At 43.2% G+C, this 62500-nt stretch overlaps 2 protein-coding genes across 3 annotated transcripts; one reads left to right on the forward strand and one right to left on the reverse strand.

The window, feature by feature from the left end:
• The first annotated feature begins 11622 nt into the window (after nucleotides 1–11622).
• On the forward strand, nucleotides 11623–24389 carry pdgfbb (platelet-derived growth factor beta polypeptide b). Its single transcript, XM_071546346.1, has 8 exons — nucleotides 11623–11696; nucleotides 17278–17374; nucleotides 18370–18426; nucleotides 19978–20171; nucleotides 20321–20518; nucleotides 20823–21741; nucleotides 21998–22156; nucleotides 22265–24389. The coding sequence occupies exons 1-7, from the start codon at nucleotides 11631–11633 to the stop codon at nucleotides 22138–22140; spliced, it is 1674 nt and encodes a 557-aa protein (XP_071402447.1). The 5' UTR covers nucleotides 11623–11630; the 3' UTR covers nucleotides 22141–22156; nucleotides 22265–24389.
• Nucleotides 24390–29016: 4627 nt separating this feature from the next.
• Nucleotides 29017–39130, reverse strand: csf2rb (colony stimulating factor 2 receptor subunit beta). Of its 2 annotated transcripts, none has more exons than XM_071546375.1 (14): nucleotides 39021–39130; nucleotides 38610–38742; nucleotides 38204–38382; nucleotides 37305–37459; nucleotides 35864–36008; nucleotides 35247–35379; nucleotides 34851–35002; nucleotides 33947–34080; nucleotides 33578–33749; nucleotides 32816–32912; nucleotides 32356–32422; nucleotides 32182–32261; nucleotides 31880–32048; nucleotides 29017–31324 (listed from the first exon to the last, which is right to left on the reverse strand). In XM_071546375.1, exons 1-14 carry the CDS (start codon nucleotides 39121–39123, stop codon nucleotides 30980–30982), a joined length of 2064 nt encoding a protein of 687 aa, XP_071402476.1. In that variant the 5' UTR covers nucleotides 39124–39130; the 3' UTR covers nucleotides 29017–30979. The 2 variants fall into 2 exon arrangements, with proteins under 2 accessions (XP_071402476.1, XP_071402468.1); XM_071546367.1 differs by having other exon boundaries at nucleotides 29017–31345.
• Nucleotides 39131–62500: the final 23370 nt, after the last annotated feature.

Here is a 62500-nt window from a genome sequence, read left to right on the forward strand (position 1 = left end):
CCGTGTAGAAATATGAATATTGTGTCTGTATGGGGGTTTCTATGGCTGATTTAATGTGTGGAAGGTGTGTCATGGGTGTGTGTAAGTGTGTAAATACAGTGTGTGTGTGTGTGTGCTGCCTGTGTATTGCAGCTATAGAGAAGCCATCAGTAGACTACCTGAGTCAGAGCGGATGCGGGGCTTACAACCAGCTCTCTGCTCAGCGGAACACTGAACCGTGCAGGAAAACACCTGGGAGCTACAGGAGAACAAACAAACCCGGAGGAGGGAAGAGGTGGGAAGAGGAGGAGGAGGAGGGAGAGGAGAGGCAGGATGAGGAGGGGGATTAAGCAGCAGAGAGAGAGAGAGAGAGAGAGAGAGAGAGAGAGAGAGAGAGAGAGAGAGAGAGAGCAGCTGATGTTAAAGCCATGTGGAGTCCAGGAAGAAAGCCGGGGAAGGCAGAGTTCCGGTTTTATACGTCAGTGTGGCATCGTTGTGACTATGCTGCATTAGACTAAGTTGGTCTTCATGGTAGTTAGTGAAGGAAGTGGCTTTCAAACTCATCTTAGTTCAAATTTAAGCATAAGTACAAGGGAGGACAGCAGTAAAAGCTCACACAGGTTAAGAATGAGTAAAAAAAAATGAGTTAATTGTGTCACAAGTCTCCTAGCAACCGCACCTGGCGTCATCATGGAGGTCCAGTGGAAAATTAGCTGCGCACAAATTACATCTAAATATACAACAACAAACAACAACTGGGCTAGAAAAAGAGAGATGGGCTACCTGAAAAAGTTTGTTGTGGCATGGGTGTAGATGCATTCAGTAACATTATGAATAGTGAACAGTCAGAAAACGGTCTTGTCTTTAGCCTTTACCCTTCTGGTTTCAGTCTCTACTCCAAAGTTTTAGCTTGAGAAGAGTGAGCTCAGTTAACAGTTGGTTTTTGGCATTGTTAGCTAGCTAACTAGCCAGCAGGATAGTTTAGCAAAGCTGTTGTTAAAGTAATGTTAAAGGTGGGGTGCCCTGGTGGCTCACTGAGTATGGCGCGTACTATTTGGCTCAGGCCTTCCCGCAGCGACCCGGGTTCAAATCTGACCCATGGTCCTTTGCTGCATGTCCTCCCCTCGCTCTCTCTCCAACTGTATCTCTCAAATAAAGCATAAAATGTCAAAAAAAATAAATGTTGAAGGTAAGTAAACTTTTTAATGCGCCATAGCACAAAATGGCCATAATATGCAAGGGGTTGTGTTATTGATCAGTACCATTAACTCAATGATTTCTTACCAGGCACTGATATTTCTGGCTTTCAAAAACTCTCCCTCTGGCTCGTACTCAACCAATCAAGTTTTCAACTGCTCAGAGATGGAGGACAGTCCTTCTCAAGCCAGAAAAGCAAAGGCAGTTTTATTTTGAATCGTGATATAATAACTCTTCACTCAGTGTTCCTCTTGGATCTCGGCTCTAGCTAGCTTACTTGTCTCTATTGTGAAAATGTGACTTTTCTAACTTTTATTTTCCATTACAGGCCACTGTCTGTGCCAGAGACCTGTCGACATTATAATTTTTTGCTAATAGAGGTAGATAAAAGTAATAAAATACTTAATGCCACTTTAACATGCCACTACTCAATTGCTTCCACCTGATACATTAGCTAGTGTATATGTTAACAACAGGACAGCAATATGGTTAGCCAGATGCTGTGTTTAGCTAGCTAAGCTGGCATATCTAAACACAAAATTGATCAGATTTATCAGTGGCGAAGATCAGTTCCCAGTTAAAAACAGCACAGATATTAACCATGTCTACTCAATTGCCAAGTTGTACATATATAAACACAACCAGCTTTTCACAGCTATTGGTTCCCAAGCGTGGAGGACCTCCATCCGCCAGAGGGTGTTAGGCCACCTGAAAGCCCACAATATACAATATATTAAAAAAGTTTATTAAAAAAGGCATTGTGAAAGTTGCACAATATACAATATAAGTTCCCATTAGTATCCTCTGTTGTCTCTGTGTGGCATCAGGAACAAAAATAATGGGATAGTGATGGATGGTTTACTGCCAACTTCCATTAAAAAAAACCAGACAGACACAGAGAGAAACACAGGCAGGCAGTGTCCCTTCTTAAGAAACAAGGCCTTTTACACAGAGGGCCAGTCTGTCGCTGTTGTGCAGACATCATATCCTTGACACAGTTCCCTGGCTGCCATGCAGTTGAACCGGGCCACTCCAAAGTTTCTTCCCACTCTGTCTCTCCAGATGGCATTGTTTTCAGACACAATTTTCATTGTATCTGGAGTAGGAGGGGACCAGGCTATGGAAATCACTGCTGCAGCAGACGCCAAGAGGGTTTGTACTCAGCGACCCTCTGCAGCAGGCAAGAGTCAGCTGCACGTCTGCTCATTTCCCTGTTCTCTCCTTCTCTTTCTGCTTCTCTCTGTCAGTTTCTCTTCCTCTATGTCTACTTGTCTGTACACTCCATTGGTCTGCACTCACTTCCATGTCTTCACCCCCTCTCTTTCTCTTCCTCTCTCACTCCCTCTCCCCCCCTCCTCCTCCTCCTCCTCGTCTTCTGGGAGGTAAAGCCTGGATTTCCCCGTTTCCACTCTCTCTCCCTCTTTAACCGCTAACGCCCCACTCTCACCCTCTCATTTAGCGCCACTCCTCTCATTTCCTCTCCTCCCCTGTTAAACCATTATGTCCTTTTATTCCACAAGGTTCTTCCTCCCCCTCTCCTCTCCTCTCCTCTCCTCTGCCTACCTGTGTCCTGGGCATTGAACCTGTCCCCCTGGCATTTCATGTTGAATTTTTTTCGACGTGGATCCTATTTTTTACTTTTATCATACCAACCAATTCTGACCAAAATCTCAAATTTCAGGACATCAGGCTGTTTTTAACGCATCGATTGCTCGCTCTGTTTGTTTTAAATTTGCGGTATCGGTCATTTTGTGAGGGTGGGTGTCACATTTTCATGCGTGTGGGTGTGTTTTGTGTGTCCCTATGTGTTTGCATGTGAAAATGCCTGTGTGTCGGCCCTCCTCCATGCCAACCTGCCGCTTCCCTTCCCTCCTCTCCATGTGCCATCCCCGATCCATCTGATAAGTAATTACCTCAGTAATGTAATAAGCAGGTACGGCGGAGATATTTAAGGCACTTTCGGATGCAGCTAATGTCTCTGGTTTGGTATTCCCTCCGTGTTCCATCTGCGGCGGTTCTGTGCTGTCTGGACCTGTCTGATTGTTCACTTTGATTACAGGGTCCTCAGCTGAACCAAAGTCTAAAAACTTCCCACTGCGCGTGCGCGTGTGTGTGTGTGTGTGTGCGTGAGAGAGAGAGAGAGAGAGAGAGAGAGAGAGAGAGAGAGAGAGTTGAAGCGTGTGTTTTTATGTGTGTGAGAGAGTGAGAAAGGAGAGTCGATGGGCCTGTGTTTGCATGCAAGTATGTATATGTATGTGTGCCTGTGTGTGTGTGTGTGTGTGTGCATGCATACACATACATGTTTGTGCAGTACAGTATGCGTGTGGCTGTGATTGCAGGTGTGCACATTCTCCGTCTGTATAAAAGCCTTCCAAGAATCTGAGCAGAGGACTTGACATCTGTGTAATTTATGGCATTCTAAGGATTTTCAACTTTCAGTGTGCAGCTGCATGGCAAAACAACAAAGGAACGCGCTACCAAATTACAAAGGTGTCAAGCCCCGGTGTGCCAAATTCATTACCCACCGCCTCCTGACCTTGTATTTTATGTCTTTCTCAGTGGATCTTTAGAGTCTTTGTTTTTCATTTAATAGACCTAACACAGAGTCGTACAGCACATTGAGCCGCTTGTGGGTTACAGCTACTGATGAGCAATACTACCAGTCTGCCTCTTCATGCCCTCAGGCAAATATGTTAGAGATTCGGCATGGGGAATAACACACAGGTCAACAAAAACACAAAGAAAGATGTTAAATCTGCACTAGGCAAGATTTTTTTATGTAAAAATCCACACATCTTATCAGCCTAAATCACAAAGTGATCCCCCCCTAAGTGAGACCCTTTGCCCTATTTGCCCAGATGAAATTCTGGTTTTAGATATAGACACTTCTCTGGTCCGATGAATCAAAATTGAAAAGAGAAATACAAATATTCTCCCTCACAGAGACAGCTGGACTCACCAACATCAGATCTTTCGCCTCTGTAGTTCACTAACATTACATGACTTCTGGGTATTAAAGTTCACATTTTTCAAACAGTTACCTTTTGCTGCAAAGTTGCAATTAGTTACACCGATAATTTACAAATGCATATCTTTTCAGAAAGTCTAAGAGGTAAGAAAGGTAAGAAAGTGAATGTGTAAGGATGTCAATGTGTCAAATCCTAGAACAGCTGGTGAAGTCTGGGTGGAGAAAGCGTATCCAAATGTGTGCATCTGTAGCCTGCAGTGGAAGGTCCTGCAGGGAGGTTAATAAAGATAATAACCCCTGGACCCACCCACACACACACACACACACACACACACACACACACACACACACACGCAGCATGCAGGAATCCTGTACTCTGAGAGAAATACCAGATGATGGACCGTGACACATTCAGCACAGCGTCATTAGGAAGCAACCTTGTAAACAGGAATGACAGGGAGGGGGGTCAACCGCCACGTCAGAGAGAGGGAGAGAGACAAAGGGGGGAGAGAGAGAGAGAGAGGGAGAGAGAGAGAGAGAGAGAGAGAGAGAGAGAGTGTCTGTGTATGTAGGCTTTTAGGCTGACCGTTGCGAATACACCTGTATGCCCCCTCCTCCCTTTCTAATTCTGCTTTTCCCTTTCTATTTCTGTTACGTGATGAGGCTCTCGGCCGCCTGCCTGTCTCCCTGTTTGTCTGTCTGGACCCCCACCACCCCCCGCCCCCTTGACCCCTCCCCCTACCCCCCTACCGCCTCTTTACTCTTTCAAATGCTTAACTAAAGCTTTTCTCTCCTTGCTTGCCCTCCCTCCTGGGGTTCCACTGTAGTTGTGCTTGTGATGCTGGGTGGGATTCGGGGTCAAAGACAGTTGGCTAAAGCGAAGTGAAAGAGGGTAGCAAGGATTTGTATGGTGGGTCTTTTGCATTCATAGCAGTACATACACTTGCTGGTCCAACACAGAATCCACCATGTTGCTTTTTTGTGTCTTTCTGTCGTGACAACTGAAAAAAATTACTGCAAACAAATCAAGATGATGGTTCCTTGATGATGGTTTGATGTCGGTAGAGTGAGGTGGAAACAGACTGTTAGAGGAGATTGAGAGGGAAAGAGAAGGAGGGAATGAGAGGGTGAGTCCAGCTTATAAAGTGATCAAGATGATACTAATATCACAGTCTTTTAGTATTAATATAGTGCAGCTTGACGGTACAGTAGAGAGCAGGGAAGTCCCCTCTGAACCAGGATAGGGAGGGGAGGCTGGCAGCGGATGGCTGCTGTATACAGTGTCTACGAACAAAACAAAACCAGACATTCCTCATGGAGGTGTTTGCATTCTGCAGCGTGGTGTGGCCCGTTCACTGGGTCTGTCGGTGTCTTCCTACTGTCACTGCCAGCAGAATACTCATCCTGCAAAAATAAAATGTTCCAGAAATGAAGACGACCTGGTTGATTTTCTGGACACTTTTTGGATGCAATACGTTATCACTGGTTTGGTTCGGTCCCATAGTGTCAAGAAACATTTTTGTGGTAGACGATGCCAACTAGTGAAACTGTCAAAATGAATGCACACCTCATTATGAGAAATGCATTCTTTTCTCATCCATCTAAAGCATTTATTAGATTAAGTTTTCATCATTTCCCACTAGACAATGGCAGTTGTCAATTACAGTGAAAAGGTGACGAAATAGAGCGTACAATACTCTGAATCATGTTGTATTTTGTCTATATCCGCCTAGTTTAGGTCAAAAGGGGTAAATCTTACCCCTTTAAACTCACCCGCTGCAGAAATATCACCAATCACTTTTTCACAGTTTATTGAAACGATCCTTGGTATGCATGACTAAAAACACGGACACTGGATTAAGGCGAGTGCAGCATACCTTTTCCTTCAGAATGCCTATTTGTCCTAAGATCACATTACATGACAGGCATAAGCCAACTGCTATGACCGGCCCTGCCAGAGAACATGCCCCGACCGACGCTAATATTTTGGCTCATGTTTGACACCCAGTTAACATAATAATCCTCAATCACCTGCCGGGCAGCGTGCCAGCCAGCCAGCCAGCCAGTCAGTACTGTCTGGAAGAGACTTGTGTGTCGATGTGACCTGGCTTCTAATCACATGCGTGGCTCCTTATCCCGATGCTGCGGGGTCTACATGGCAATGAATTCAAGTCTGTGTGTTTGTGTATGGAAGAATGAGTTAGAGTCGTTCAGATACCCCCTCTGCACTATACAAAAGCTGTGTTTACTGCAGCACTTAGAACACGTTGGTACAGTTATGCGGGGTCAGAAATCTGTCGATAAACCGCGACCTTAAGTCGGTGCACAGAGAGTACAGGCTGGCATTAGTGTAGAGGATGCAGAATGCTGAAAGGGTCCGTATCAGCGGTGAGAGTTATATGCCTGTAAATTACCTACAAACACAAGAGGGACTGCTCTTGGCCCTGGTCCAGAGGCACTGGGAGCCTTTGGAAGTGGGGGGGACGGACTAAATCTGTGTGTTCTCCTAAAGATAATGCATTCCTTTCGGTCTGAGCTCTTTCTCTGTCTCTCTCGAGCGTGTACTCTAGTGTCGATCCGCCCTTATTTACCGTAGCGATCTCCGTTCTGTCAGATTCAGCCCTTTTCTGTTTGTCCGGGTTTCACTTTATTCTGTCACTTTTGTGCATCGCCGTGTCTCCGTCTGTCTTTCTCTCTCTCTACATCTCTCTCCCTCCGCTAGAGTGCATTCCAGCAATTCTTCACCGTCAATCACCTACTTCTCCCTCTCTCTCTCTCTTTCACTCTCTCTCTCCCGCTCTCGTTCCCCGTTCCTCTCTCGGCTGCCATTGACAGATCCATGCTGAGACATGAAGACATGGTTGAGCTGCCATAACTATCTGTCTGCCTGGTCGCAGCCACACTCAGCACATTCCTGTAGGGAATAATGGCATATAATAGAAAAAAAAAAATATGCACCTGAGAGGATATTATTCTATGACCAGACTCACTTACATAGTAGCCACTACAGACGTCCCCCATCCTGGATGTAATCTATTTTAATACAGCTGGATTTTCCAATTGCTCCACTATTTATCTTGGGAGTGAAGCGAGAAAGCAATGCTGTAATCACTTATTATAATTTAAAGTATAATGCTGGTGTTTTGGGTTTTTTTTAAGTTTGTACCAATCATCTAGGTTTCCCTTTATGTCGTCCTTGCAAATATCACCTATGGCATGAAGGAAAAAGAACGAGACAGAGGGGAAAAAGATTCTTTCTCTACTAATCCCCTTGTTGGATTTGAACAAATCAACCTCCACTCTCAGTCAGCGCACCTGAATCTTCCCCTGTTTTTTGTCTTTTGATCTGATCCAGCCACATTCCTCGTCCTGGGCCGGGGGGGAAACCTGAGAGCCGGGGTGAGCGGTCGCAGCGGAGGCTAGAGGGGCCAACTAATGACTTCCCATTAGTCCATGCGGTCTACATGATACTCTATTATCTCTGAGACACGCGCTGCAGAGAGTCTATCCCCATGACTAATCGAGGGTCAATTGTCTCCCCTCTTGACTCCCGCTCGGGCCTGATGCATGTGCCGGCGACAAAGAGCACACATGCGCACACACACACATGCACACAACACACATATGTGCACATACCGAGGCCCCTTGTACAGTACACATACAGTAGATTCATGTTCTTTATCTTGAAAAGCTGGCAGCGGGGGGGGGAGAACCCAACTATGCCATTACTGCGTCAAATTAACCACTGAAACTTTTCAGCCGACGGTGGAAAAACACAAGAAATCAAATGCCGTCATTGTTCAATTGAAGATTAGTTCAGGGTGCCGTGACCTTCCCCGGATCCTCTGAAAAGCTCTTAAATATTTGAGCGAGTGCTGTCATTTCTCACTCAATGGTGAAGCACAGAGGGCCTTCTGTCCTCCGGCCACGGTGGAAATGGTTGTCAGCTGGGGACAGTGGGTGTGTGTGTGTGAGCCAGTGTGTGAGGGGGTGTGATCTGTGCTCTAATATGTGTGAATGCTCTTCATGTGCACCATGTGTGTGTGTGTGTGTGCAACTGGAAGAGTGTATTTGCATGCATGTAGCAAGAAACCTTTCTTTGTCCAATACATGAAAAAGTACTGTATGTACTTTAGTTAGTGTCTGTGTGTGTGCATGAGTGTTTGTAGATATGTGTGCACATACAGTATGTGTATATGTGTATTTGAACACACACACACACACACACACACACACACACACACACACACACACACACACACACACACACACACACACACTCTCTGTACAGGAGCACGTACAGTATTTTTATGAATGTTTCTTATTAAGTTGTCACCTGTATAGAGAATGATTTATGGCATTCTCTCCATGGTATTGAAGTGAGATGTTACAGTCGCAGGTGTGAGTGTGTGTGTGTGTGTCTGTGTGTGTGTGTGTGTGAGTGTGTGAGGGAGAGAGAGAGAAATGGAAGCTGTTTGATCCGAGTGTGTTGGGTGGGAAAATCCCTACCTCTAGTCAGGGACCTGCTCCCTCCTCCTCCTCCTCCTCCTCCTCTTCCTCCTCCTCCTCCTCTCTTTCCCCCTCTCCTTAGAAACCAAACACAGCATATACTCAGGTTTTCACAGCCATAACTTGAACTTAAGGTAAAATATGTTTTGACACGTACAGTGACATTGAAACTTGGCAACAGCGATGGCAGGTTTTTTTTCTGTGTGCGATGTTGCTGCAGTATGCAGAGGTGGTGAAATATTTTACCGCTGCTTAAATCAAAGTTTACGAGAGCATTCATCAAGTGAAAGTACAAGAGGAAAAAGATACTCAAAAAACCTGTTTACTTTTGAGCAAATCATTCATTTTGAGTATTTGCATCTTCTAAAATCATTCCACTCAAAATTAACATTATCGACCCTCGGTTTAGTGATTTTTCTTTATTTTCTTTTCAGTTTTTTTTTTTTTTTTTTTTTTTTAAAGCTATAGTATCTGTAATAGAGATAATCCAGTGTGTCCAGATGATGAAAACTTCATCCAGTGTGACAGTAAATGTTAGATCTTATTGTATACCCACCATTCTTACGTCTAAAAACCTATTACTTCCTTAGTAAAAATAGGTATAAATAAGGACAAGAGTAGAGATAGTTTACAATCAAAACTCTACAAGTAATATTACTGTACACATCTACTCAGATGCAATAACTAGAGTATTAGTAATTAGTTATTTTCCATATTTGGAAGTACGTCTCAAAAGGGAATGTTAATCTTTTACACTGAAGCTATATTTTTATGTACAGTTTGATCTTTCCGCAGTGTTTCCACAGCATGTCTCACTGCACTGGTGACTAAAGTCATAATGGTTATCCCGTGTGTGGCCTTGACCAAACGTGTGAATATGAAACTCTGGGTAAATATAGCTCAATAGCTCATGGAGTTTCCTCCATTGACTCTTGTTAGAGAAACAATGGCATCCTATTATTCACCAGGCCCTGATTGGACTGGGAGAAAAGACTTTGCTAAGTGTGGGGACTCTGACACTCGCCATTGGCTACACATGGTGTTTGAGGTACTGTGAGGATTTGATGTAGAATTCATACAGAACATAGGGATGTATTGTGCATTGCGCTGTACGCTTTCTGCTCGTGCGCCACACGTTCTGTTTTCTGAGGCACTTAACCTTTCAAAATGCATTTTTCTGTGATAAAACCCTGTCATTAAGTCCTTTAAAGTCCACAAGGCTGGCCCGGCCGACTTACTATTCCTGGGCCTGGCTCTTCATGGGTTTAAACATGCAGAGTCACAGGCAGCAGCATTGTTCGAAAATGTTCCCTAAACATGAGCGAGCGTGAAAGGTCAGGCGTCTGAGAATAACTCCTGTGATATTTAGAAACACCTTTTGTTTCCTTATAGCTGGGGGAGATGCTGAGGCAGTGAGAGGAGTCAGCGGGCAAGGCTGCTGCCCATGTGACCTCTGCAGTAACAGATGGATAAAGCCTTGGTTATGCAATGGAATGAATTTAGTATTATGGGTTGTTGCTTTTGCTCAAAGCGTTTTTTTTTTTTGGTTTACATAAACTAAATGAATGAAATCAGTGAAAGCAAGTTGATTATACAAATTTACTTTTAATTGCATAAGTTAAAAGTTGCATGCATAGACAGCTAAGTGGCATAATAAATCTTAAAAACCCAGTGTTAATGAGTGTTGATTTTTCAGTGACAGTTATCTGAAGTTGCCAAGTGTTGATTGGAGCATTGTTTATCCAATCATAAAGCTGACATGGCCCTGGGGCAGCTGTTCAAAACCATCAAAACTATCTAAAAGTGTAAAATTAACTCTAATGGGTGTGGACTTGTATAAACACTGGCATAGTGTTGATGTTTACACTCTGAGTTAATTAACACTGATCATTTTGCTGTGCACAAAATATAAGATACAATTCATATCAACGGCAATAAAAGAGACTTTTCTTGATGGATCATGTCTGCAAGTCTTGGCACGGCTTCAGGAACATCCCCACGATGCAAAACCACAGGAAATATTGCCAAGAGCGGCTGTAGTGAGGCAGTTGTTTCTGGACTGGCCCGCTGCCTTTGTATGCAGATTATGACCCATTCTTCAGGCAGGGGGCGGGAGAGAGATACTGTTGAGCAGACCGACAGCAGACTCTTGGAAATCTGCTCTTCCCCTCACCACCGCCGCCACCTCCAGCGCTGCGTAATCAGGCCGCTCCAGGGCTGAGGCGCACCGAGCCACACAGCGCTTTGCTTATTGATAAGGCTCCTTGGAAGAAGGGGGACCGCACACTAGCCCTCCTGTCCTGACCGGTGCCGCTATTTCATCCATTCAGCCCGTTTGCTGGACATCAGACATCACGGTTACAGGGGGAAGAGCGAGTGAAGAGAAGACAAGTGGATTTTATTTTTTTTTTTGCATTTGAAGATTGGGATATCTTTGGAATAATTTTTTAACTTAATTTGATAATACTTTTTCGCATTCTGACTGTTGGATAGCTTCATCTTGTGGCTTTTGGACTTTTTTTTTTAAACTTAGAAATGTAGTTTGATTATTTCGTTATATTTGCTCTATTGCTCGTCATACAACTAACGCACTCTTCTTGCAATTACTTTATAAACAGCCGCGACATTCAGCACCGCGTGAATACTGGACATTGAAAGCGCGTGGAAGAAAAACACATGCGCCGAAATTAAAACACTGTATTACTTACTTTGTTTATCAGTTAGTTTATCTAGCGCGGTGGACTTTTTCTGGGGACTGATGAAGTGAAGTGCAGCGCAGCACCAGCACTTCTTCTTCGTCTTCTTCTTCGGATATCTCCGCCGGAGAGACCCGTGTGTGTGGGTGGACAGCCCGTCTAGGCGCGCGCAGCCCCGCAGGACGAGCCGCTGTCCCCCCCGCGCGCAGTGCTGAGCAGAGAGAGACTCGCGCCTCCATAAATGCCCGGTCCGTCGAAGAGGCTCGAGGCTGGGCAGCAACATGAGCTCGTGGGTACAGCTGCTGCTCGCGCTGCTGGCGGCGTGTCTGCGGTTTGGCGCAGCCGAGGTGAGTTTGCGTCAATCACAGTCTGACAGACTTTTTTTTTTAATAGACCTGTAATACAGTTTAGAGGGATATCAACACTATACGTTCCTGTAGAGTATTAGAGGATTATTACAGACTTAGTGATACAGTAAGAGATACAAAAATAATACCATAAAGTACAAAAAGGTCATTACAAACTGACCACTGAGTGTGAACACACACTATGAGTCAATATTACAGATTTTTCGTCAGTAATGTTTCATTATGTTATGTTTTATTGTGTTTATTTTATGTTTATACTGGTTGTGACGGTCACTTAAAATGTTCTAAATGAAAAAAAAACAACAAAAACAAACAAAAACAACAAAATAAAAACGATTCTATTCTATTGTATTCTACTCTATTGTACTCTATTCTATTCTATTGTAGCCTACTCTGTTCTGTTCTTTTCTATTCTATTGTATTCTATTCTATTCTATTGTAGCCTACTCTGTTCTGTTCTTTTCTATTCTATTCTATTCTATTGTAGCCTACTCTGTTCCATTCTATTCTATTCCATTCTATTCTGTATCCTGCTTTTAAACTGTGGCAACACTGTCTAGAGCAGATAGAGACAGATTTTTTCTTAACACCTCCCACTTGTGAGGAACCTGCAGCAAACACAGCAGTAGATAACACAGATCCAGATATGATAATCGAATCCAGGTGATTTCTCTTTATAGCTTTAGAGTTAGCGCACCAGCCTCCATGCAGGCGGCCTTATCTCATATAAACTTTATCAAAGCAGTAATCCCAGTAGCCTCCGAGGGCCTATAGCTTCTGAGAGGGGTGGAATCCTTAAAGAGAAAATAACAGTTATTTCTCCCATTAACCGGCTTTATGAATGGACGCCCAGGGGCAGACACATGCCGAGGTCGTTCCTCTGCAGCGTTTACGGCTACAGAGGCACAGAGGGGGGTGCTGATAGGCTCCCTCTGAGCTCCGTGCCCCACGTGGGTTAACGCGCTGCAACCCATGGATGGCCGCTCCAGATGTTTTACACTTTGACTGTGGCCGTAAATCTGTCCATAAACACCGTCATCACATCGGTCTTAAGAGGCCGCATGTTCGTTACAGTAGATAACCAGGGAGTCAGCAGCACAACTTCAGTGCCTCACAAAGCCCAGGGTGGAATATGACTGGGAGATGAGCTGACTGACAGACAGGAGGTGTGAAATATCTGTCACACCTCAACAGCATATAAATCACTTATCTTGCTAAAAAAACACATTCGAATGGAGACATAAAGTCCTTTTTTTTCCTGGTCTTTTCACAATTTTCTGGCCAGATCTGTGCTATGAAATAGCTCCAAATTCTTTCATGTCTCCCATGCATCTGAAGGCATTTCCAAGTATATCTTACTATACACAAACCCACTTTCAGATGCTATTTGTTATTCTGTGTTGCCCATAACTGCCAGCTGTCCTCCCAGAAACAATAGATGAAAGAGATGCTTCTGTTCAGACCAGAAGAAAAAAAGCTGAAAATAGTTTTTTTTTATGTACAGATCTGGGCAAAAAAAATGCTTACATTTAGTTTTTAAATGTTGTTTGCACTGGAAGGGTATTTGATTACACTGTCCAAAAGTTGACATGCCACTTTGTAAGATAAGCCAAATCCACCACGTCTGCCAAGTATTTTGAAACATACTCAGAAAGTGCTATTTTTAGTCCTGTGCTGTAATAGGCGGGCTCCAGTGAGGGAATTCAACCAACAACCACAGAAAGAGGAAGCACTTTTTACATTCTCAGCTTAATATGTAGGCTTTTTATATATTGGGCTATTGTTACATATAGATGTAGCCACCACAGAAGCTGTACTTTTTGCATATGCTGTATGTAACAATATGCAACAGTGAACTACTGCTCAGAAGGTACAAGCAGTATGGCAACAATTTGTATTACAATACAAATCTGTCTCATTAAATTTCACTAATTGAACTGGCAGCACTAATGGAAGATGGATGCAGGATAGATGCATGATGGATGACTTCTACAATGGCTGACCATCTCCAAATGAGGTCAAACAGAAAATGCTAGACTGGAGGTCTTGACCAGGTCAAGTGAGGCTTGTAGATAAATGGCATTGTCACATTAATTTTTAGAAACATTCTTGCCCTCTTTTGATGACGGCTGTAGATATGAAATCCATTCATAGCTTCATACAGTGAATCTGAATGGAGGCAGAAAGAGAGATTTTATCTGTTTAAGATGCATTGACAGGGTCAGTCCCTTGTCAGCCTATAGAGTCTAAGGGTATGGAGATTAAGACAATCTGGGTCACATATGCACACAATGACACACACACAAAGCAAACAAGTCAGTTATGGGAAGTGGACGTGTAAACAAGTCAAAAAGCAAGGCACAACTCTTTGCTGGTTTGCCTTGAATATGACTCAATTGTTTCCATCCAGTCAGATGAAATAATATGATTTAATCCCAGGGTTTATAAACATTTCCGCACATGAGAGACAATTCCAGCTTAAAGTATAAAGAATAAAAAAAAAGAAACATTGGAAACGCAAGATTTCTGCAGGAATCATGTTAAGGAAAACATGACATTAGTTTTTAAAGAATGTAATCTGCCATCACCCAAGACTAGTACATGTAAAGGTTGATTTCCAGTCAAGTGTATATGGTATGGCTGACTATACATCCCTGTCATCAAACCCTCTTTTCATTTTATGGTTTCTGTAGGCTATGTGCACCACATGTAAGAGAAAATTCACACTGACAGGCCAAGTGTTTTGAAGGAGAAGGTTACAAAGGCTTTGAGGTATACAACCAGGAATTCCCCATGTCTGATTCTAAAGTTATAGCATGGCTGGTATGAAATCATGGAGTCTGCGTGCAAAGTTCATTCACGAGATGGGATTTCAGTCACATCTAATCTTGATAGCTAGTTATGTGTATGCTTAACTTTTATAGTGACAATTTATGAGCATTTACGTACCATATTGTACCTATGCGGAACATCTAGATTTAACTATGGACCACCAAAAAGGAACCTAAACATTTACTTTTACCTAAGCCGAACTCATTACCATCCTTGATCGCTTTTGGGGTATTTCAAGTCTGAGGTAAATGATTACAAGCAAATAAATCTCGACAACAGCACGAATTCAAGCCACATTTATTCACACACACGCACACACACACACACACACACACGCCGGTAAAGTGCACGTGTACGCGTGGCTTCAGTGGCTACATGTGAGACTTCGCACATGTGCTGCGGCTGCTGTGCCGGCAGCGAACTAGACCCCCTAATTAAGCACCATTAGATCTTCCCTCTCCTCTGCTGCCCGCTGCCTGTACCTGGCATTCCTCAGTATGTCCAATAGGCCTCCAGGGCCCAAGTGCAAAATACTAGGATGCGTACTGGATTGTGTCGCAATTTATGTGAAGACTCACAATTGACTATTAGCTGAACATAGGTTCTGGACTATGCAAAATGTCAAAAACGTAAACTGGATGCCACAATGTCGAAACCTCTATAATACCGTACTGTTTGGAAGAAATAGTATTGCAGCAATCAGACTTGTGTTGTTCTAGATGAAGTGTAGGCCAGCAGTGTAATGCCTGCTACTTGACCTAACAGCTGTCATTGTCTCTTGCTTCATCAGCAGAAAGCCATTATTTGAAACAGGCAGGCTGCTCCAGATGGAGCTGGATGCTGAGGTAGAGTTCTCTTAGACTCCCAGTGAGAGGGATATTTGGATTAGACTCACTGCCTTCACCTTTTTTTTTTCTCAAATAACAGACGGAGTTAACATATGCCGTTTGAGGGGCGTTTTTATCCTTACAGTAGAAAGTGAGTGCCGTGCTCTACCCATCTTTAATTGGCTCTCCAATTATAAGACCCACATTTAAGAAACACTGATATTATTCTTTTTTGTAAGAGTTGTACTTGAGCACAGGACATATCTCATATCATATCTGCTATTTTAGCGTCTTGCCATGTTGGCGGTATCATAATTTATCGTTACCCATCACGATTTCCACTAAAGACATCATCAATTATGCATTCTGTCTGCGCATAATCTGTTTACATCTGTTTTGTTTATCAGAACCAAAGTGTTTATTTAATATTTCCTGCTCAGACACAAATCGCCACGGCAGCGGGCACCACCGCGAACAAAGACACACATCCTATAATTAACATCGGACACAATTAGCCGAGTAGGCAGGTTGGCTCCTTTGGCGAGGGGAGGAAATCAGTCATGATGGCTCCTCAGGGGCATCAGCGGCTCTGCAGTGGAGATGTGAGTGTAATACAGCAGGCATTTCCCCGCTGGATAGTTTGACTCTGGCCAACAATAGGGGAGAGTCAGTGGCATACAGTATGGGCAGGGTGAGAATGCCTGTTCGTGCATGGATGGCTGCTTCCTCTAGCTACAACCCACTTCCCACTGGGATTCATTATATTCTCCAGAAGCTGAATGGAATGTTACATACAGGGATGTTTACTGTGCTGGACCTATACCCTGGAAAAAATGATATGTATTTGAAAAAGTTAAGTACACAACTAGGTGCATTTTGTCTCCATTTCTATAAATCCTGTTTTTTTCCCAGGTAATATCAATCAAACAAACTGGTAATGCATTGTCAATAGGCCATATTGGCTTTTTGGATTTGATTCAGAAAGTATGTTATGTGAAGCATTACATACAATAGTCAGCTCATTTTTTTCCAGGAATTCCGTTTATCTGTTTTCGCAAATGAAATCTTCAAATTTAAATACACATTTCATTAGTTGGCATTTCCCCATATTTTCAAACTGCTGAAATATGTTTATATCAACTTTAATAACGGACCGGATTTGCTCCTCTGAGATCATTTTCATCGCTTCCATCTCCCCGTCAGGCGGAGCAAACCGAGCGCACCCGCGGCGCTTGAACCGGCACGGGGAAGTGTCTCGACCCATGTCTGATCCCTGTCCGTTTTAAAACCCCCTTCTTTTATTCATCTATTATCCCTCTTTTTTTTTTTTCAGATCCACCTCCCTCCTATCGCCTCCTCTCTGTATCACTCCTTCCCCCACTTCCTGACTCCTTCCTGGCTCCTTTGACCCCTAAATGTTAGCAGATGAGAGGACACAAGGCCAATAGTCATTCACCCCGGTCTTAGTGGCCATTGTGTGTCTGCTGTGGCTAATACCCCCCCTACAACCCCCCCCACCCCTTCCACCCCAGTGCCCTCTTGTCCATTAATGACTAAGGGGTTAAACCCATACCCACAGCACATAGACTCATGCTCTAGAGCCGTGGCTTGGTTGTCCGTGTGGTGGCGTGGTAATGTTTGGTCAAAAGTAAATTTTTTAACGCAGGGTACACACAGGATGGGGAATTTCAAAATGGCTGTCATCATATCCATGTGCGCTGCTGACAAAAGCTCTGAATGGTTGCATTTTATCTCCTTTTCCCATAGTCATCCCATTGTTTATGCTTATATTTGTTCCAGGGCGGCTGTTGACTCATTTCCTTTTTTCCTAATTCTCTCGTACTTTTGTCTGTGTGTGTGGTGTGTGTGTGTGTGTGTGTGTGTGGGTGTGCGTGCTCCAGGGGGACCCTCTGCCTGCAGCCCTGGTGGAGCTGGTTAGAAGCAATCCCATCTCCTCCATAGAAGACCTTCAGCTGCTGCTGCTTTCTGACTCCGTAGGTAAAGACCAAGAGCATTCTACTATTACTACTACTGATACTCTGAACCAGGACTTGGGCGTCATTCATCACATGTATTCATCAATAATATATTTATCAGTATGTCCATTTGTTCAGAATGGGGAAATGCTGAAATACTAAGGCATAACTTAAAAACATTAAATATGCAGGCAACATTGTCATAAGAGATGGTAGTATGTATTTTCCATTACATATATACACAATGCTTTATGTACAAAATTGTTTACAGCAATATGTTGATTGATAAATGAAGCCCAATCAGATTCATATATCATTTCCAATGTTACTGAAATGACACAAACATTTTAATCCAAGGTGTACAAAATGATACTCATGAAGTTAATATGAAAAGAATGTATATGGGTAATTTAAGCTTGGGCAGGAAAGTAACATAAATACAAAAAAGTGGCTAGTTTTCTAGCCTAATTGTGACTAGTAAACATCACCGGTAATAAAAACCAACACAGACAAACAAATGGAGAAACAAGGAGCAGGGAGAATGCATGCTTGCTCTCTCGCTCTCTCTCTCTCTCTCTCTCTCTCACACACACACACACACAAAACATACAAACATACAAAGTTAGAATTATAAACAGTGCAACAATGACTAACTAGGTCTCTCTCTCTCTCTCTCTCTCTCTCTCTCCTCACATGCATGCTCACACATACACACTCACATGCAATGACTTCAACTGCCCCCACACCCTCTCTCTCTCTCTCTCTCTCTCTCCCTCTCTCTCTCTCCCTTTCTATCTCCCCGCGCTGGGTGTGTATGTGTGAGCACACATACACACCCACATGCACTGACCAACTCCTTTTATCTCCTCACATGCAGAGGGCGCTACAAGGCCTTAGAATAAAGAAAAAAAAAAAACACACATTTGGGGGAAAACCCCTAAACAATTCAAAAATCAATAGCCATGTTTACATATGCCAAACTAACATAAGCTGTGTTTGTTGATTGTTGTGTCTCAGATGAGGAGGAGGAAGCTTCACCAGCCAATGGAGGTCACAGACTACCAAGGAGCCTGGGTGAGTTTACACTTTGTCCTCCTTCCTTTTTTGGTGTTTCATCCCTCTATCTTTCCCCTTTTCTATGGTTTTGTCATGCATGTGGTCAGCTATCTGTGGCATTTAACACTTACACCTATGAACCTTTCTGCCAGTGAAAACAAAGTCTATATCTGTGACAGGAGGACTTTTTTTTTTACCCTTCCATCAAATTCCAAATGGGATTTTGTGACTTATCTGTAAATGATCTGCAGATGTTCAAACTCTCTGTCTGATTTAGCGAGTGTCATCTGGAAGTCTGTTTATGCTCAAGTTGTGAAGTTATTGTATATCTTGAAAGACAGAAGCTCAGTGCCAACACCCTCATGTGGGAATAACCTCTTTTAGATCAAAAATCTTGTGATGCAAGTGAGCAATCTCATGGCAACCTTCTATTTGACCATCAAAGCATCAGTTGTGATGACAACATAAAGTCATACTTACATTCCAATAGGTTATTAGAAGGTTGCGGTGCTGGCATGGAGGATTCCTGATTTTCCCCACGAACACAGAAGTGCTCCATCCTCATTAGTGGAGGACTTGGAGCGTGCTCAGTCAGCCTTCCTGGAAGTTGATTAATGTGACAAGTATGGTTTTAGTGACACGGTAAAATCCTCCCCCATTAACCTGTTTTTTTCCCCCTGTCATGATAAAGCAGATGTTTGAATCACTATACATCAATCTACATTAGTCTGAGTCTCAAGTATGAAGAGATCCTGATCAATCCACATTTAAACTCAGATACTTCCTTGTAGGTTGATCTCAGAGAAATAGAACAGAGTTTAGTGGAATGAAAGCACTCGTGTTTTTCTATGCAGCAGATCTGTTAGCCTCATGTTCATGTGTTCTGCCAGCTTACAGATGCAGCAATCAAAGTTCGACCTTGCTGCACTGTTGCGCCATCAATTTTCAAATTAGTTTTGCTTTTCAGCTTCTAGAAGGAAACAGTTGTTGCGGGTGTTTGCGTATCTACTCATTTGAAATGCATGAGTTTTGCGTTAGAATCCGCCTGTTCGTTTCTGCTTTACAACATCTGCTGAAAGGGAACAGGCTGTAGTGGGTGACTTCCACCATGGCTACCACTGTATATCTTGGTAAATTGGGCTTGTATAGCCGAAGAATGCAACACATAAGCCCAAAAATACATGTGCAGTCAAGATACGTGAATGAATGCGTAAGCCAAATGGAATAAAGTAATTAGGCCTATCATTTGCCAGACACACATCTTCCAGCAACTTGGGTGGGTTTAGATAGCTGTAGCTAATAATGAGAGAGTTGAGTCCCATGTGCGTTTTGATTGCCTTTTAGTTATTGGCCAACCAATTACATACATGTAGGGAATGTGTTTTCTAAAGCCAGAGCTCATCTGTGCTTTTGCCTAAGCATTCTTTATCAAATGGAGTAAAACAGTTTTTAGATTACGAGATTATGCATTGAAGGCTATGTGTATCTAGGTTTTGTATATTAAGTATACTATCTACTGTTAAGTGTTTGAAATAAATAAATAACAGTGGGTGATATCTCATCCTTCAGATGCCCAGCCAGCGCAGCAGGCTCTGTGTAAAGTTCGTACAGAGGTGGTCGAGGTCACCAGGGCGATGTTGGACCGGAGCAACGCTAACTTCCTGCTGTGGCCGCCCTGCGTCGAGGTGCAGCGCTGCTCCGGCTGCTGCAACACCAAGAGCCTGCAGTGTGTCCCTGTCCTCACACACACCAGATACCTGCAGGTAAACACATACACACACACACACACACACACACAGATGCACACATACACTTTTACAACCACCAATCGAATCTAGAGACAAGTAATAATGGAACCTGCCTCTTCTTTGTGTTATATGCTGAATTCCTGTCTTCTTCTCACACTCTCCAGGTCATGAAGATCCAGTATATCAACAAAAGACCCACCTACGCTAAAGCCGTGGTGTCGGTAGTGGATCATGTGGAATGCCGTTGTCAGCCCGCCCCACGTCCCCCGGTGCCCAAGAAAAAGTCCTCTCGCAGACAGCAGAGCCACAATAAGGAGCAGCATCGAAACCAGACCCTCAGCCAAGGACAGGGACAGGGACAGGTATGTACTGTATGCTATTGTGCATGTCATATGCCACTTGGTGGATGCTTTTATCCGGTGTGCTTACAGTACAAATAGTGCATGCATTTTTGTATGAATCATTATTTGTTGCCTTTTTATAGGTGCTTTTATGTGATATTTCTTGGCAGAATCAATGTCTCCTTGGGTATAATTGAAGAGTTTAATTTCAACAAAACCATTCAATGAATGTACAATGATAGAACCTGATTGAATTTAGGATTAACTTCAACTGAACCTAAATGGACTGAACTGAAATTAATTTGATTCCATTTTATTGTCAAAGGGCAAGGCACGCTCCAAGGAGGAGCTCCATCATTGGGATGAGCTGAAGCAGAACCAGAGGGTCCAGCTGGAGGACCTCCTGGAGCAGCACTGGAGCCCCAGAGGAGACACCTTCACCCAGCCTGGAGAAGGGTACAGTCTGGCTGGGGAAGACACATCCCGGTCTGGGGAGGCTATTCTCTATGCTCCACACTGGGCACATAACTCCACCAGGCTCCCTGAGAGTAAAGATGGGACTGAGAATCAGGAGAATGTGGGGAGAAAGCATGAGAAAATCTCAGATGGCAATAGGAAAATGGATATCGCTGGAGCTGGTTTTGGTGTTGAGGAAAAGAACAAAGGGGTAGAAGATGGGGATGGGTTGCTGCTCAACAGTACTGAAGGGAAGGTTAAGATGGAGGGGAAACAGCAGGAGAGTCCACGCTACATTGAGGAAAATCAGGACAGGGACCAAGGGACACAGAGACAAGACACACAAACAGACAGCCCCTCATGGCAAGAAGACAGATCCAAAGTTTCAAAGAGCCAGACAAATGATTTCTCTCAGCCTGCCACTCAGAATCCACAAGCCAAGTCCAGTCCTACTGAGGAAACCAATCAGAGAGTCGGGAGTAGGTTCCGACCTACAAAAGAGCCCAATCCAGAGCCTCGGGAACAGGGGAGACAGAGGCACAATGACACTCCAGAGGAGGAGAGGAGGTTGCAGATGGAGGAGGAGAAACTGGAGGAGGAGAGGAAGGAGCTTCTGCTCCTCCACAAGAGGCTGGACCAGGAGAAGGAAATACTGAGACAGCAGCAGATGAAGCGAGAGGAGGAGGAGAGGGAGAGGGAGAAGGAAAAGGAGAAAGAGAGGGAGAGTCAACACCACCATCCGCATAATAAACATCATCATCATCTGCAAACAACAACACAAAAAACAGGTAATAGACTTAATTTAATACTTTTGGGGCTATCAAAAGATAAGTAAGTTCAATTGTGTTGTCATTGAATTTACAGAAGTTACCTTCTGCGCTGAAAATGATGGTTCAATAAAATGAATTACCTGTTATCGGCTCTGTTGATTATAGTAATTTTTTACCCAGAGTATCAGCAACATAATACAGAGCCACAAGTGCAAAAGCCATTGATTTCATTAGGTTGTGACTTTCTAGTTTCACATCAATCCTATTCTTTCAGACACAGCATCTCCCACCACCACAAAACCGCCATCGGCTCCAGCAGGCCCCAGGCCTCCAGCCCGTCCAAACCCACCAAAGAGGAGGATGAGGAAGAATCGCAAACGGATCAGCAAGGCAGCTATGAGAGCAATGCTGATGTAGGACTAAAATCAACCAAGTGAGTTCACGGAATATTCAATGAATAAAGGAAAAATGAATAAATGAATGAATGAATGTAACATGCCTGTTTGTATGACATGTGTGTCTTGCTTTATTTCCCCCGCAGGGACACATAGTGGACTCTTGGTGTATTTTGTGGATAATCCAGAGGTGCAGCAGAGTGACTCCCCTCATATAAGTATTTATTCACCTGTCAGTAACCTGCTCGTCCTGTGAGATCTCCTCAGTAACACTACTAATGACTGTCTGGTGAACCTGTAATTACCCTCGGATGGAGTAAGAGGAGGGTAAGAAGAAAAGAGGATGGGATATAAAAGGCGGACCTTTTCCAGAGAACACTTGCTCCTAGAATGACATTTGCTGGTATGAATGAACATCTGGCACCCTGAGACTGACAAATAGCATGTCCAAGTATGGAGCATATGTGTGGTGGAGAGTGAAACTGCAGAACTGTGGAACTGTGGAACCATTTTTGTGCAATCGAGAAACTCTACTTGGAACCTTGCTTTGATACGAGCAAAGAGAAACTGCACTTACAGTATGTCCGGACAGAACCAAGTCCACGTCTGGTTTGAAGACTGAGAGACTTGATTTCCAAATGATCACAGCCACAGACTCAGACTCATCCAGGCTACCAAGTGCAGTTGGTCGAGAAATGGGAATAACTCCTCCATGTCGTTGAAGAATCTGTCGTATTGTCACCAGATGAACTTAGAGACAATCAGAAAAAAAGACTGACCACAAGACCCTAATGTTGACCAAAATGGGCAGTATTTCCATGCATGATGTAACTCAATGCTGCTCCTTTTGAGCACAGACTGAGGGGTCAGTGTTGACTCTGTTGGGAAGATAAAGCTGTGTTCGACTGACCGCATCAAGGCCTGATATCATTTATTAGCTCATTAAAACCACGTTGGTCTCTCTTTAACCTTATTTAATTCTATTTAACTAATTGCAAACACTGGAATTCCACAGATGTGATGTGAGAACAAATACACAAATTGTTGCATTAGTGAGATTTCTCTTGTTTCAAAACCACATTGCAGGTGTGAAGAGAAAACGTAAGGTGCTATCTGAATACTGAGGGATTGCTTCACACCTGTGACCCGACTTTGTGCTATGTTTCTTATTTATTCGTCTCTACCATCCACTGTGGACCTGTGTTAACTTACTATACAAATACTGCATATAAGACGTGGTTGAGGTATGTAACAGTCATTGAATCTGTCATGATGGGTGGGTAGTTCAAACAAATAGGAAGGCAGGTATACAGGCAAAAACAGCTTTCAAAAGGGATCAATATCTTGTGTTTTCTACCAGTATCGAACAGAGAGAGGTGGTGGCAATGTGTAACTTATATGTCAGAAAGTGTGTGTGTGCATGTGTTTGTGTGTATGCCTGTGTGTGTCATGCAGTGTGTGTGTGTGTGTGTGTGTGTATGTCATGCATCTCATGTGTTTTATCACCCACTGTGTCATTTAAACTACAGTCCAGAGAATAACAGCGAGGTCCCTTCATAGCCAACCAGTCCTTGTCTCCTTGTTTCCTTGTCTCCTTGTCCACTAGGAGAAGGGGGGGAGGCAGTTAAGAGAGCAGATCCTATCTTTATGGGACCAGAAAGTTTTTCCTCCCTGTTTGTTGCTTTATTTGACACACAGACAGACTCAGCAAGGCCACTGGAATGAGGCGCCATTGTAATCCTACAACAGAGAGCCAGTAGCCCCTGACTCTCTCTCTCTCTCTCTCTCTCTCTCTCTCTCTCTCTCGCTCTCTCTCTCTCTGTTTATTTTTTTGCAAGAAACAATTGTGTCCCTTTCAGTCTTCGGAAAGAAAGGAGAGAAACATTGACCTACAGTCTTGAGAATCCTTCTTACAAGTGCCCTCACTGTATTTGTTCTACCAATCAAAAACACATTTATTCGACATCTGACTTACATGAAGGTAAAAGGGTCAGGCCGAGCACATGAGGGGGCATCAGGCTCAACAGACTGCCACATGAAAGTAGAATAGCAAAAAGCCAAACTTTGCAAAGGTAGAGATTGTTTTGCCTTTATATTTCCCTATGTGACAATGGAAAGAAATCCACTGATAAATCTATTTTTGTTTCCATTAACCTAACCAGCCGAACATTATACATATTAAGTTATTGAAAACGTGGCTTGTATGTCTTCATGCCAACTTATAACTGTTATTGATATTTGTCTGTTTTGTAATGAGTTATCAGAAAAAAAGGAATGTTTGTGATAACTTTGCCATCTAATGCTATTTTGATATGGGTATAAGAAGCTGATGTGCTTAAATGTAAAAAAACAAACACAAACTGTTTTGTGTTTTTATTCCTTTGTCGCCTGTTTTATTCCCCTGAAACATCCTTTATTGAAAGAAACTGTCACTGTGCCAACAAAAATGGGCAAACTACTACATGTGAGGAGCAACAGGCAAATTTACTGGCAGGTGAATAGAAAATACTATATAAGTTGCAAAGCAAACCTTGGTTAATGGTGTACCAGGCTTCTATATACTTGATCTAGAGTCACTGGTCAGTTCATGACACAAACCAGTCTCAGATCACCCACATAGTCTAAGATACTTAGTGTATTTTTTACATTTATAGGCCTTTAGCTGACACTCTTATCCAGAGCAGCTTACAATTAGCAAGCAGGTAGGTGTTCAGTGTCTTGCTACAGGTCACTTTAACAGGACAGAAGGCTCTAGATGGACACATTGCAGGGATAAAACCTGATCTTTCTATGACGGGCTGGACTTTCCAACCGCTAGGCCACCCTGCCGCCGCATGAACCCAGGTGGATTTACTAACACTAAGCCTGTTTGCGTCTACTCAGCACCTCCTCAGCTCCACCGTGACAGCGTTCTGGCTCCTGAGATTCATGCCGACTCAGCGCTACCTCATGTGGAGCATTTGCGGCCGCGTGTTCCAGCGTCGCACGGCGAGGTGTGCTCCGTTTGAGAAAGAAAATAAAAAAAGAAAGGCGTAGATGAACTCTGGCGCGCCTCTTCTTTGCGGTTTTGCTCCTTCGCGTTTACCCACTTGACTCTTGGCTTCGGAAACTCACCAGCTCAGCACCCGGCCACATAGCTACGTCTCCTAATCGTCGAGTCAACGCAGGCTGGAAGTCATCTGCTCTCCTGTCTTGGAGGAATTCGATGAGAAATGGCTTTGAAGCACAGCAAACGCTCGTGTCGTCAATCATGCTCCATCTCGAGAGGGACGGAGGCTTATTTGCACGTAGCTGTCATCATCGTCTTCGCATGTTTGTGGTTTGCCTAAATTGCATAAATCACCGGGTCGGATCTCAAATGAACGTGTCTACAGCAAATCACAGCTAGTTATCCTTTACTGTCTGGCATCTGTCTTCCCCTTAATCCCCCAGTATGTGTTTGTTCAGGCTCGGTGTGTATTCTGGTATCCATACAATAGTTCCTTGGCCCTACTGTCGATCTCACACACACATGCTACTTTTAAACAGCGGACCATCTCCAAATTCAGCAAGGAGGTGGGAGGCCTGTTTTCCACGGCTGTTCCAGCAGTCCCCCCCCCCCCCGTGGACTTCAAACAAGAATGGGGAGAAGAAGAAGAAGTGCGTGGAGGCTTGCTGACTGTGACACACAAACACACACGCGCACACACACACACAGAGGTCAGCCACCATGACAGTGTGGGTGTGTCAGAGGGAGCAGAGACTGTGACTAAAGAGGCAAGATGGTTCATAGCTGACTGGCTAAAACCTTAAAGAACGATGTGGGTCGTTGGGTCAGAACAACACTATCACCCAAGCTGCAAACAATCATTAGCCAAATATAATAACCCATCACTGGACCATCACCTGATGAACAGCCAACAAGGACCAAACTGGTAATGAACCATGATCCAGGCATTAGACATCCAACCAACTCCTGTTACATCATATTGACTTGGGATTTAGTTGGGATTCAGTCTCAGGATTCCCATGCTCGCTGAACTGAAGCGAAGGAAGAAGTGGAACTGGGGTCAAGCAATCACGTCTGCTACATAGGCTGCTCGCATATTTTGGTATTTTATGATGAGAACTTTTTAAAAGCCTGATTTAACTAGACAAGATGGCTAAGAGCTTGGTCGTATTTACAGCAATGGCCCATGAGAGAATCACTGAATACTACTATAGTATTTGATATTGCAGACTAAGTACGAGCATCATACTCTTGCCTATATCACAAAAAATTAGGAACTTACATACACACTCTATCTCCTCTGGCGTCACACTGTGCATGTGTGTGTGTGTGTGTGTGTGTGTGTGTGTGTGTGTGTGTGGATGCAGGCATGTGTTTGCAGTGCATGTAATCACACTTAGACATGTGGACATCTGGGAATGTGCATCCATGCACAAGAAGAAGAATAGAGGGCAGCTTAAATGTTACTTAATTAAGAGTCTGTTCCCTCTCTGTACTTTGTGCATGTCTCATCTGGTTGATGGGAGCGTGGAGACACATTTTAAAACTGTAGAAATATACAGTTTCAGACATCAGTGAGCGATGTTTTCACCAGCTTCACTCTAATTTAAAACCATAAAAGATTCTCCCCTCTGTTTCGATTCCAAGTCACAGTAATTAGTGGAAAGGTCATTAAGCATAATTCCTTAAAACTGCCATGTAGTGAATGGTTGTATTTTCTACTGGGTTGGTATTATAGGGCAATCTGCTCTATGAATTAACTTAAATATGGGTTTCACATATCTGCATATATCTAGGTTGGCAGTGAGGAATTAAGTGCAACACAGTCAAGGCAAGTGTTTTGACACATCTATTGTTTCGGTATTTGAATCTTTTGGACCATCAGGTATTTAAAAATATGAATCAATATAATCTGAGGGAAGAAATGAATAAAGATTCCTTATGAATTCCATAAATGCAGGTTTCAGATTTAGATTTAGAGGTGGGCAGAGAAACACACTAAACACACTAAATTGATTCAGTGGAGCTGTTCAGTACTATAGAAGACAGTGGTTGTACTGGGAAACTTCCAGGTGTCAATAGTGTGTAGTTGCATGAATGTTTAGCAGGGCAGTGGTGAAAAAGACCATGTATGCTTAGAAAACCCTGCTAAATGAAATGTCTTGGAGGAGGAGGAGGAGGAGGAGGAGAAGAGCCGTCTCTCCCCTACTTTGTATCTTCATCCCATATTTTATCTCTCATCCTGTCCGAAAATACTTAACGGTATACTTCAAAAGAAATGGGAAAAAAGCAGAGAAGAAAGAAACAGAAAGTAGATCCAGGGATTCAGACTGGGTCTCTGTGGTATCGGTGGAGTGATATTTTCCTGCCGTGGCCCGACTAGCGCTCCATCTGCTCGGAACACATAACCTTGCCCTGGCTGTCTGGGCGGCAGCGTGGCCCAGATTCATTGATGTTGCGGGGAAACCGGAGGCCTTTGAACAGGAGGTTACACAAGCGTCCGTGCGGCGCCACGCACCCCCTACACCTTCCACCACTTTTATTTTCCTGTTCTTATTTACGACAAAAGGACAGGGACACGCTGTACACAGACGAGCCCCCCCCCCCCCCCCCCGGCTACTCCCCCTCCGAACCCAACACACACACACACACGCACACACGACACGGGTCTTTCCATCAACACGCACCATCTTCCTTCATTGACTTCTCTCTTTCTTTCTTACCTTCTGATGTGTACTAGTGTCAGTCTGTCTCTTTTTCAGACTCACTCAATCATTCACTCATTCACACACACACACACACACACACACACACACACGCGTGCACACACAAACACCCTCCTTCTCTCTCTTTCTCTCCCAGGGAACAATAGGCCTCTGACGGTGACCGCGAGGCTGAGGAATGCGAGTGTTTTTTGGGGGGCCCGAGCATCTGAAACGGCCCCGGAATGCTGGGAAAACACGACCGAATCCGCCTCCCCTCGCCTTCCACCGGGATCGGTCAAGGCCAGATGAGTACGCCCGGACGAGCGTGAGAAGCGGACGGGGCATCGTGACTCGGGCCGGTGTGTGTGTGTGTGTCAGGCTGCCCCTGCACCTTCGCCTGGACGGGAAGTCGTACCTAGCGATGGGCCCGAAAAACACAGGAAGCCCATATCAGCGTGCCTGGAATTCCAGCATTGTGTTGTGCAGAGACAAGGGAGAATTATGCATTGCTCAAGCGTGAATATATGTACATGGTATAAGTGTGTCACTGTAATGCTGCGGCTGCACATGCACATGCAAGCCTGCACACACACACACACACACACATACTGCATGTACACACATATCACACACTCAAACTTGTGCCCCGGGGCATTCAGAGAGCCATGAAAACAGTGTTAAAAACCCTCAGGCAAACAACAGGTCAGAGTCAGGTTAGACGGATGTGCAGATAAACAGAGCAATAAATTAGATAATGCAGTGTTTGTGTGTGTGTGTGTGTGAGAGAGAGAGACAGACAGAGGAGAGAGTGTGTGTTTAAGTATACACAGTTCTGCAGACACTGATATCCAGGACTCTGTCAGATTACATAAGTGTCAGAAGTGAAGATTTAGCGGCTATAAACAAATACAGACACACACTGGTGATGCACCCGGCTTCACAACGATGTATGAGATCATGAAAAAAAGCCCAAGCCACACCCAGTCACACACACATAATCTGGCACAATGGACAAAAGATGAGGAATGGAGAGTACTGATAGGGCTACTGCTTCATTTTTGTTATAGCTCTATTAGGTGAGCGAGTTTGCAAAATCATAAATCACTGTGAACGCACCTCCTTGTATGTGTGTATGCTATGAGAGAGACAAAGTCAGAGAGACTTTTGATGTTGTTTAATTAAACATCATCCTTAAAAACACACACACACACACACACACACCTAAAATTACAAAGATCAATTACCTGTGCCATAAAAACTGTAAATACAGTACAGTACAAATACAGTAAATACGGAAACAAAAAAATTAACACATTATACCCCTCAAATCCACAGTTAACTGACCCCTTTAACCATATACTGTACATCCAGAACGTGCAAATACACAACAGCTTGTAAAATAAAACATGGTTGCACAAGCCCCTAATTGTGATACACAATGCAAAAGTCTGAGAAGTTAAATACATACAACCAAACGGGCAAAATATACAGCCCCATTAAGACACCATTAAGGCCAATGTCATTGACTAGCCTGTAATATTCTGCCCTAAGTCAGAGAGAGAGAGGGAGAGAGAGAGAGAGAGAGAGAGAGAGAGAAAGAGAGAGTAATGTGTAATGGAGGGTTGCTAAAGGGTTGCTGCTGAGTGTGATGTTGAGAGCAGCAGGAGATGAATCTCGGAGGGCGTGTGCACATCTGTCAGACACAAAGTCATGTAGAGAGAGCTCAGCCTCTGAGTGCTGCAGACAGAGGAACGCTATCCATTCACAACCCATAGACTCACATTTGCAAGATGGAAATTACCGAAATGCAATACTATGACAATTACTGAAATACAAAAATGCAAGAATTGTTAAAAAAAAAAAAAAAGTTAAAAAAAGACATTGTCTCACCATACACATATATCCAGTTTATTCATGATTCATTGCTGCTCTAACCCCAATATGGGCTTAAAAATAACGCCTGAAGAAGAAAATGGCATATTTCATATATTAAACATTCTATAAACATATTTTCAATACCTTCTCTTCTCATTCCGTTTCAAAATTCTCTTTGGGCCTCAGACATTTGCTAAAAACTTTGTTGCACACACAGTCACAGTACTTAAATGCAACAGTAAATATTCCAGCATATTGCAATATAAACATTATATAAATACACAATGCAAATAAATATTGCAATATGCTGGAATATGCAATATTCCAGCATATTGCAATATAAACATTATATAAATAGTTGAGAAATGCATAGGCTGCAACACTGAGAACAAGGTCCCAACATGCATACATTAACATAGCACTCGGCAGACTTAGGCTACACACTTTTGTTCCCATGTGGCACTGAAAAACAGATTACATAATTCTGGTTCCTACCTCACCTATAGCAGAGACAGGAAGCTAGAGGATGTAATAGAACAAAACTGATTTCAAGCGTAGTCCCTGAGAGTCCACATACATCCTGTGTAAAGAAGTGCTTGGAAAAGTGTGCAAATACAGTCCATAATTATTAGAAGAAAAGAAGAAGAAAGAAAGAAAGGAAGAACGAAAGAAAGAAAGAAAGAAAGAAAGAAAGAAAGAAAGAAAGAAAGAAAGAAAGAAGGAAAGAAAGAAAGAAAGAAAGAAAGGCACATTAAATATGTCAGATATTAAGACTGGGCCAATATTAATCTATGGGAATATGTCAAGGCAACAGCTTAATGAGTTCAGTTCATTTTGTCCTACCACAGTCCATTCCTTTGAATGAAACAGCTCTATGAGTGATATTAGGCAGAGGCCCACTGCACACACACACACACACACACACACACACCCAGCCCACTACTGCCCTCCACTGGTCAGACACAGTAACCATGGCATCCAGTCTCTACTGTCAGTAATAAAAAACTAAAGAAATTAAACTAAAGAAAACTAAAGAAAAAAGAGAGAAAATAAGCACAAAAAAAAAATGTCAGATCTGAATAATAACATATTCATTAATATGAGTGGTTGGATATCTCTACAAGGAAACATGGTTCCAAACCAAGTGGAAAGCTTATAACAATAACAACAAGTCACTGATAGTGACTGAGTAGTTATCTCCCCTTGTCTATTGGCTCGTATACAGGAGTTTTGCTCTACATCCATGGATATATTAAACTAGTCTATGTCCCATGCACCCTCCCTGTTTGGACTCAGGGGAGATGGCAGTACCCAGAAACCTGCGGGGCACCGCCTTGAGGCCAGGGGGTGAAAGGTCCCGTCGTGCAGGCCGGGGGGGCGACATTGGTGCCGGTGAGGCCTGGCTGGATGTCCGGCTTCTCGGGCCACACTGGCATATTTGGCTCCACAGTGGTTCTGTTACCGCCGCAGTGTGACACCAGATCCTCTGTGGACCTGGAGAGGCTGGAGCTGGGCAGACACACGTAACCTTCCCTGGAGCCAGACACCAAGAGGGCCGGACACTCGGGGGAGGGAGGCGCAGAACTGTCTGACATGGTGTCTTCCTCTTTGTCTTCATACTGGACGTCCACCGACTCCTGGCACGGTTCAGATGAAGTCTGTCAGACACAGATGTTGCTGTTCATTATACCATGAAGTGACCACAAACTAATTCAAATAGTATTTCTTGTTAATAGTACTTGTTAATTGTTATTTGAGTATTTTTAAACCAATATTTTCTGAAGTGATTGTGTTCTAAGTATATTTCTCATGTACCCTTTCCTCATCTCAAGTCATCATCTCAGCACAATGAATCGATAAGAGCTTATTTCATTTTATTTGCTTATTTTACAGGAATAATGCACATTAATAAACATTTCTGTAAATGTGCAAGAAGTAGCCAAAGAGTTTTTTATCTGTAGTCCCTGGCCAAATGTCATCAATGGCTCTCTAGTATTAAAAGCAAATATAAAAAATACAAAGGACAACATTAAGGCAGATATACTGTAGCTGATATTAAAACACAAGGATACTGACTATTCCTAATTCAATTTAGAATTGAATTTCATGCTGCAACTTTTCTCATTTTTGGATTCTGATGTTTGAGAATCTCTCAGCACCTAGTCAGCTTATTAATGGCACTGATGACTGACCTGACAGAAGATGTAGGGGCCGCTGAAGCTCATGGCGGACGTCTCAGTGCAGTTAACCGTCTCACCAGCAGAGGGCGGGCTGTCACCGTCCCAACAGCCTCCGTCCTCACAGCGCTCCAAACCTTTCTTCTCAGAGTCCTGGGCTGGCCACAGTGCCACATCTGAGGAGCTGCAGGAGAATGAGGAGAAGGTGTTTTCACCCACTAATAAATAACAGAATATCAATTATGAATCTATCACCATCTGTCATTACACTCTTTTTATCCTGATTTTCTGTGTGAAATAAGTGTGAAATGTATTACCAGGAGGAGAAGCTCTCCATGTGTTGCACTTTGCAGATGTAAGTGTTCTCACTCTGCATGACGGACCGACTGTTGAGAGACTGGAGTGGAAAAATATGGAATATTAGAAAAGCATATTATAAAAGGATAGAATTGATTAGGGCAGACAAATTTGGCAGAATGATCAAGTCTCACCTTGATGTCAAAAAGGATTTTGCTCTTGTCTGGAGAGGGAACAGACTTCACCCACAGGACTGCCCTCCTATATCAAGACAGAAAGCAGCTCAGAGTTAGTACAGTATGCATACTAGAAAATCTGGTCAGTATGAAGAGTTTTGTTTCAAATTGACACATCTGAAAAAACTCACACCTGCCGAATATAATGCCAAAATAATGATTGATATCTTAAGACCTTTGGTTTCAAAATAGTTCTGCTTTAAGGATAGAATCATCTGTGTTTCCGGAATATTAACGAATGAATTTCAAGGGCAGTTTTTTTTTTTTTTCTTTTCTAAAATCGATATATTGAATGTGTATCTATATATTCACATGGTCATATCAGTACACTCACATGTACTGATGTCTACTGATATCTACTCCATGGTGTGCACACACACACACACACATATGAATGAACACAATGGCTGGTGAGCACCTCTGACAGGCTGGAACGGTGCAGTAGAGAGTGAGGAAGACGATGGCCACTATTACACCGATGAAGATGTAGAGCAAGGTGCTGAGGGACCAGGAGGCTGTTAGGAGCCGGAAGAAAAAATGAAATGACTGTGATGATGATGATGATGATGATGATGATGATGATGATGATGATGATGATATCACAACAACAAACAATCATGGCAATGACGACAACAATGGAAACAGCAGTAAACATGGACAAGCAAGAGCCACAACAAGACTACAGTAGATATGAGACAGGTACTGTAACGTGCCTGCAAGGGTACTAGAGCACTAATATGAGTTATGCTACACTGCAGTCCCAGATCTTGGGATTCACCTTCAAAGGCATTATGAAGAAAATAAACCACTGAGTTCACAACACAAAAGTTGCTCAATAAATCATATAAGTGTTGTCTGAAAATATTGTTCCATAGAAAGAGTGAGGTAGAGAGGAGGCAGAGGAGGGCAAATCAGTAGAAAGAGGATATGGAGAGAGAGAGAGAGAGAGAGAGAGAGAGAGAGAGAGAGAGAGAGAGAGAGATTCAGACTCTATGAGGAGACACACATGAATGAAGTTGAGGCCACAAACAATAACAATAAATAATGTACTTTTCACTTGTTTTGGTCCAGGCTCCAGGAAGAAATAGAACAGAATGTAATTCCGACAAAGAAGGGTGAGATTAAACATGTATCTAGGAGTGTGTGTGTGTGTGTGTGTGTATGTGTGTGTGTGTGTTACCTGCGTGTGAGGACCACTCCGCAGGTTTGCTCCATTCAGAGGGGGTTCCTTCGTAGCCTTTCCCAGGGAAAGCCCTGACCTGGACCTGGTAAAGCTGGGACGGGTTAAGAGACGCCTGCAGGACGTTCAGGGACGTGGATCCCTCTGAGACGGCCTGGAGGACAGCATGTTCCTGATAAAGGACAGGTAAAAGATTATTTTTTTTGTGTCAGTTGATTCCAATTGTGTCTGCGTAGATGTTCGATCATATTTCAAGATGGCCACTTTGACAGAAATATTCACATTCAAACAAAACAGATGAGTTCCAGTTTAGGAGTCAGTGGGGATGGAAAGGACAAAAACATTGATCTGAAACTTGTCATTTCTCACCTGATTGTGTGCGATGTAGTAGCGGACCTCGTAACACAGTCTGATTTTGGTGGAGGTGGCAGGCTGAGTCCATTCCACCACCCAGTCCCCTTCGCTCTTTCTCACTCTGACTTCGAGGGGGCAGTCGGGACGAACTGCACACAAAGAGATTGGTTTGCAATAAATGCCACGATAGAAAAGTGGACTCCTGATACACACATACATGGTGATGGTAGAGAAGGTGGTAGACAGTAAAGGTAAAAATGATAATACCAGCCACCTTTAGTCACCAACTCACAACCAGATTATTCTCAGTTTAGTCATCAGTTTAATGCCAGTTTAGTCCAAACTGCCCCAATTTTGAGCCAATTTAGATGGGCCATGTTGTCTATATCTACTATCTATGATATTATCTCATTGTCATTTCATCATCTACGTCTCAAATAAAGGATTTGTTTCTCATCCTCTCTGATATCCCTCGATATAACCTATATTCATTTTGTCAAATTTGCCAATAACCTTCCGAACTCAATGTAATATTGCTCATTGCCATTGCCTCTAAACACATGTAAAAATATATAAAAAAAATTCACTCTTTCTTTATTTCATATTTTTATATTTTATCTTTTAACTTTTATCTTATCTTATCTTATCTTATCTTATCCCATGTTATCCTATGTTAGATGCAGTAGAGCGATTCAAACACTAGGTGGAGGCACTGACACACATCTACACAGCTCCTATAGCTACAGTATTGGGTGTTTTTATGTTAGTGGGACAGATTCTCTGCAACCCTCTCTTTCCTCAGAGCTATTGATTGCATTTCCAATTACCCTACTCTCTCTCTCTCTCTCTCTCTCTCTGTCTGTCTCCAATATGTACAAACGATTTAAACTGTTCTGCCGTCTCTCTGGTGTCTACTCACTGTGTTGGAAGGCCTTGAAGGTCTTGGCGTTGCGTGTGGGTTTGAGCTCCAGCAGCAGATGCGTGGGGTCTGGGACAGTCAGAGAGCAGCTGTACCTCAGCACCGGCCCTCTGAGGTCACTGACTGTAGAGTTAACACAGCACCGCTCAGACCTGCACACAGCGGGGAGGAGAGGAGAGGATGGATGGATGGATGGATGGATGGATAAATTGGTGAACCCCAAGGAGGAGAATAGCTTTAGGCTGGGGATGAACTATTTACCTCTCTCTCTTTCACTCACACACGCAGGGGTAAACACACACACATGAACAATCACAGGCATACAAATAATGGGCTCACATAAAAACACACACACACACACACACACACACACTGCTGGAGTAACACTGGACTCACGGTGCAGTGTGGTTGTGTCGGCAGGCCAGCTGGTAGGTAATGAAGTGAGCCAGATCTCTCTTCACCTCCCAGCTACACAACACCTCCTTCTCTCCATCCAGCACACAATGCAAGCTGGGAACCTGCCCAGGGGCTGGAGAGAGAGAGAGAGGAGAGAGAGGAGGAGAGAGAGGGAGAGAGGGAGAGAGAGAGAGAGAGAGAGAGAGAGAGAGAAAGAGAGAGAGAGAGAGAGAGAGAGAGAGAGAGAGAGAGACATTCAAACAAACAAGCTAATAACACCGGCAAAAGCTCCAGCCAAGACTTTTCCCAAGCTCCCATGAAGAAGGACAGAGAGAGGAGATTAGAAGCGTGAGGAGAGGAGATAAGGAGCAGGGTTTTATTTTGAAGCATTTCTGTATCTGTAAAAAAAATAAAAAATAATTAAAGATCCTACTGGAGTAAAATTATCCAGTACATTAAATATGCAAGCTGAATGTTTTGCTCTGAAGTGTCAGATTTGAAGCTAATTTGTCGTTTTACACTGCATGTACTGGAAGGAGAGATTCATCATGCACAAATTTGCTACTGTTTTGCCCGATAAGCAAAGCCCGATGTGTTTAACGGTCTGGGTCGCTCACCCTCTGCAGTGTGCCAGCTCACTAGCGGGCTCCAGTCGCTCCACTGCCCCACCTTCCCCCTGGCCCGCACCCTGGCCTCGTACCTGCAACCCGGGAGCAAAGACTCCGCTTCCATGCTCATGTGGGTGCCTGTCAAATCCTCAGTCTGCAGAAAGAGAGAGAGAGAGAGATATTTCATTCTTGGGTAAAAAGGAATATTTGTTACAAGTATTGTCACGGATGCTGTGGCACATTTCTTATTATTGTTGCTTTTATCGAGATTAAAGCTGACTCTGCAAGTCATGCTGAATAAAAGTGTCAGCTAAAAGCTCAAAGTGTAAATGTTGGGCCTTTATTTGCTTGCCTATAGTATGATATTTTACAGTCTCCTTAATATTCATAAATTTTACTTATAGCATTCCACGGGGCTCAGAACAAGACTTGATATTAAGGGCTGTACTTCATAAAATTTTACTAATTTTCTTATTTTTTGTCAGATTTGCCCCATATTTCTCCTGTCTATCTGTACTGTACAGATGATTGTATGTTTTTATATGTATCTTTAATTACAGTTTCTGGACAATAGCATCTGGCCACAGGGACTACAGCTGAAAAGTTACTAGTTGGCTAACAATGGCGCATTTACCCTCGGGTTGATTAATGTGCACTGTCCCTGTTTAAAAATAAATAAATAAAATGAAATGAAAAATGTTGCAAAATATTGATTCTTGCCACACACCAAGTCTCTAGAAAAACCTTTATTTTACATGAGATAAAACGTTTCCTTCTTCTTCAGGTTCGTTCTTCAAAATGTGTTGTTCGCTCCTAAACTTTTTATCTCATGTACAATATAGGAACTTTTTCCAGAGAGTGTAGAATCATCAGTACTTTGCCACAGAGGTTTTTCCTGCACTTGCCAGCACCCTTAAAAACATTTTCCAGCGGTGCAGGGGTTTATCAGTTTTTCAAAAATATTAATCTCTATAGTATTGGCCCCATGAATTCTGGGCCATCCTGGTCGTGCCTGTCAGAAGGAAGTTGTGGTATGATGTGAACACAGATACAGCTGAATCTCAGCTAGCTGTGGCAACCACTGGTTTCATTAGCTTCACTCAAAATGCCAACAAGCCCTTTATAAGTCAATTATTATGTTCAGGACCTTCTTTTACACAAGTGCCTGGTAAAATAGCATCCTCATGTCCCTTCTCATGACTGCTGTAGTCATATTAAAATTTCCCAACTCCAATTTTGACTTTTTTTTCCACACGAATTGAAGGATGATATAGTGCTGGTAATGGTCTGAGAAATTTTAGGCTTACGCAACTTTTGGGATTATGAAACCCTTTCAAAGGACGTTGCATAATTTCCAAAATACAGAGCTGTCACTGTACTAGCGAGGCTGTTCCTGATAAGTTGGCATCTCGGCCAGAAGTTGGCAGCGATATGTATGTTTGACACTTACGGTCCAGCTGTCCTGTGTGTCTCTCCTGTAGCTGAGCTGGTAGGTGAGGTTTCGGCTGAGGGGGGAGGAGGGGGGGTAGGGGCTGGACCACCGCAGCAGTCGGCCTCCTCCGTCTGCAGCGTGTGCAGACAGGTTCACCGGTGGACGCACTCTCACTGTACAACACACACAGCAAAATACATATACTACGCAATGGCAATATTTGTATTGAAATCAGTCATTCAATATGATTGACAAGTGATCTTGTTCCATAATCTAATGCATTGATGTGTACTCAGTGGAACAATTTGTTTATTACAAGTAGTGGAAGTAATGTGGAGCTCACGTTACTGTAATTGAGTAGTTATTTTTGTGTACTTGTACTGTTTTGAGTATTTGTTAAAGTCAGTTATTTCACTTTTATTTTTTCTGAAGTATTTTACTTCACTACATTTTAAATCACATCCATTACAGAGTACAGATTTTGTGGCTCTCCATAAGCAACAGAAACTAGATCAACATAAATTGGCCAATTGTGGAGCCATTCAAAGTGAACGGTCAGTCAGCAAAGAAGAGTAATCTGGCTTTACTTTGTTTGTGCACTTCTAATTGTGCAATTTCAAATTTTTCCAATTAAGAGAATCTAGTTTGAACTCAAGAAAAAAAGTAACTCTTTTAAAAAGTAACTTCTCTTCTCAAAAGTAACTCAGTAATTTTTAATCTGAGAAAAAAAAATGTATGAACAGATTTCCATAAAGTTTGGTAACAGATAGGGAGGAGCAATTGATTCTGGTGGCGATCTGATGATCTGAGGTTTCCACCATTAGTTGAATATCACTGTTTAGCCATAACTCTTTGTTGATGATGATCATGATGACAGTGACGATGATGATGATGGCAATGATGTCATGGAAACTCACAGAGCTGAGAAAGTTCCAGAGGCTGGTGGGGGACAGACGAACAGGGAGTGAGTGTCTTGGTCTTGAAGAAGAAGGTGTGGCTGATGCCAATGGAAAACGCTCCGGTATCATATCTGCACTGGACTGTCCTGTGTTCATCTGCATCTGGGACCGGACCGGAGGGCCGACACAATGTCTCACTGCAAGGACATGGACACAGAGCTGAGTGAAGACTTTTGCTCCAAAATGGGATATTCCCCATTTAAAAAAGGATCCTAGGTTTCAAACAACACAAACAAACACTTTCTTTGATTTCTTTCAGCTTCAATGTCTCCATCCAATCCCCTTCCTTCCTCCCTCTCTTCCTCCCTTCCTCCCTTCCCATCTGTCCCCCCTGCTCTTCCCCTGTCCCCCGTACTATTCTCACCTGTTGTTATCACAGTTCCAGACCCAGAGCTGCAGAGGTGTGTGTGTGTGTGTCTGTGGCCCTTCCCTCCAGCTACAATGGACGTGGGTCTTGTAGTCATTCTGGCACTGTAAGGATTCCAGCACTGGAGACACTGGGAAGAGAGGCAGTGATCAGTCAATATGCTCAAGTGCTGAGTATTTACTGTAACTAGCCTTTGTTTTCAATGATGTCACACTGTTTTGCTGTGGTTTTCTATCTCTTTTAGTCATCATTTGGTTTAATTCTAGTGGTGACACGAATAAAAGCCACATGGCCTGGCTTGATAGAGACAGATTAAGCCGAGTGCTGATCCAAATTCTAGCCTGAACTGATTTAAATGTTCGAAATTTCACATGCGTTTTGTGCTGAGCGAATACTTGGGAGACTTACCGTCCTGTGAGCCGCTCTCACGGAGAGAACAGCCGCCTGGACCGGAGCAGAGAACCGGGAGAGGGAGCACCGAGCAGAACACGGCCCAGAGGAGAGGCATCATTCCTGGGGGGGGGGGGGGGGGGGGGAGTTAAGGCCCAAAGCCCCTTGATCAGGGTTGATCTCAGGAACTCACTCACAGTGCGTGTATTCACATCATCAAGACGGCTGGAGTGGAAGATGGGAAGGAAGGGGAAATAAACATGAAGAGAGAGAGAGAGAGAGAGAGAGAGAGAGAGAGAGAAAGAAAAGAAGTCGCCAGTTTACTAGAAATAATGAATAAGTGTGTCATCACCACACTGCAGCTCTCACTTCCTTTCTTGACTGTCTGCTGGCGACTGGATGTCACCACATACACCTGCTCCTCTTATCTCTCTCACTCACTCGTGATAAGCCTACTGTCTAAAAATTGCACTCGCCGAGAACCACAGATATCAGCAACTATACCAAATAACCGTGACGTACAGTAGATGAAGGATATTACCACTCTCTACTTGACACTCCCCGCACTGTGGGAAAAAATGCTTACACCATTGTTTCTTCAGTTTCCCTTAAAAAAAAAAGGCTTACTAGCATTTTTAGCATTTGTCAGTATAACCAAGGGACAGGGCAAGCCGCGAGCTAACTGCCATGGCTTATAAAGGGCTGTTGTTAGAGGCTTTGAGATCTTAAGGGTGATACAAACGTACCATATGAGACTCTCTCTCTCCCTCTCTCTCGCTCTCTCTTCATGTTTAATTCAAATAAACAGAGAAATGGGAAAGTAAAGGAAAGGGGGAATAAACTGAAAATATAGCCTAATTGTAGAAAACGGAGAAATTGTACACAATAATTTCAGTAGCAGAAGAAAAACTGGGGTGTTTTAAGAGGTATTCAAGCATAACAGACTGCACTTCTGCCTTTTTACAGTAGCTGGCTTGGGAAACCCCCCACCCAGGAGTGTGGGTGAATGAAACACCAGTTAACCCCATAACCCTAAAAGCTTTTATTGTTTACTTTCCAGCAGACGTCAGATGTCAGAGCGGCAGGTTTGACAGTGATGCTCATGTGAAGCTGCAAATCACATAAAATGTGTGGCAAAAAAACATTTGTAAATCGAGGTGAGCCCAAATCAAAACCCATGCATGGAAAACCTGCTGCAGGTAATTACCAGTATGCATGAAGCTTCTGAGAATTGAATAGAAATGCTCACACACGGTCACATGGCCATAAAAATAGTTTAACTTACTGCACTCTTACCTAGTTACAAGGCCTGTTCTTTTTACTTCTTCAACTCACTCACACGCACACACACACACACACATACCCCAAAACAAAGTTTGCAGCGGCCTACACTATCTCTATAATTTCAGACAATTGATAAATATTTTGTGAACTTAGATTTATGAGGTTCTGACATTGTTTTTCTTTTTTTTTTTTTTTAAATCAAAATTGAGTTATCCATATATTCATGATCTTTGATACTTTATACTTGTCTGGTGTTATTTTTTCAAAGAACTTTTTGGGGTTAAATATTTTAAAAGATAGAAAGCACATAACAGTTTTGCCAGCTGCTAAGTTTTTATGCTCCCCACCCATAAGCTCAGAATTCGTAGAAAGAAACAAAAAATGAAGATTAACGAACACCTGGAGCAGTTTCATTCAAACACATACATACAATATTGGACATACAATATTAAAGTTAAAAAGTAAAATATATTTGTTTGATGATATGTTGATCTTTTACCCCCAAAATAGCTTTACTTCTTTACAATGCCAGCAAAACCAGAATGCGCAACACAAATCACCCTAGGGAGTGTCACTATGTCCCCAAAGTCTTATTTCTTGATGTCATCAAGATCATTTTGGGGTCTTTCCAGGTTTTATCACAAATCAACATAAACAAAACACATGAATGTTTTTATAATTTGGATTTAACTAGCTGAAGCAAAATTAAAAGGTTATTTCAAACAAGGAACAGGATGTAGGCCTGTGCGAGTTTTAATATGAGTGATAAAATACGTCTAATATTGACAATAACTTAATGCCAAGTCAAATCTACACTGTTGTATTGATCAGAAAATGTTCCACAAATGTTCCAGAGTCTGTGGTCATTTCCTACCTTACATTATGGATTTCCTTTGTCGCCCGGGTGCAAAGCTTCCTCTATCTGTCTGTCTGTCTGTCTCTCTCTCTCTCTCTCTCGCTCACACTCCCACCCTTGCTTCCTTCTTGTTAAACTAAGTTCTCCTTCAAGAACATTGCAGAGCACTCTGTGGGAGTTTCCGCTGTGACAATTTTAGTTTCCCCTTTAACAGTTAATGTTGTGTATTCTTTTTGCATGATCAGCTGTTTTTAGTTACAGGTTCTGTGTTGTGTGAGAAGCAGCGGGCGGAGGGGGAGGGAGGGGGGGCAAGGGCAAAGATACTTCCATCACCTCATATTCTTCGAACCTGACATATCAGCACACCCGGATTTCTCTCCCTGCCTCTTGCAGCCGTAGTTGCTTGGAGATTGTATATAAGTACTGAAAGTCGGATTAAATGAAAACACAAATTATTCTGGAGAAACAGCTGATGTAAGATAGATGAAATAATGTATTTTAGGGTTGTCTAGCAGCCTAAAAAACGGGTAAATATTAGATTAGCCTGCACAATACCCCGCAAAACCAGTTTGGTTTCTGGGAAGGAATTCTTTTGAAAAAGTCAGTCCTAGGAGAAAAAGCAGAAAAACATTTGCAGCCGCCCCAAACACTTTTTGCATACTACTGCTACTGCTGGGTGAAAGTATGACACTGTAGATAAGGAGGGTGGGCTGTTCAACCCTTTGGCCACAACAGCCTTTAGGTGAGATCTTACTGTGCAGAGGAGAAGAGATCAGTCTAGCACCTCCATCAGTGGAGGTGCTAGAATGCTGGTACCATTTAACCATGTGAAACTCCATCAGACAGGCCCCTCTCTCTCTATTTTAACAGTACACTGGTAGCCAGACCACTGTCAAATACTATTTTGTATGGTTTGTATTATTCTCTGTTGCCATATGAGAAGGGTTGACCACATATGAAAACGCATGCATTCCCACAAAGTCTAGACCATCACAGAGTAGTATTTGAAGGTTCATTTAATAACATCAACCCTAATGTGATACCTTATTAATTCTCCTTTGTTTCCCCTCCTACAGGGAGGTCAGAGGTCAGCTACAGAGCAGCACCCATGTTGTCGTCTTGCTCAAGGACACTTCCTACTTCCTACTCAATAAGGAACCTTGTGGCTAAAGTGTATTGTACTTTTCTGTAACTGGCAAATTACCTAGTGACAATCTGACTTGTCTTGTTGCAGTAAATATAACCAATCTGGCTCTGGTTATGATAAAATGTTAAGAATTTGGCCCAGGTAGAAGATCATCATCATGCATGATCCATCCTGAATTAGCCCTGCAGTGACCATCTCAGTCTATTCTGTTATTCTGTTGTGTAGTAGTTTTTAGTGGTGATTAACCTTAGGGAAAATTGACCAACAGCCTACTCCAATATGCAGTAAGAACCTAATCTTGATTGGCCACTAGCATACTAGTTGTGATTATCTAACAGCAGTTCATCTAAAATTCAATATGATAGCAGTACACTGGAAAAATACATCAATACAATGCCATGAAATACTTGTGTTGATTCAAACTGTGAGATATTAATGTCATATAATCTAGAAGAGTCTCATCTCTCACGCCAATTACGGAAGTGAAAACAGAAGAACAAATAAAACATGTCGTTCCCACGACTGATGCAGGCAACTGCTCGGCGCAACGGTATCAAGATGCATCATAACCTCAAGTTTCATCAAAATCGGACCAGTGGTGTAAAAGTTATGACCTTTAGAATTTTGAAATTTTGAGCTTTAATTATATCATCCCCATCAGGCCAGTCATTGGCTTTTTTAACCAGCAGAACAAAGTGCCAAAATGCATCATCCCTCCAAGTTTTATCAAAATCATACTAGTGTCTGAGATTTCACCGGTGATATCACCTCGGCTTTGCCTGATCCATTCTTAGCAATGGATTGGAATCGATAGCAATAGGCAGGCAAAGGATTCTTTCCAATGGCTAACCCCTACTAGGTCAAGAACAAGAGTTTTGTTTGTCTCACTGAGGATGCAGATTTTGATTTCATGGTGCTACCTTGAACAGTTGCAGTGGTATTTTGGTAGAAAGACACACACAACCACACAACTACATCAGAACTCCCAGCACTCACAACTGAATATGAGTATCAGTAGCTAATCTACCACATCCTTTGAGATAACAATCCAGCTACGCGCCTCCTTATGCGCCTCTGCCAAGAATGCCAGCTGCTGAAACCTTGACTTGGCACTTACCATGGCCTTGAGCTTGAGTTGGAACCTTGATGTGATTCAATCCTCTCCAATTCCTGGTCCTCTTAAAGGAAGAGCCCACCTTCAGATACTCTTGCACTGTTAGATATCATCAATGTGTGAAGTTCAATACATTCCAGGAGTAATTTTGTGATAGTGCTGTAATTTACTTTTTTGGTGTACCTACTCTCCCTCAACCTGCCTCCTCTACTTCTACTTCAGTTACTGATGTCCTATGTTTCCTGGAGTGACTTTCGACCCCCAAGGGAACGTGTTACTTTCAATCGAAGGTAGGCGTATATGAGCATATAAATAGCTTGAAAGTGTGATCAGTGGTTGGTTATATGTGTAGGTGGAGAGGCTGATAGCGATAGCTTAGTAAGAACAAGAGATGGGAGTTTTTCCGGTTGAGAAAAAGTGAGAGTTCTACCCTTTACTCAAAACACAACTTATCTTGTGTTGTTCTTTGATTCTGAAGGACTGACACCCATGTTGATGTTTTCAATGTTTCTCTCCATTGTAGTGGTGCTGGAACATGACATCATGTTGTCTACACTTGGCCAGTCATCCAGGGCAATAAGGAAAATACAGTGCCATACAACAGCCCCACAAATGTAAGGTACATTGTCAATAGTCTTACAGTGCTTTAGAGTGGATTTTTCCTTTAAGATCAGTTAAATCTGTAGTAGTTCAATTGCACTGTAATACAACTGTAGTAGAGTATTAATGGCTCTCTGGACTTAGAGGTAACTGGATTGAGTAATTACTTTTATTGTGAAATAAAATGGCATATCTGAAATGAAAATTGGCACTTACTTCCCATCACTGCTAAGTCCTCTAGCATGTAAAGAAATGAGAAAAGTGACTGACTCTGACTCGCCTCTGACTCATAGCCTACATTTTTTGAAGGATTTACTTAACACGTATACAAAGTGACTCACAATACGTAAGTTCTTAGGAGTTTATTGTCTTGCTCAAGGGACACATGGCTGTTGATGGACACATTAGCTGTCAGGGAGGGGACAGTCTCTCTAACCACTAGGCCAGCCTGCCACATGGATTACAATAGGCTTACTGTGCATTGCATTTGTGCTACAGTTACACTTGTCGTTTCAGTGTGACTTTTAACTCCGATCACACCAGGACAAGTTCTCTGACAGCTCTAGACGTTTATTTGTCTTGGATTGTAATCTTATGAACTACATCACAGTCTGAATGCAATCTAGCTGCAATGCGCCTATGAGTGATGTCAAGAAACGGAGAGGCAGAACAGTAAAAAGCAATCTGACAAAGACTTTGAAAAAGAGAGCCAGAGGAAAAACGTAAAAGACATTTTCAGGCCAAGTATGGACACCCAGAAATGTGGACTCAAAGCATCAGATCTTTATGACTGGATTTCAAAAATCATTAGCTTTATTGTACTGTAGCTGCGCTGTGCTTTGCTCTCTGTACTCTGTATTGTCAGATTTGACTTTATTCCCCTACGAATCCCTTGGTAATACCCAGAAATGTCATCTACTGATGAGTCTATTGTTTCAGATTGAAAAGCCGCCTTGATCATGTCTGTAAAGATCAACTGAAGTCAACTTTATTATACGCTCTACTTGATATTCAAATGACTCAACTGACCCCCTATCTTTCTCTCACTGACTTCCTGCTAACATGTTTAACCCTCAGACCAAGCAAGATTGATAGCGTGAAGACAAAGCACAGCCAATTCCTCATTTCTGTTTTTTGGGTTACCAGCTTTTGCATGCATGCTTAAATTATTTCCCCCTCCTTCCACTCACACTTTTAATCCTTTTTCTTTAGTTTTGATTTGTAACATAGCCCTAACTGCTTTGTGAGAGATTTGTACAGTTAATGGATGTAGGGCCTGTGCATCAAGTTGTAAGCTGAAAAAATACAAATATAATCAAACCGTTTGAGTCAAAATAGATATAAAACTCCTACTTAGTTGTCATATGTATCAAGAGCATTCAGTGTTAGTATTTGACAGTGGGTTTGGCATGGATCCTAACAAGCTAGCAAGAACAGAGTATATTATCTCTCTGGAGAGTTGAAGAACACGCCCACCCACTGGTTCTTAGAAGCGATGAGGAACTGGCCAAACAGCATGCAGATTTCCACATATAAGTATCCTGAGGTTTGCAAGTGGTGACGGGCGGCATTATGTATGCTCATGAGGTCTGAACAGAGGGAAATGAGCTTATGGGCTGCTGTTCTTGAGAAACATGTAAGCACACGCCCTTCCAGGACGGAAAGCTAATTTTAGCAACTTGTAGTCCCAAAGTTATAGGCTTTGGGTGTCGGCTAATGAACTACATAAAGGAGAGAGTGTTAGCGGTGGTGGTAGAGGGGTTCTATATAATTGTTGATGTAGCATTGCGTATCATCTACAATACACCATGTTTCGTTGCTTCTCAGGTCATAGGGAGATGCTGCAGGGGGCGACCAGTGTTGTTATGAGAAGTTCCCTCATTGAGATGCTAGACACATGCAGGACACTCGTACAATTTTAATACACTTTAGGGAGTTTGCAGATGCACCGACTCAGGGACTCAAACTTGCACATTCCCCGACAATATCGCTGAACTCCAAAAAAAAAAAATCACTATGATGCTTTTCCTGAGACTCAACCATGCGATAATGCAAAACAGTGTAGTGGAGCTTGTCATATAGCTTGTCATACATTTCCGGAAATTATGCTCGGTTTTCCCAAAACGCACACTGATCTGTAGAAACCTCAAACTTTGAGGACAAAATCAATTACTCAAAAACTTCAGATGAAACACGAAAGCCATCAAGTACACAGAAACAACTGAATACTCATTACACACTGGTGAGATCAATTCAAAAGACCACTATGGAAACCTGTTACTGCAATGAATCACTTTTACTGCAATGAATCACAGTAACCTATGCTTTCTCAGAACAACCTTTATACAATTATGAACTTTGCAACATCTGCCACTGTAATCTTCATAAAGTAGCAAGCCTCCTCCATTGCCTGGAGAAGATTTTCCCACTCATATGGATTTGTGTATTACCTTCCACCGCCATGCCGAGAAAAACTCCTCTATGGGGTTGAGGGGAATAGGGTGGAAGAAACAGATTAGAGAATCTAGGATTGTCAGTGAACCAGCTGAGAACTGATGTTGTCCCAAATAACAACGTAGCGTGACTGTTCTGGCTGCCCTGCCTCCCTCTGCTGTTGTTGAAATATTTCATCCCAAAGACCATCAAGGAAAGCCAGCAGATGTGCTGTGTGCTGTCTATTCAGATACATTTCTAGAAACAATAGTGCAGAATAGCTGACACAAAAAACAAAACTGTGTTTGCAAAACAGTAAATGCATGTTCAAAGTTTGATGCCGTTTTTGAAACATTACGCACCATCAACAAAATCACATACTGATGTCTAAATCTTCACTAACATCAACAAAATGGCCGAAATGGCCATGTTTCTTCAAAACAATATGACAAATTTAAAGTTACAGTTGCAACCACATCATCACAATTACTGTAACAAATGCAAAAAAAAAGTGTTGTCAGTATATTCAGCGTGTAAAGAGAACCAGAAATCATTAGACATTTAGCAAATGTCTTTGAGGTAGTGATCACTGTTTCACTGCATGTGTAGTTTCTAACCACTGTTACCAGAAACACATCTGAAAGCAGTGGAAGACCCCACGGTGGCTGATAGCAGCACACAGTGTGACATTGCCTCCATGCTGGCCAGGGGCATCCAGCCCGGTGGCCAGTAATGTTCCGCTCTCTGCTCCATTTGGTGAGGTTAAATCCTGCCTTGTCAGTACTGTATATCAAAAATTGAGCCCATAGTGCATCAAAATGTTTTACTGTAAATAGTACTGTAAACAGCTACAGTGAATTCTCGCTAAATAAATCTCCACTGTTCAAGAAAATAAATCACAAGATTGTGCAGTCATAGTAGACACAAACATTTTTTTTTTTTTTTAATTATTTGAATTCTGTCCTGTAAGCTATTGCAGTCAATGCATAATGGAACATCTCTAAACATCAGTTTTTCACTCATGGAGCATTCAACCCTTGTAAAAATAAATTACAGACATCTCTATGTTGTCTAGATAAAGTACACAAAGTCTCATTTTATCTTGAAAACAGAATATTTGACACTACTTTGAAATCTGCCTTTGTATGGATGGAGAGATCTTACCATGCACCCTGGTGGTTGCCTGAGTCACAGTGTGCCGCCTCCTCTCTTCAAACCACCAACAGATAGCTCAACAAGTTCATCACTTGCTGTTGGTGGTCAGAGTTGTGAGTGTGAGTCCTGGGTGCTGCAGAATAAACGTGTTACTTTCGCTACATCTGGCCAGCCCCGTCCATCACTGCTTGCACTCCTAGTCTATTTTTACTATACAGTGTAAACAGTTAATACATTATAAAAGGGCTCTTAACAAAGAATACTCCATTTGACTGCAGCTTCAAGAGTGCAGAGGTGGACAAAGTACCAAAATATTCTACCAAAGATGTTCTGTTACCTTGCTGAAAATCTACTTGTATGTAATATGTTAGAGGGGGGAATAAGGGCCATGATACATGGGCAGCATTCTGAGGCAATGTAAAGTATGCAAGTATTTTCTCATCATACTCCTGTTCGTCGTAGCCAGTGTGGTTTCTAAACTGATTTCATCCAATCTCATCCCTGTTGTAAGCAATACTTCCCATCTCCATAGCTTCAAAGTGTTGCTTGTGTATCTTGGCCCTAAAGGGTGTGAACAAGGCAACATGTCGGTCAACAGCAATTGAAGTGAGATTTGCAGCATAATATACCATAGCATTAGAAGCTGCCATGTAGACAATGAGAGAGTGTTTAGCCATGTACTTGTATGGGGTATGTTATCATGTGTATGTTAGGGTATGTTATCATGCAATGTTGACCAAAAAGTTACACAGTGTGTGTATTGCAGTCATAAAGGTGCTGATACACCTGGCATTTTTTTGGGGCAATGTAGGCAACACTCCCAATACCAACTAACCAAGTGAAAACACAGGAGTAACAAGGCAACTTATTGCCTTAACACTTTAACGCCTTAACTTTATTCATCTTGATCATCATATTTGACCAGACATTCATTTTCCCTGGTCATCTCTGCCTTAACAGCTGAATCAAAATAGAACCTGTGTGTAATATAGTGCTAAATTCTACTCCCAGTGACTCAACAATAAGTCCATTCTGTCTTCCACAGAAACCTTTTCCCTGAACACCCTGAGTTCATTTGTGCCACCAGTATCAACTGTGTTTGAGTGCTTTTGCGTCTACTCTGTAGTTGTGCGTTTGGTAGTTGGTTTTATCGTGTCGTTGTTTCTGCACCTTTGATTTGTCATCCAGTAACAAAACATCCATGGACTGGATTGAAGGAGAAAGGGTCATCTATAGACTCATCATGGTATGTGAGCATTGTTTATTGAAGTCAAATTGTAAAGATTTTGAGCTGTAATTAAAATGCAGCATAAGAGGCTTTTGAGTGACATTGTTTCATTTCCTTCGAAGGCATTGTTCTGTGTGCCGATATATGAACAGACTGTACAGCTCTGCTGGGAGAGGAAGTATTATCTTTCACAAGTAAGAACCACTTTTGTTTCCGGCCCACACAAAAGAAAATAGCTGACAAATCCTGATAAAGTGTCTCTTATGCTTATACGTGAGGACATGTGGTTGTCCATTCTGTTGTAGAAAAAACTGATGGTGCAGTTGCTGAGGCTTCAGCAACAAAACCAGGTCCCATCTGAGCTAACAGCTGAGGACTTGACTGACTTGCTTGTGGAGCGGGGCAAGAAATCTCTCAGGGAGCGGTGAGACTTACTGAGACACATACAGACAGTCCACCACTCAATCTATCATCAACTCTGCTCATGTTAAGCTAGTCTGTTACTAATGAGAAGAAAATAGTGCAGCAGTTAAAGGATAAGGCCGGTGTTTTTTAATGCATTGCTTACCGTCAACAAATCCTATGAAAATAACAAAATCAACAATGCGTTTGCTCTACTCCCGTTACTTTCTGACTTCCCACGTACCGTTTTTAGCCGTCAACCTGGAAGACATTGGCTCCAATTGTAAGCTAAAAACCTTGAAATACAGCTCACAAAGACATAGTTTCAATTTTAAAAATCGAACTAACTAACTAACTGTTACCATGAAAATTCAGGCTGTTGTAATTATTACCAAATCAAATTAAAATGCGAACAAATTCTTCATTACGCCAGGGACTATTTTCGGTGCTACGGAACTACTTTCCTGAGATCGCAAACGTGTTTACAGACGGTTTATTAAGTTGTTTGAGGAAAAAGTCAGCTGGCCTGGTGCATCGTGATGATGAAATATGCTGCCCAGAGCAACGGCATGGCTCTTTGATGTGTTTTTAATAGTTTTTTTTTTAACACAATGGAGTTCTGTGGCTGGGACATGGCTTCATTGGACACCGGCTACATGGACGAGACTTGTCAGCAAAACAAAATCATTGCTGATTTTGTTATTTTCATAGGATTTGTTGATGGTAAGCAATGCATTAAAAAACACCGGCCTTATCCTTTAAGATGACCCTCGGTTTTTTTTCTATTTGAAGATTGTGGAGGTTTGAACTGGAGGGTTTTGATGAAAGTGTCCAGCCTCTGCTCACATTGGTATGAAAAGACTCAGTTTGAAGTAAATAACACATAAACACTAGATTGATCCTGTAAATATATAAAATCTGAAAGCTGCATCCCATTTCTTGTTTCAGGTGTGGGAGGTGAACATCAGCATGAAAATGAGAGACATTGAGTTTGAAGCCTGAATGGTGCTCAACTCACCTGATACCAACAGTCCTTGTTTTCAGTAAGTCACATTTATAAGATAAGATGAAACTTGAATGATTCCTGTGGGGAAATTTGGTCTTTGCAGCAGCCAATTTTAATGAGATACACTCCAGACCTCCTGGTGGAGGAGCTGAACTGCTTTGAGCCTGAGCTGCTGACCAGGATTGCTGACGTCACAGTGGGGGAAATCTGTGTGATGTTTGAGCCCGAGAAACACACAGAAACGTTTGAATTGCTGAACACCATAGAGGTCACTTTCCAAAATTAAAACGGCTTCTCTCCCTCTTCAGGTGGAACCAGATGGTTCCACCCAGCCAGCTATAGTGGATGAAGCTGTGAACTCAACCCCCCTTGATGGAGATTTGAGCGTGGAAGAGGATACAACACCAAGCCTAGAAATGGACTCTGCTGTTGCTTCAGCTCCTCTGGTTCCTCTGAGCCTCTCTACTGAAGCTCCTCTGGTTCCTCTGAGCCTCCATACTGACGCTCCTCTGGTTCCTCTGAGCCTCCCTACTGAAGCTCATGTTGGTCCTCTGAGCCACCCTACTGAAGCTCCTGTGGTTCCTCTGAGCCTCCATACTGAAGCTCCTGTTGTTCATCTGAGCCTCCCCACTGAAGCTCCTCAGGTTCCTCTGAACTTGCCTTCTGAAGCTCCGCTGGTTCCTCTGGCCCTCCCTACTGAAGTTCCTCTGGTTCCTCTGAGCCTTTCTACTGAAGCTCCTCTGATTCCTCTGAGCCTCCATACTGAAGCTCCTCTGGTTCCTCTGAGCCTTTCTACTGAAGCTCCTCTGGTTCCTCTGAGCCTCCATACTGAAGCTCCTCTGGTTCCTCTGAGCCTCCCTACTGAAGCTCCTCTGGTTCATCTGAGCCTCCATACTGAAGCTCCTCTGGTTCCTCTGAACCTTCCTACGGAAGCTCCTCTGGTTACTCTGAGCCTTCCTACTGAAGCTGCTGTTGTTCCCCTGAGCCTCCCCACTGAAGCTCCTGTGGTTCCTCTGAGCCTCCATACTGAAGCTCCTGTGGTTCCTCTGAGCCTCCCTACTGAAGCTCCTCTGGTTCCTCTTAGCCTCCATACTGAAGCTCCTCTGGTTCCCCTGAGCCCCCCATTAAAGCTCCTCTGGTTCCTCTGAGCCTCCATACAGAAGCTCCTCTGGTTCCTCTGAGCCTTCCTACTGAAGCTCCTCTGGTTCGTCTGAACCTCCATACTGAAGCACCTCTGGTTCCTCTGAACCTCCCTACCGAAGCTGCTGTTGTTCCTCTGAGCCACCCTACTGAAGCTCCTCTGGTTCCTCTGAGCGTCCCTACTGAAGCTCCTCTGGTTCATCTGAGCCTCCCTACTGAAGCTCCGCTGGTTCCTCTGGCCCTCCCTACTCAAGCTCCTCTGGTTCCTCTGAGCCTCTCTATTGAAGCTACTCTGGTTTCTCTGAGCCTCCATACTGAAGCTCCTGTGGTTCCTCTGAGCCTCCATACTGAAGCTCCCATGGTTCCTCTGAGCCTCCATACTGAAGCTCCTCTGGTTCCTCTGAGCCTCCCTGCTGAATTTCCTCTGGTTCCTCTAGCCCTCCCTACTGAAGCTCCTCTGGTTCTCCTGAGCCTCCTTACCGAAGCTCCTCTGGTTCCTCTGAGCCTCCCTACTGAAGCTCCTCTGATTCCTCTGAGCCTCCATACTGAAGCTCCTCTGGTTCCTCTGAGCCTCTCTATTGAAGCTACTCTGGTTTCTCTGAGCCTCCATACTGAAGCTTCTGTGGTTCCTCTGAGCCTCCATACTGAAGCTCCTCTGGTTCCTCTGAGCCTCCCTGCTGAATTTCCTCTGGTTCCTCTAGCCCTCCCTACTGAAGCTCCTCTGGTTCTCCTGAGCCTCCCTACCGAAGCTCCTCTGGTTCCTCTGAGCCTCCCCACTGAAGCTCCTCTGATTCCTCTGAGCCTCCATACTGAAGCTCCTGTGGTTCCTCTGAGCCTCCCTACTGAAGCTCCTCTGATTCCTCTGAGCCTCCATACTGAAGCTCCTGTGGTTCCTCTGAGCCTCCATACTGAAGCTCCCATGGTTCCTCTGAGCCTCCATACTGAAGCTCCTCTGATTCCTCTGAGCCTCCGTGCTGTATTTCCTCTGGTTCCTCTAGCCCTCCCTACTGAAGATCCTCTGGTTCCTCTCAGCCTCCCTACTGAATCTCATGCCATTACTCCAGTCCAGGATGGCTTGACTAGCCGGCTGGTTGGCACTGAGCAGAAGCAGGAGGTGGAACAATCCTCTGACACCACATCAGTTAGGATTTCTTCATCAGGTCATCAGGACATTGTAGCTAATTGCTGCTTCCCTCAAGATGAACTGAGGCATTGACTTTGCTCTTTTACTTTTCAGAGGTAAAAAAAGACCAAGAAGAAGAGATTTCAAAGCTTCTTCCGCCGGCTGTTTAAAACACTTCGCAGCTGTGCAGCCAAGGACGCAGAGAAGGACTGAAATTCCCTCTGCAAAAAATAAATGCAGTGCTCCATTGCAATCACTCCATGTCAGTCAATTTTTTTCATTTATTGTAAATTGATGCAATGCAAATTGAAGAAATTATCATACAGGAATTACATGTTGTCATGTGAAGACCATGTAACTCCAACTTTGCTGATTTTCACGTTGTAACTTCAGTTGAAGGATTACATGCTGCTCTATGGGTTGAATAAATTCTACGGCTCTTGGTGCCTATGAAAGATTTTTCAAAACCCTTTGGAAATTTGAAAAATGCATGATGGTGAAGTTATAAAACAAGGCAGTTGTTTTCTTAGTTCCTGAAAAGTTGATAGTTTGGAGATACAAGGTTTTCACATGACACATGCGATATTTTAAAAGCATTATTTGAATCCAGTAAATTCCATTATTACTCACATTGGCGGTTTGCAGAAGTTTAACTAGACATAAGAATATTTAAGGATACAGAATGCACCGTCATCGTCTCCGCCACATGATCCAGGCAACTGTTACTGCAGAGACTGAACCCTAAAGGCCCTAATAGCCAGTTTGTGAATGTCTCCAAAACTGGAGCATCATTTTACCAACATAATCTAGGTCAAGGTCATTTTATCTAAGAAGGCTTGGGTCTCACAAATGTCAAATGGATGATCTGTCTCAAAAATGAGCACAAGCCATTCCAACACACGCACACACACACACACACACACACACACAAACAAGACAGTGAAGGAAAGCAGGATTGACCAGGTAGCAGCTGCTGATACAAATGCAAAATCCAGAGTAAGACAGCACTACTCAAACTCTACAGAGGATTTTACATCAGGTTCTGTTTATTTGAAATGGCTGTTCATGGTATAAAACAAGCTGACCAGATACTACTGACATTAGAAGTAGGAGCTTGAGAGGAGCCCTTGAAGGCAGCATTTGAGATGTCTTGCACGATAACGCCTTTTGATTCTTGCAGGTCCCTCTGGAAACTGATGATGATGATGTCGATGGTGTACTATTTAAACAGTATATTAAAATGACTCAGGAGATCAAGTAATTGAATATAAATCCATTTTAATGTTGTAATTTGTACTAAATAAAAGTTGCATTATGCGTTAAGTGACAATTTCCCTAGTGCCTGATACAGTCCAACATGACAAGCCACCTACCAACATTGACTTCTGAACATACATAATTTTCAGACTCAACTCAGTAATTTACAAATCAACACAGTGTAAGTGATATAGTTATCTAAATTCATCACAGAAACAAAGGTGAGTGGGTATGGGGCAGAATCCATCCTACAAATGAAATCCCATTGATTTTTGCACTTCAGAGTTCTGTGTGAAAGCCACACATTGAGCTTAAATCTGTTTACTGGTGGAGTTGATGCTCACCTGAAATTTGAGTCTGATTGCAACTGTCCTTCCTCTAAAAAAAAAAGCTCAACAAGTAAGTACATAAATGGCCAGAGTCAATAGCTGATAGTCGGTATATACTTTGAGTCTGCCTCATTTTTTGGTTGGTTAGGATCAATGGTAGAAATGCTGATTTGGTCAGTTCCTTGAAATATGCCCTCATCTTCAATTATTCTGGTTTGAATTTCACACAAACGAATAACTGTTAGCTATGACCATGTTGACAGTTTCTTGCTCTTCTTGAAGCAGCCGTGGTCTGCCTCCATGAGCTTGTCATCCCTCAGTTCTACAAAAATAGAACAAGTACTGTTGGCTACCATCATCCATTTTTACAAAACATGAATCCAACTCCTAAATTCATGTGAAACAGTACATTTTATTCTCAGAAGGTCCAGATTATAGATGCTACCGTGAAGTGGCTCAAATTTGGCTGTACTCTTTGCCCAGCTTCCCTCATTGTCATTCCATAGACAAGGACATGGACAACTGAAGTAGCACAGATCTCATCAGATACCAATGTTCTCCTTCCTCTTCCTCTCAGTTGTACTCTTCCTCTTACTTCAGCACTCCCTTGCATTGTTTGGATCCATTGCTCCAAAGCATATGAACTCACCTGTGGCCCTTTTTTTTTATTCATACTGAAGTTCTGACAATTTTGCTTCTTAGTGTTTGCACCTTGAGAATTGTATGTTAATTGAGTTCAGGTTGTGACGACTTGAGTTAATTATATTGAATGGCAGTGCTTTCTAAATGAGCACACGGTGCAACCTGTGCTTTATGAAGAGAATTGTGTGTAGAGTTTCGCACAAAAGGTTCAACAAATCTGAAGACATGTGTGAAGAATAGCGTTTATAGGAAACAAGTCTTTCTTTTGGTAGCTGATGTAATGGTTTGGGATGTTTTGTTAATAGAACCAGTTTTAGTGCGTAAGTGAGAAAAACTGTAATGAATATCCCAAGCAATTCAGCACATCAGCCTCAATTGTACCACCTAGTGACCACAAACTACCATTACCATTTAGTGCACATACAGTAAATCTGCACCTTTTCTGTTTTTGATTATAGCCTGAGACTGGAAAATAAAGCACTCTTTTTGGCATTCATGGAGTAAAAAGCAATTGCTGTTGGATAAATAGTTCACATACCCACATGTATGAGGTGAAAAAAAGCTTCGTTCTCTCAGTCTCAGAAGAAAAATAGCAAAGCCTCTATGTCCTACAGTCTGAAGTGAATAGGACTGATGCATAGGAAACAGCAAGGAGATTCAACGTTCCGCTGTGTGCCAGAGGATTTGGTAAGGATGGAGCGTTATCCAATTATGCAGCTACAGCATCACTCTGGGGGTTCAAATACATTTCTATGTGAATGACTTCATTTCTCCGTTTTGGTGAAAAAGATTACCAGCAAATGACATCAATCCCAGAGACAGTCTCTTCCAAATATCCTAACTGATAACTCACCCATGCCCTGTTCAGAGATTGATCAACACAGACACAATAAATAAATACACACACACACACACGTAAATATACGACTGTGTAAAAAGACACGGACCATTCATAACTGCCATAGGCTGACCATATTTCTTCATTTTATTTTGCACTCTGGAAAAGCAATAAATGATATTGTTAATGCTCTTACACAATTCTGAATCAAAGCACATGAAATCTCTTTGGCACAGTAGCAGCAGTCTCCTAAAGCTTATGGCACAGTGACAGAGTAAGCAGAATGAGTGCTTAACGTGTAAATCCATGCTAAAACAGAAATTGCATTATGGTCTTGACTGTTTATTCTTGATTTGTGTGCATTAGAAAAATCCCAAATCTAAACTCAAGACCGCAGTCATCATTGATGTCACGTTGTTACAATTCTGCTTCATTAAAACTACACTAGGCAACTTCGCATGTTGGCGCCTTCAAATGGCAGCAGGAGGTAACTGTTTGAAAAGTTTAAAGTTTAAGGTTTACGTTAGTGATCAGAAATAATGTAACATGACATCAGTAAAGTTAATTAGGGAGGGTGGGAAGATCTTCTCCTTTGCAGCCTAACTTTGTGATTTTGACTGATAAGATGGGTGGATTTTTACATCAAAAATTGCCTAGTGTAGCTTTAACCATTCATGGGAAATTGACGTTTCGGTTATAATTACATGGCAGATTACATTTACATTACAGATTGATTTTAAGGGGATATATTTACGTTTTTGTGGTTTGTGGACACCTGTGAAGTAAGGCTAACTTGCGTGGAAGAGCTTTTACACAGATTTAGACTTTCTAAGATCGCAGGATAACAGACAGAATAGGGTGGAATTCCACTTTCATTTCAGTGTGGAGGAAGCTCAGTTAGGAGGACACACATCTCTCACAACAGAAATAAGCAGCGTAATAGGACGTAGGCAGTTTCTTCAGATTTTCACAGCCAGGACAACACATAATGAAAGTGTGTAAACTACAACTCAAATCACTCTATTTTTGGGGCCTTTCTACAGGTGGAGATAAACATAGCTATGTTGCTTGATAGGAAAAATAATTAATCAATAAATGGACCAAAAAATGATCATCGAGACATATTCCTGCACATGTAGTGTACTGTGAATGAATCTGGTTATAATTTTGGCACAAATTTTCTTTCCCTACGTTCAGTGCATCGCTGCATTTCCAAATGACTCCAATTTGTGGTAGCCTAACTGACATGGTGTTTGCAATAAAAAAATTAGCGCTAATGGCATTTACTTAGCCAGAAACACCCAGTGTGATCTGAATGATTGGACCAATCTGTTGTCGTTGACTAATCTAATACTGCTGTTTTCACCAGCGCAGGCCATTGTCCTGCTGGGGCAAAATTAAGTATTCTTTGAGGCTAATGAGAATGTAATGTAAATTAATGAGATCAATAGCTAGAAGGAGGGTGGTGTGTGTGTGTGTGTGTGTGTGTGTGTGGAGGGGGTGGGGGTAGAGAAAGCCATAGGGAAGAGAGAGCAAGAGAGGGGCGGAAAGAGAGAGAGAGTCAATTATTGGAGTCTTTATTGAGAGAGGCATGCTTGTCCAATATGGATACATTACAGTAATTATAAAGCGGTTGTGGACAAGCATGCCTCTCTCAATAAAGACTCCAATAATTGACTCTCTCTCTCTTTCCGCCCCTCTCTTGCTCTCTCTTCCCTATGGCTTTCTCTACCCCACCCCTCACACACACACACACACACACACACACCAGCTTTGCTTTATAACCCATGAGCAGAGTCTCTCTCACTCTCTCTCTCCCTCTTATTTTCTCATCTCTCATTCAACTATTCTGTGTCTCATTCTGGTTCCTCTCTCTCTGTCACGAGGAAACGGCAGCTTCGCTTTCCTTACAATGAGCAGAGTCTTACTGTCACTCTCTTATTTCCTCATCCCTCCTTCAACTATTCATTCCTCTTGTTCTCTCTCTCTCTCTCTCTCTGTCACACGGCACACACACACACACACACACACACACTTTGATGTTTTATTACTCTCACCGTGCAGTTACATGCCTCCCATCCGTGCCCGCTCCTCAGTATCTCAAGAACAATAGAATTAAAAGCAAGAGCAGAAATCACATTGAAATTTTATGCTAATGTTAGCGCCACTGCAACGACACACATCAAATATGACCCGCGCTGAAACGCCTTCCCTTAACAATGCATGAAATTGCCTCTGCACAAAAAACCACAGGAACACTATACTTCTTCTTCTAGTGTTTCCTCCCGATACCGCTAAGAGAAGAGAACCTCGCTGTCAAAGCATCGCCTTTTATCTGAATAAATAATTTGCTTGGCTTTACTTCTTCAGGTGCAGCACCACTTCGGTTTTCATTGCCAGTGGTCTTTTGTGCAGAACCGGCAGCTGGTTGTGTGATGTTGAGGCTGCAGCGCTGTGGTCGACAGTAATGCAGCTTGTACGGCGAAATCCCTCAAAGCTGGAGCTGTGCCCCGTCTCTCTCTCTCTCTCTCTCTCTCTCTCTCTCTCTCACTCAGTCACACACTTTCATACACACTTGCAAGCACGAGATATGAGCATGCAAGTGGGTTTGCATGTGTGCAAGAATGCCATACAAATGCATGTATGTACAGTACACACACAAACACACACACACACTGAAGGCCGACTTGCCTGACAGTCCCATGGGGGTAATTCCCAGGGGTGCAGCGCATTAATGTGTGGAAAACAACACATTTCAGGGAAGCCTTGGGATATTTGGGGAATTTTAGCGCTCTATAGCTTAATATGGCAGCTGGTTTAAAAGTCAGATGGAAATGGACTCTCACTGTCACTGATAAAACAGCTGAGTAACGCTATTTGTGGTGGCTAATGGTTAGAGAGACTGGAGGACCCAGATTCAAGCCCTGGGCTGGACCTGACCTTCCTGCAGGAGGGGAAACGAAGCGAGAATTTCCCTATGGAGATCAATAAGGTATTACATTAGTATTAAATGAATAAACTGGGCTTCTTTTATGGCCCTCAGGACCTAACTGTGATGAAGAAGACGTGACCCATGATTTGAGATCAGTGCCTTTATGTAAAACCGGGTCCAGAAGGCATCTTTAACATGCTACACTTTTTCAGTGGGGTTCATACACTTAAGTTGGTCGCATCACATCACACGTGCGCACACATAGACATATGAATGCAGGCACACAACACACACACACACACACTGAAAACACACAAGGGTGAAATCGCACGTAGCTCAACGCCTCGCGGGCATTTTCACAATGCTGCACTTTTGGCTCCCATGCATTCAGTGACACTCCAACTTCCCCCATGCACGCCCATTCACATCTGACCCATTCTCCTCACTAAACCTTGTGAATGCGCATTAGGCACACGACAAGATGAGAGGGTTTTAACAAAGTCATCATCCGCCATTCAACCTCTTCCTTTCTCTCTTTCCCTCCATCCCTCCTCGTCACCCCCGCCAACCTTTCATCCCTAAGTGCACTCACCCCCCCCAGGCCAATCTGCTCCTCTTTCTCTCCTCTCCAGACGTCCTCTCCGTTGCCCTCTGTCATTATCGCTCCATCTCTTCTCAGACCGCCGTTTCCCCCTCGTTCCACTTTTGCGGCCTCCACTCTCGGAACTCAATCGGCGCTTCTTTCCGCTTTCTCTCTTCCCGTTCTCTGCCCGCTCTGCCTCTTCCCTCCTTCCGTCCCCCAACTGACTTGAAAGCTCCAATAACTTATTGCTTGCAGCATGGTGCCCCTTGTTGCAACACCCCAACACGGCAATTGGATTACAAAGCGATCGAGCGGTTTGAAGATATATTTTTTCCACTCTGAAATTGATTGTCTCCGCGGTCGATGCGAGGCCCGGCGGCATGTGACAGCTTAACATGGGTTTTACTTGTACTTTGAGGCTGTAAAAGGTTACACTTGTAATGGAGTGAAGTCAGACCCGTGTTGGGAAATGATGGTTTCGCTTGTTTTCCACCGACAAATCAAACGCTTCGAGACCACGAGGTGAATGAACCCCTGCTCCTCTACACTCCCTCGCTCTCCTCCACCTCTCTGTTACTCCTCCCCTCCTCTCCCATCTGTCTCTCTTTTCCCCTCTTTGCTCCTTCATGGTGGTTAGATGAATTGGAGACTCTAAATTGCCCATAGACGTGAATGAGAGTATGATGTAGTGTGGTATATGACATGTGGTATGGCATATGATGTGGTATGTAAAGCCCTTTGAGACATGCTATATAAGTAAACTTGACTTGATTTCTCTCGGTCCACCACTTAACCCCTTGCACTCTGATTTCCCCCTTAAATTCCCTCTTAAGTAGCTTCAAAGTTAGACTTTTTTTCCCCCATACTGTACAACAGTGTCACATACATATTCTGTATCTGCCCGTTCCAACGCTTCATCGAAGCTATATCACGCTTATATTGAGTGAAATATTCATACTGCACCATTACAGTAAATGGGAAAAATCTAGATGTTTGTGTGCCAGTTTATACACATTTCCCTGGAATTCAGCCTGACATGTTTGGTGTCTTTGGACTTTTGACTATAAATTAATTTGGACTAGAATTTAAAATAAAGTTCTGTGGGTTTGAACAAAGCTTGGCTTGCAATGATGGATAGTCAGGGTTCCTCCACATCTCTTCCCTCTCTTTTATCCTCTCTCAAATCTGTCTTTTCCTCCTCCCTCCTCCCTCCCCTCTAACCTCCTTCTTCCCACTTTCATTTCCCACCTCTCTCTCCCTCCCTCCTCTCTCTCTCCAACTTTCCTCTCCCTCCATTCCCTGCAATCCCTCCTCCTCCTCCTCCTCCACCTCCTCCTCTTTAACATCACACAATCCCCTCCTATCCCAATCCAGCACACCCTCCCTCTCTCCCTCCCTCTCCCTTTATCTCTCCCTCCCTCTCTCTTTCTCCCCTTCATCTCACCTCCAGCCAGCCTGAGCTCCCTCTTCCTCTTGGATCGCACAACCACCCGCTCTCTTCTACTCTCTCTCTCTCTCTTTCTCTCTTTCTCTCTCTGTACCTCTCACTGTCTCTGCTGTCTCTTTTCATCTTTGTTTCTGTCTTCTTTTATCTCTCTCTCCCTCTCTCTCTCTCTCTCTCTCTCTCTCTCTCTCTCTCTGTCTTCTTCCTCCTCTTCTCTTCAGCTGACAGAAGCTCTCAGGCTCTCGGTCGGTCTGCTCGCTCGCCCGCCGCTCTTCCTTCAGCCACTGAGGATCCAGAAGCACCCGGGACGAAGACTCTCTCTCTCACTGGAGGTAAGTGGAGGAGTGGAGGAGTGGGGGAGTGAGTGGGAGAGGAGATTTAACACCTTACCTGCCTCTGCTGCGGCTTTAGGAGGCAGACAGGATGACCGGTGGGAAGGAGAGAGAGAGAGAGAGAGAGAGAGAGAGAGAGAGAGAGAGAGAGAGAGAGAGAGAGAGAGAAAGTAAAAAGAAAGAAAGGAGCCAAAGAGGTGGTGGAGAGAGCAAGCTGTTCTGCAGTGTACAGGAGGGTGACAGGAGAGGGAAAAAGAGGAGAAAGAGCGGTAGATGATGATAATGATGATGATGATGATGATGATGATGATGATGATGATGATGATGATGATGATGATGATGATGATGATGTGACTGGGGAAAACTGAAGGAGAACATGGAGAAAGAGAGACTCGTTTGATGCAGCAGAAACAATCGAAGGCAAAGAGACAGATACAGACAGAGAGAAAGAGAGAGAGAGAGAAATGAAAGACAAATGAAGAGGGACACCAACACAGAAAGAGAGGGAGAGAGAGAGAGAGGGAGTGAAAGAGAAGCAGAAACATAGATATGAAATAAGGAAAAAAAAAACGACCAAGACATCAAAAATGAACAAGAGAGAAACTGAGAGAGAAAGAGAAAAAAGGACAGAGAGAGAGAGAATGATTTTAAGTGAAAGAGAAAGAGAGAGGGAGAGAGAGAGAGGGAGAGAGAGAGAATACGATGCTCATGTCCTCTCCGCTGTAGCAGCTGCATGCCTGCAGACCGCGGCGGCGCCTGGCTGCCTCTTCCTCTCCCGTAAAAAATCCCATTCACAAACAGGACCTGCAAACAGGCGACGCCGATTGGTTCCCCTAGCGCTGTGTGTGTGTGTGTGTGTGTGTCTGTGCCTGCTCGGATGTGTGTGTGTGTGTGTGTGTGTGAAAGAGAGGGAGAGAGAGAGATGGAGCGAGAAAGGAGGGAGGAGAGGGGGAGAGACATCGCTGCGCTGGTGGTGCTGAGGATTAAACTGCAGTGTGTGCGTGTATATATACAATATATGTACATATATATATATATAGGCATGTGTGTGTGCATGTGTGTAATTGAGCTGCCAATTAAGGCTTCAAAGGTGGGAATAATGAGTGAGTGATGTGTAGCAGGACAGAGGCACAGACAGTGGCATGTTGCTGCATTTTAATTTATATGGAGCATTTTTTCCCCCATCAGTGCAATGTGATGACAGACAGATGCAGGGGACAGATTGCGAGTGGCGATTTCTTTGCGCCACACTTAAAAGTCAGTTTATGCCACACACACACACACACACACACACACACACACTCTTTCCCCCTCATTGCGTCATTCAATGCTGTTCCAGATTGTCCTCCCTCTCCCTCTCCCCTCTCCTCTCCCCGCCGCCAAACCCTCCCAAGATTAACAGCTGTCCAAACAGTGATGCTCCCCCCTGCCTCGCCAACATCGGCCAATTAGAAAGTGACATTTGTTTGGGGGGTGGGGGGTGGGGGGGGGTGGGGAGCTGTCGGTGCGGTAGACCTGAAGGGCAGGGAGGTGATGAAGGGGGGAGAGAGAGAGGAGAGAAAGAAGGAGGGAGGAGGGAGGAGGGGATAAACTTTGGATACCTCCTCAGGTAGAGAGAGAGAGAGAGAGAGAGAGAGACAGATTACAGAGATT

The sequence above is a fragment of the Centroberyx affinis genome, unplaced genomic scaffold (genome assembly GCF_046629955.1).
Source record: "Centroberyx affinis isolate AG114_WGS23_722 - 3 ecotype Tasmania unplaced genomic scaffold, CSIRO-AGI_Caff_v1 ptg000262l_1, whole genome shotgun sequence".
Classification (NCBI taxonomy): Eukaryota; Metazoa; Chordata; class Actinopteri; order Beryciformes; family Berycidae; genus Centroberyx; species Centroberyx affinis.

Bases quoted from the DNA above. Each gene is read 5' to 3' on its own strand.
- csf2rb (XM_071546367.1), bottom strand. From the start codon at position 39,123: ATGATGCCTCTCCTCTGGGCCGTGTTCTGCTCGGTGCTCCCTCTCCCG. The intron at 32,262-32,355 runs GTGAGACTTGAT...TTTCCACTCCAG, and splicing joins AAATCCTTTTTGACATCAAG to TCTCTCAACAGTCGGTCCGT. The intron at 32,049-32,181 runs GTAATACATTTC...ATTCTCCTGCAG, and splicing joins ATGGAGAGCTTCTCCTCCTG to CTCCTCAGATGTGGCACTGT.
- pdgfbb (XM_071546346.1), top strand. From the start codon at position 11,631: ATGAGCTCGTGGGTACAGCTGCTGCTCGCGCTGCTGGCGGCGTGTCTG. The intron at 18,427-19,977 runs GTGAGTTTACAC...CTCATCCTTCAG, and splicing joins CAGACTACCAAGGAGCCTGG to ATGCCCAGCCAGCGCAGCAG. The intron at 21,742-21,997 runs GTAATAGACTTA...CTATTCTTTCAG, and splicing joins AACAACAACACAAAAAACAG to ACACAGCATCTCCCACCACC.